Genomic DNA, 56289 nt, shown 5'->3' on the forward strand with positions numbered 1-56289 from the left:
TCTATGAAGGCTCTCTAAGGGTTCATGAACCAAAAGAGTCAGCAAGGAAGAAAAATTTCTCCCATTTCCCTGTCTTGCTGTTTCCAATCCTCTTATTTACTCTCCCTCCTCATATTTATGTTGAGGATATACGGACTGAGTTTGTTCAATTATTAATGAGGTAGAATGTGGCAATGAATACAGACTGTGATGATGGAGTGGGAGGGATTAAGATATATCTAGAGATAGGAAAGTAGAAATTAGGGAAGAACAGAGATGCAGATGTCATAATAGAAAATATGACATACTGTATTGTATTGAGTGAAGCTTCAGCTCCCTTCTTTATGCCTACATTTACTGATTCTAATTTCTCAACCCTTATGACACATAATTTCATCCTCTGTCATCAAAGGAAATTGTGTTATCAAAAGCTATCAGTTACCTCGATCTTCCAAGCCTAATCATGTTTTTTTTTTCAATCCTCTTTCACTTTATCTCTTTGATACATTTGGAAAGGTTAACGATCAATTTTCTTTCAATTTTAATCACCCCCATTAACTTCTGTGTTTTGCACTTCCTGTTTCAAAAATTCTATAATAGGTATTTCTAGGGATCTCTCCCCAACTTTATTCATTTTTTGTAATGACAATGCACTATTACAGTTCTCTCACCTTCTTGTGAATAATCCAGACTGTCATATTTGTGTCTTCTACAGAATTTCAGCACAAAGGCTTGATTCAAGAATACATTCAATAAAACATTTTTAAGGGCATAAATGGGAGCTTGGAGTCTCTACTTAGAGGTGAACGGAGAAGTTATACGTAGTAGTATAATAAGATACAGAGCTCCTTATGACTGGCTATATGTTCCTTGCTGCCTGTGCCTTTGTAGTAAAATATTAGCTTCCTGAGCTTCACATGATTGCTTGACCTTGACAGAGTCCTTATCTGAGTTAGCCTTTAGCGCCTGAATGACCACCACCTGGTATTTAACTTACTCTGAATAATATTAATAATTTCTACCTTTTGCTTTAGCTAGATTAGCACCTGTTTCTACAGTGCTTATGTAAAGAGTTTAACTTTCAGTCTACAAACTTGGGTATTTAGGAAGTATATATATATATATATATATGTATAGAGAGAGAGAGAGAGAGAGAGAGAGAGAGACTGTGTGTATATATATATATATATATATACACACACAATTTTGTATCAAATTCTTTGAGAATCCAGCCTACACAGTTACTCTTGCCAATTCATCCCTATATCTACCCAACATACACACATACATTTCTGCAGAAATGTACAAAGATCCTGGAATCTTAAATAGTACCAAGCAACTGGAGAGGCAATTTCCATCATCAGTGACTAGTCCACACCAGTTACCACTGAGAAAGTTATAGGCCCAGTTCAAATACACCTTATGTGTCCTGTGAGCTTGTTGCTTCTATGCTACATTTGGAACACGGGAATTTTTCCAAAATTGCAAGAATACAATGCCGACAGGTTAGACTTACAATGTGAGAATGGAAGAGTGTAAAAAACCACTTCTTCTGAGGCCTTTCCATCCCACTGAGGGAGATGCTAAGGGGCAGGTCAGAAGCTCCCAAAGCCCCCAGAACCCATAGTTACCTTTCTAGTCTACAGAAGACTCTCTTTTCTCTCTGTTTCTCAAAGGCATTTTCCCTTGACATCCCCTTTCTGAGACACCTAATACTGTCCTTTCAATGAGTTTGGGTCTAAAGTTGACAAAATCAAATGTGTTTAAGACCCATAAGGAAATATAATGTTTGAAGTATCTATTTAAAAGACAAAATGCAAAAGGCTGTGGGAAACTAGAAAATTTATGATTGGCTTAAAGAAAACCTAATTTTTTTATTAAAAACTGTCTTATTCCATATATAATATGTCTTTCCTAGAATATGTCAGGCTTATTTGTAGTAAAATTGGGAAAAGTTGATTTGAGATACTACTACCTTATACACTCAGTTCCCAAGAACTATGGAAAAAAATAAGCTGGCTGCTTACAACTGCATTTTCATTTACTAGAATCAATATCCTATAGCTAAATTACACTTCCCAGCTGCCTTGCATCTAGGTAGGTGAGATGGTAACTATTGCCAATGGAATGTAAAGTTTGACTCCTAAATCACCAACATTATTTCTACAATATTTTTTTCCCTTGTGCACTGGCCATATGCAGAGAATCTAGGATCCACAAGATCCTGAGTCTCTAAAGAATGGAGCCTGGTCCATAAATCTTGGTGTAGATTACTTCCAGTTTGAATATTCAACTGGATTGTGATCTGAAAGAAAAACCCTTATTAGGGCAAGAAATGCATGGAGCTGCTTGGCTAGAAGGTAGTCTAAGCTGAGTAATAGAGTCTTTAAGTCACAAAAAAAGTCAAATCTTGCTCAAAATGGCAGGACTCTTACTCGTATCTCCTTGTGTTAGTTACCTATTGCTGCATAACAAATTACCACAAAGGTAGCTGCTTAAAACAACAAGCTTATTATCTCTCAGTTCAGAAGCCCAGGAAAGCTTGGTTAAATTATTTGTTCAGAATATCACATGGCTAAAATCAGAGGACTGGCCAGGGCAGTGGTTCTGGGGTTGGGCTCTTCTTCAAAGTTCATCCATTGTTGGAAGAATCCAGTCCTTGTGGCTGCAGGACTGAAGCTCCCATTTCCTTGCTGGCTGTCAGCTGGGAACTGCTCCTTCTCATGTGATCCCTTCCATCTTTAACCCAGTAACAGTGTGTCAAGTCTTCTCAAACCCAAATCTGACTCCCTCTCCTGCATCTGGTTTTAAGGAGTCCTTTTATTACACTGGACTTACTCGAATAATCCAAGATAACCTATTTTAGGATAAATTGATTAATAACCTTAAATTTCTGTGCAAAGCTCCCTTTCTCATTGAAGATAACCACAATCAGAAAGATTATGGGCTCCCATAAATAGTCATGTGGAAAAATACACACAATTTTAAAAATTAATGTTTTCCTAATTTCTTAGAAACACGTTTGACTTTTAAAGCAGGAACTAACTGAATTGGTGTTTTAAAGAGATTACTGTGGCTGCAGTGTGGAGGATGAACTTGGAGAAAGAAAGATGGAGGCAGGGAGTCAATTAGGAAACTCTTGAAATAGTGAAGAAAGAGGTACTAAGTGATCTAGGGATGTATAGAAGAGTAGAGACTAAAATGATAATTCAAGAATAAGATTGTCAGGATGGGACAGGAACTAGAGGTGTAGAATTGAGGAAATGAAGAATAAACCATCTGCTGTAGCTTAAAAGATTAGCTGGCTAAGACATCATTACCATCAACACAACAGAGGATGAGGCACAAGTTGGAGCAAGAGTAAGGGGCATAGGCAGTTCTTTCTAGTGTGGTATATTAGTCAGGGATCTCCAGAAAAACAGAACCAGAGGAATAGACAGATAGACAGATAGATACAGATAGATATATAGATGATAGATATATAGAAGATAGATAGATAGATGAGGAATTGGCTCACATGATTATAAGGCTGAGAAGTCCCAAGATCTGAAAGCTGGAGACCCAGGAGAGCTGATGGTATAGTTCCAGTCTAAGTCCGAAGGCCTCAGAACCAAGAGTTTAAATTCCAGTTCAAGTCTTAGTCTGAAGATAGGAGAAGACCAGTGTCCCAGCTCAAAGACAGGCAGAGAAAGCAAATTCTCTCTTGCTCAGGCTTTGGTTTTATTTAGGCCCTCACTGGAGACATTGAGAGTGACACTGAGTTTTACCACCATTCATGGAATAAGATTTAAAGACACTATTGTTATTTATAATTTAAAAAACAAACAAAAAAGAAAACTAGAGGATCTGGATACTCCTAAGCAGGTGACATCTGGCCAAAAGAGTTGACTGCTCTAACTCTGCTTCCAGAGTTGTTCTCTCCAGAGTATGGATATGGATCTTTTTAAAGGAGGGCTTTAACAACAGAGAAAAATAAGAGAAACTTAAAAACAAAGAAAATTGACTTTCAGCTGCAGTAACAGAAGAATGAGAGATTAAATGAGGCCCACCCATATTGGGGAGGGCAATCTGCTTTATTCAGTTTACCAATGTAAAAACGTCATCCAGACACATTCTCATAGACACACTCAGAATAAAGTTTAACCAAAAGTCTTGGCACCTATTTTTCAATCAAGATGATGTATAATTTAACCATCAAAAGGCCATCCCTTGTCAACCTGACACTCATGTGCATCTCCTTAAGCCATACTTAATCTCCAAATAAAGATTAAAAGGTGATAATTCTTCATAATATGTTACAACGGTCATGTATACAACTGGAAATGTACCAACCTCTTCTCAGAAGAAGGGGTAAAGTCTGTGAATGATGTTTATTCTTCTCCTTACTGTCTAGCAACTTCTATGATTTAAATCGTATGATGTAAAGTTAACAATACTTAATACTATAATATAAACATGCCTTATGTTACATGATTAGAGAATGAGAGAGAACAGATTGTGTGTGTGTGTGTGTGTGTGTGTGTGTAGTTTCTATAACTGGATATGTGGACATAACTCGTATTTATAACTACCTTATTCTACTACCCATTCTGTAGTCCCTTTGCCTTCAGCAAGCACCTTAGCTGGCCATGGTTCTTTATCTGGTAGAATGACCCAAACCTTCACTCCTGAAAAGCCTGGACAATTAGTGGTCCTGCCTGGATTGAGTTGTTGCAGTTTCCTTAACTGACCTTAATCACAGGTCATGGTAATACTAAGAGATGCATGAAGGGATCTCCTATGTTCCAAGCATACTGTTCCCTTATCTCCATTGTGGAATAGTGGTCTAATTTCCCCTTAGTCATCAGAAACAATCACCCATCCAGCACAGTAACCCCTTTCAGTTATCTGAAGAGGATGGAAGGGCTTTGCTCCAAAATTCAGCAATAAACCTACAGGAGCCTACCTTACCAGGGGCTCTACATAGCATCCCTATCTGCCATGGACGCTTCAAGCACCACTGGATCTGTTGATGGTATGGTCCAAGCAGAAGTCAGCTTACATGGAAGCCGAGGCCTGTTGTGAAGCTTTTCTTCTGGTCCTACTCAAAAGTAGCAGCTTTGTAAATCACTTGGCAAATTGGCCAGAGCAACACACCCAAGTGAGGAATATGTTGCCTCCAAAATCCAAAGAAACTCATTAGATGCTGTGCCTCCTATTGATTGTGGAAGCCAGATGCGACAACTTATCCTCATGCTGGAAGAGATTCTCAATATTCCCCACACCACTTGATCCTTAGAAATTTCACTGAAGTACAAGACCCTGAGGTTTTATCAGATTTATTTTCCACACTCTGGCATGTAAATATCTTATGAATAAATCTAGAGTAGTTACTATGTCTTATTCGCTAGGTCCAATCAACATAATGTCATCAATCTAATGGACCAGTGTGATATCTTGTGGAAGGAAAGGGCAATTAAGATCCCTGTGAACTAAATTATGACATAGAGCTAGAAAGCTGATATACCGCCGAGGTATGACAGTGAATGTGTATTGCTGGCCTTGTCACCTGAAAGCAAACTGTTCCTGGTGGTCTTTACTAACAGCTATCCAGAAAAAGCATTTGTCAGATCAATAACATTATACTGGGTACTAGAGGATGTGTTAATTTGCTCAAGTAATGAAACCACATTTGGTAAGGCACCTGCAATTGGAGCCACCTTCAATTGGTAATCCACTGTCATCTTCCAAGATCCATCTGTCTTCTGCACATGCCAAACATACAAGTTGAATAGGAATGTGGTGGGAATCACCACCGCTGCATCTTTCAAGTTACTGATGTTGTCATTAATCTCTGTAGCCCCTCCAGGAATGTGTTGGGAGTCACCAACCCTGCATCTTTTAAGTTACTGATGGATTTATTAATTTCTGCAGTACGATCAGGAATGTGGTGATGCTTTTGCTTTACTATTTTCCTAGGCAGAGGCAGTACTAGAGGCTTCCACTTGGTATTCCCCGCCATAAAGGTCCTTACTCCACAGAGTAAGAAAATAATATGGAGATTCTACCACCTACTGAGTATATTTATTTTAATTATACATTCTAGAATTGGGGGAATAACCAAAGGATGGGTTTGGGAGCTCACTGCACCCATTGTGAGATTAACCAGAGCTAAAACTCCATGGATCATCAGACCTCCACAAGCACTTACTCTGAGTGGTAAGCCACAGTGATGCTTTGAGTCTCCTGGAATTAGTATCGATTCAGAGTCAGTGTCTAGTGGTCCCTGAGAGGTCTGGTTATTTCCTTTTCCACAATGCTCAGTACCCTGAAAAAGGCTGCAGGTCCCTTTGAGGAAGGCTGTGAGAAAGATTAACAGTACAAATTCTTGGTAATGCACCAGGTCCTTCCTCAAGGAGACCCGGTCTCCCCTTTCATTCAAGGAGTTCTTTCTGGGTTTGTAAATTTTATTGCAGATCTGTAAACTGGCTCAGGTCTGGGAATGGATTGAGGGGCTATGAGTCTCTATTTTTATGATTCAGGTTAGGCTTTCATTCACATGACCTAGAACTTTTCTGCTTATATAGATCAAGGAGTAATTTAAAAGGATTTCTGTCTATTTTACCTCTAGAAACACCATAATCAACTAGCCCACACCCACACCATAGGTCTGATTCAAATATTAATCTTATCCATACACACCCTCACAGACACAGCCAAAATAATGTTTTAATTAAGTATTTGGGAAGTCTATGACCTGGTCAAGTTGACACATAAAGTTAACCATCATATCTTGTTTATACTCACAGTCTTGGGGCCACAATCTGGAATGAGTCTTAGTTGAAATCACCTGCATAGATCAGAGGAGTTGCTGGGATGCAAATGTATACCAAGCAAGTACTCATTGAGATATAGCATTAGCAGGAACAAAAATGTATTATTTTAAAACGTGGATCCAGAGATCTTCTCTGGAAAATAATAATCTATATTTATGCAACCTCTCACTTGTGGTTATCATGCCTAGAAAGGCATGTAGGTCCATGATATTTCTAAAAGGCTGTTACTGTTAGTGAACCACACAGACACAAAGAGTCCTGAGGAAAGTGCAGATCTCCTTTTCAGCCATAATATCCTCCATCAGTTCACAAGGTACTCTTTGGACATTTGGAAATTCTCATCTCTCACTCTGCTTCCCCCACTAACACATACACACATACACCTTTCTTTCCCTGTGGTCCCTGTGATTTTTTTTTACTTCTCTGACCTACCCTAGGATTCAAATGTGGAGTTTCTGGTCAGAGACTTAAAGTTTTATGCATCACTGGAGAAAGCTTTAGTTCTCAAGGCAAAGCTCTGAAGCATCAAATTGAGTACATGGAATCTAAAGGTAAAGCAACTGGATCATAATTTTGACCCAGCACCATTACCAGCTGGGATACTTTGGGAAAGTTTCTTAAAATTTCCGTGCCTAAGTTCCCTCACCTACAAAATATGAATAGGAGTAGTACTCAGCACAGGGTTGTCAAGATTGGATAATTAAAGAATGTATAGTGTTTAAAATATCTGTCACAGAGTAGATGCTCAATTTTGTTCCATAATAAAACATCCATAAAACTAATTCTCTTAGTAGTCGGTATTACTTCTTATGGCATAAACTTGATCTAATTTATACCACCAAAGTATCTCTCTTTATTCTGAATTATACAAATTATCCCCCTGCTGTTGAGTGAACTGTGTCCCAATCTAAATTCATTTGTTGAAGCTCTAGCTCACAGTGTGATATTTGGAGATGGGCTTTTGAAGCTGTTGGGTTTAGATGAGGATATGAGAGTGAATCCCTCATGACAGGATTAGTGTCCCTATATGAAAAGACACCAGGCCTCTGTCTCCTGCTCTTTTTCTGTGTGTGTGTCCTTGTGTGTGTGTGCTCACATGCCTGTGTATGCACAGAGGAAAGACGATGTGAGGACAGAAATAATGCAGTCATCTGCAAGCCAAGAAGAGAGCTCTCACAAGGAACCAAATGAGCTGACACTTTGATCTTGGAATTCGCAGCCTCCAAAAGTATGAGAAATAAATTTGTGCTGTTTAAATGAAGCAGTCATGGTAATTTACCATAGTACCCTAAGCAGAATAATATACACCTTTTCTTCTTGCAAATTGGGAAAGGGAGTGAAGGCATAAAAATCCCATCTGACCACGATGAAACAAAGAATCTTTTTGTTCTTTAAACATAAAATTCCTAGGTAGTCACAAAGAGAATATCTAATACCTATGTGTAAGTCCGAAATTAGTAATTAGAGTGTTTATGTCAGAAGATACAGTAGGAAATCCCTGTTGCTGCCTTTGTAGGTTCTGTAGAATGGTCTTCTAATCTTATTTTTAAAGTATGCTACATATGCAAGATTGTGCTAGTACTACCTTAGAGGAGTGAAGAATCAGGATGAAAACCAGCAGGACAGTGCAGTGAGAAAAACAGTCATCACTTACAGAAGCCCAAACATGCAGATAAAACTAAGAATTCAATAGATGCAGAAAATCAGAGCTTGAGACCACTCCACACGATAGAAACCCCAGTGGCTCCCCTTCCCTCGTATTCACTTGCTCCTTCCAAGAAATGTCTGGAGACATTGAGAGTGACACTGGGTTTTACCATCATTCATGGAATAAGATCTAAAGACACTATTATTATTTATAATTTTAAAAAACAAAAGAAAACTAGAGGATTTGGGGACTCGTAAGTGGGTGACATCTGGCCACAACAGTTGACTGCTCTAACTCTGCTTCCAGAGTTGTTTCTCCAGAGTATGGATACAGATCTTTTTAAAGGAGGGCTTTAACAGCAGAGAAAAATAAGAGAAACCTAAAAACAAAGAAAATTGACTTTCAGCTGCAATCACAGAAGAATGAGAGAAAGAATACCAGTGTTTTTCTTGGAACTTTCCAGCAAGGGAATCAGATGAGAGGCTGTGAGGAAAGGCCTAATCCCACTGACTATGGTTCAGAGAACTTGGATTCCTCAGATCATCATAACTTCTCTGGAATTCTGAGCAATAAGAAGCTTGAATTAAGGCTGCATTTCAGAATATTAATGAATACAAACATATTATATATTATTCCATAAACCACCTTAAGACTAGAGTAATTTGCATTAAAAGAGTAGGTTTTGGCAGATTGGAAAATAAGAAGAAATCTGAGGATATGGAAAATTTTTGAAGTAGTGAACAGATACATGTCATCAATGTATAAAGGGGCCTAGGGCATTTATTAGCAGGAGGCCATGGAGTTCCACGGCCACCCTGAAATGGAGAAATTGTAAAATAACGTTTGCACTGGGGCTGGGCGTGGTGGCTCATGCCTATAATCCCAGCACTTTGGGAGGCTGAGGCGGGCGGATCACAAGGTCAGGAGATCGAGACCAGCCTAACACAGTGAAACCCTGTCTCTACTAAAAATGCAAAAAAATTAGCCACACATGGTGGCGGGTGCCTGTAATCCCAGCTACTCGAGAGGCTGAGGCAGGGGAATGGTGTGAACCCAGGAGGCAGAACTTTCAGTGAGCCAAGATCGCGCCACTTCACTCCAGCCTGGGCAACAGAGCAAGACTCCGTCTCAAAAAATAAAATAAAATAACGTCTGCACTGATTCAGTGTGACATTTCCAGTGTTATAGCTAAGCTCATAGAAATACATTTAACCTATAAAGAATCAACAAAAAATGAACTTTGGAAATAGTGCAAACATAAAGCAAGACAAAGTATCTGCTCACCATGCTAAAAATGGCAGTAATAAGAGAAATAATGCTTATTACTCTTATTTTTATTACTACTACAATTTACTTAGCATCTACTACACTCCAGGTACTTTAAAATTCACTCACAATAACTGTATAAGATGACAATTTTTATTCTCATAAAAGAAATGTAATGTTTTAATAAATACATAAATTAATAGATAATTTAGACTAGACCCCATAACTAGTAAATAAAAGGACTTTGGGTTCATTCTAGGTCTCTCTTCTCCAAAGAGTAAGTCTTCCACTGCATTGCCAGATTGCATGAATTAAAGAATAATAAAAAATTAAAGTTATATTTCTGCCATTTGTCAGATAGCTATTATAACACTGTGCTTGTCATCATGCTTAGAGGGAGAAAAAACAAGAACTGGGGAAGGTCTAGAGCAAAGTTAAAACCTGAGTAATTGGGTGAAATGATGTTTTATAAAAGCATGTTGCAACATAGTGTGCTTAACTTAGGGAATGCTAACACAACATCAGATGATGTTCATGAAGGATAATCACCATTACGATTCAACGTCCATAGAAAATTGAACAAGAGATGGATACGTTCAGAGAAAAGAAATTGTGAGGGAAGAGTGGCCTTTTAAAATATTCTAACTGGCAAGTGGCTAGAGGCTGTCACATCATGAGGTTCAATTAAGGAAGACCTGATCTCAATATGAAACACCAGAAAATGACGAGGTACAGTTAAAAATAGACACAAATGCTTTCTCAGACATCTGTCTCTCTTTTACTAGGAGCTGCCCTCCTCTCTCCTTTCTTCTGTCTATTAAACTTTCCACTCCTTAACTTACCCACATGTGTCTGTGTCCTGAATTCTTTCTCAGTGCATGACAATGAACCCCAGGGTATATACTCCAGACAGTGTAGCTGCTTCATAATGGAAGCTCGGCTGGGATACCAAGGTACAACTTTCATCAAAATGAGTCGAGGATACTTATTTTGAACTATTTATGGCCTTTAGTAACTGAGTAAGGCACACTCCTGTGAACAAAATTTGGAGCATGTTTGTTTCTCTCTGCCTGGTTCCTCTAGAATTTTGAAACTATCTATTTTGGCCTGGGGTGGAGCCAAGATGGCCGAATAGGAACAGCTCCAGTCTACAGCTCCCAGCGTGAGCAACGCAGAAGACAGGTGATTTCTGCATTTCCAACTGAGGTACCGGGTTCATCTCACTAAGGAGTGCCAGAAAGTGGGTGCAGGACAGTGGGTGCAGTGCACCGTGCGTGAGCCGAAGCAGGGCGAGGCATCGCCTCACCCAGGAAGTGCGAGGGGTCAGGGAATTCCCTTTCCTAGTCAAAGAAAGGGGTGACAGATGGCACCTAGAAAATCAGGTCACTCCCACCCTAATACTGCGCTTTTCCAATGGCCTCAACAAATGGCACACCAGGAGATTATATCCCACACCTGGCTCAGAGGGTCCTATGCCCACGGAGCCTCGCTCATTGCTAGCACAGCAGTCTGAGATCAAACTGCAAGGCGGCAGCGAGGCTGGGGGAGGGGCGCCCGCCATTGCCCAGGCTTGAGTAGGTAAACAAAGCAGCCAGGAAGCTCAAACTGGGTGGAGCCCACCACAGCTCAAGGAGGCCTGCCTGCCTTTGTAGACTCCACCTCTGGGGGCAGGGCACAGACAAACAAAAGACAGCAATAACCTCTGCAGACTTAAATGTCCCTGTCTGACAGCTTGGAAGAGCGTAGTGGTTCTCCCAGCACACAGCTTGACATCTGAGAACGGGCAGACTGCCTCCTCAAGTGGGTCCCTGACCCCCAAGTAGCCTAACTGGGAGGCACCCCCCAGTAGGGGTGGTCTGACACCTCACACGGCCGGGTACTCCTCTGACACAAAACTTCCAGAGGAACTTCCAGAGGCAGCAGCACTTGCGATTCACCAATATCCACTGTTCTGCAGCCACCGCTGCTGATACCCAGGCAAACAGGGTCTGGAGTGGACCTCCAGTAAACTCCCACAGACCTGCAGCTGAGGGTCCTGACTGTTAGAAGGAAAACTAACAAACAGAAAGGACATCCACACCAAAAACCCATCTGTACGTCACCATCATCAAAGACCAAAGATAGATAAAACCACAAAGATGGGGAAAAAACGGAGGAGAAAAGCTGAATATCCTAAAAATCAGAGCGCCTCTCCTCCTCCAAAGGAACGCAGCTCCTCACCAGCAACAGAAGAAAGCTGGATGGAGAATGACTTCGACAAGTTGAGAGAAGGCTTCAGAAGATCAAACTACTCCAAGCTAAAGGATGAAGTTCAAACCAATACCAAAGAAGTTAAAAACTTTGAAAAAAAATTAGACTAATGGATAACTAGAATAACCAATGCATAGAAGTCCTTAAAGGACCTGATGCAGCTGAAAACCATGGCACGAGAACTACGTGATGAATGCACAAGACTCAGTAACCGATGCAATCGACTGGAAGAAAGGGTATCAGCGATGGAAGACGAAATGAATGAAATGAAGCGTGAAGAGAAGTTTAGAGAAAAAAGAATAAAAAGAAACAAACAAAGCCTCCAAGAAATATGGGACTATCTGAAAAGACCAAATCTACATCTGATTGGTGTACCTGAAAGTGACGGGAAGAATGGAACCAAGTTGGAAAACACTCTGCAGGATATTATCCAGGAGAACTTCCCCAATCCAGCAAGGAAGGCCAACATTCAAATTCAGGAAATACAGAGAATGCCACAAAGATACTCCTTGAGAAGAGCAACTCCAAGACACATAATTGTCAGATTCACCAAAGTTGAAATGAAGGAAAAAATGTTAAGGGCAGCCAGAGAGAAAGGTCGGGTTATACCCACAAAGGGAAGCCCATCAGACTAACAGCTGATCTCTTGGCAGAAACTCTACAAGCCAGAAGAGAGTGGGGGCCAATATTCAACATTCTTAAAGAAAAGAATTTTCAACCCAGAATTTCATATCCAGCCAAACTAAGCTTCATAAGTGAAGGAGAAATAAAATACTTTACAGACAAGCAAATGCTGAGAGATTCTGTCACCACCAGGCCTGCCCTAAAAGAGCTCCTGAAGGAAGCACTAAACATAGAAAGGAACAACCGGTACCAGCCACTGCAAAAACATGCCAAATTGTAAAGACCATCGGGGCTAGGAAGAAACTGCATCAACTAACAAGCAAAATAACCAGCTAACATCATAATGACAAGATCAAATTCACACATAACAATACTAACCTTAAATGTAAATGGGCTAAATGCTCCAATTAAAAGGCACACACTGGCAAATTGGATAAAGAATCAAGACCCATCAGTGTGCTGTATTTAGGAAACCCATCTCACATGCAGAGACACACATATGCTCAAAATAAAGAGATGGAGGAAGATCTACCAAGCAAATGGAAAACAAAAAAAGGCAGGGGTTGCAATCCTTGTCTCGGATAAAACAGACTTTAAACCAACAAAGATCAAAAGAGACAAAGAAGGCCACTACATAATGGTAAAGGGATCAATTCAACAAGAAGAACTAACTATCCTGAATATATATGCACCCAATACAGGAGCACCAGGATTCATAAAGCCAGTCCTTAGAGACCTACAAAGAGACTTAGACTCCCACACAATAATAATGGGAGACTTTAACACCCCACTGTCAACATTAGACAGATCCACGAGACAGAAAGTTAAGAAGGATATCCAGGAATTGAACTCAGCTGTGCACCAAGCAGACCTAATAGACATCTACAGAACTCTCCACCCCAAATAAACAGAATATACATTCTTTTCAGCACCACACCACACCTATTCCAAAATTGACCACATAGTTGGAAGTAAAGCACTCCTCAGCAAATGTAAAAGAACAGAAATTATAACAAACTGTCTCTCAGACCACAGTGCAATCAAACTAGAACTCAGGATTAAGAAACTCACTCAAAACCACTCAACTACATGGAAACTGAACAACCTGCTCCTGCATGACTACTGGGAACATAACGAAATGAAGGCAGAAATAAAGATGTTCTTTGAAACCAATGAGAACAAGGACACAACATACCAGAATCTCTGGGACACATTGAAAGCAGTGTGTAGAGGGAAATTTATAGCACTAAATGCCCACAAGAGAAAGCAGGAAAGATCTAAAATTGACACCCTAACATCACAATTAAAAGAACTAGAGAAGCAAGAGCAAACACATTCAAAAGCTAGCAGAAGGCAAGAAATAACTAAGATCAGAGCAGAACTGAAGGAAATAGAGACTCAAAAAACCCTTCAAAAAATCAATGAATCCAGGAGCTGTTTTTTTTTTTAAAAGATCAACAAAATTGATAGACCACTAGCAAGACTAATAAAGAAGAAAAGAGAGAAGAATCAAATAGATGCAATAAAAAATGACAAAGGGGATATCACCACTGATCCCACAGAAATACAAACTACCATCAGAGAATACTATAAACACCTCATCGCAAATAAACTAGAAAATGTAGAAGAAATGGATAAATTCCTCAACACATACACTCTCCCAAGACTAAACCAGGAAGAAGTTGAATCTCTGAATAGACCAATAACAGGCTCTGAAATTCAGGCAATAATTAATAGCTTACCAACCAAAAAAAAGTCCAGGACCAGATGGATTCACAGCCGAATTCTACCAGAGGTACAAGGAGGAGCTGGTACCATTCCTTCTGAAACTATTCCAATTGATAGAAAAAGAGGGAATCCTTCCTAACTCATTTTATGAGGCCAGCATCATCCTGATACCAAAGCCTGGCAGAGACATAACAAAAAAAGAATTTTAGAACAATATCCTTGATGAACATTGATGCAAAAATCCTCAATAAAATACTGGCAAACCAAATCCAGCAGCACATCAAAAAGCTTATCCACCATGACCAAGTGAGCTTCATCCCTGGGATGCAAGGCTGGTTCAACATACACAAATCAATAAATGTAATCCAGCATATAAACAGAACCAAAGACAAAAACCACAAAATTATCTCAATAGATGCAGAAAAGGCCTTTGACAAAATTCAAAAATGCTTCATGCTAAAAACTCTCAATAAATTAGGTATTGATGGGACGTATCTCAAAATAATAAGAGCTATCTATGACAAACCCACAGCCAATATCATACTGAATGGACAAAAACTGGAAGCATTCCCTTTGAAAATTGGCATACGAGAGGGATGCCCTCTATGACCACTCTTATTCAACATAGTGTTGGAAGTTCTGGCCAGGGCAATCAGGCATGAGAAGTAAATAAAGGGGATTCAATTAGGAAAAGAGGAAGTCAAATTGTCTGTTTGCAGATGACATGATTGTGTATCTAGAAAACCCCATCGTCTCAGCCCAAAATCTCCTTAAGCTGATAAGCAACTTCAGTGAAGTCTCAGGATACAAAATCAATGTGCAAAAATCACAAGCATTCTTATACACCAATAACAGACAAACAGAGAACCAAATCATAAGTGAACTCTCATTCACAATTGCTTCAAAGAGAATAAAATACCTAGGAATCTAACTTACAAGGGACGTGAAGGACCTTTTCAAGGAGAACTACAAACCACTGCTCATTGAAATAAAAGAGGATACAAACAAATGGAAGAACATTCCATGCTCATGGGTTGGAAGAATCAATATCGTGAAAATGGCCATACTGCCCAAGGTAATTTATAGATTCAATGCCATCCCCATCAAGCTACCAATGACTTTCTTCACAGAATTGGAAAAAACTAAAGTTCATATGGAACCAAAAAAGAGCCCGCATTGCCAAGTCAATCCTAAGCCAAAAGAACAAAGCTGGAGGCATCACGCTACCTGACTTCAAACTATACTACAAGGCTACAGTAACCAAAACAGCATGGTACTGGTACCAAAACAGAGCTATAGACCAATGGAACAGAACAGAGCCCTCAGAAATAATGCCGCATATCTACAACTATCTGATCTTTGACAAACCTGACAAAAACAAGCAATGGGAAAAGGCTTCCCTATTTAATAAATGGTGCTAGGAAAACTGGCTTGCTATATGTAGAAAGCTGAAACTGGATCCCTTCCTTACACCTTATACAAAAATTAATTTAAGATGGATTAAAGACTTACATGTTAGACCTAAAACCATAAAAACCCTAGAAGAAAACCTAGGCAATACCATTCAGGACATAGGCATGGGCAAGGACTTCATGTCTAAAACACCAAAAGCAATGGCAAAAAAAGCCAAAATTGACAAATGGGATGTAATTAAACTAAAGAGCTTCTGCATAGCAAAAGAAACCACCACCAGTTTGAACAGGCAACCTACAGAATGGGAGAAAATTTTTGCAACCTACTCACCTGACAAAGGGCTAATATCCAGAATCTACAATGAACTCAAACAAATTTACAAGAAAAAAACAAACAACCCCATCAAAAAGTGGGCAAAGGATATGAACACACAGTTCTCAAAAGAAGACATTTATGCAGCCAAAAAACACATGAAAAAATGCTGATCATCATTGGCCATCAGGGAAATGCAAATCAAAACCACAGTGAGATACCATCTTACACCAGTTAGAATGGCGATCATTAAAAAGTCAGGAAACAACAGGTGCTGGAGAGGATGTGGAGAAATAGGAACACTTTTACACTGTTGGTGGGACTGTAAACTAGTTCAACCATTGTGGAAGTTGGTGTGACGATTCCTCAGGGATCTGGAACTAGAAATACCATTTGACCCAGCCATCCCATTACTGGGTATATACCCAAAGGATTATAAATCATGCTGCTATAAAGACACATGCACACGTATGTTTATTGCGGCACTATTCACAATAGCAGCGACTTGGAACCAAGCCAAATGTCCAACAATGATAGACTTCATTAAGAAAATGTGGCACATATACACCATGGAATATTATGCAGCCATAAAAAATGATGAGTTCATGTCCTTTGTAGGGACATGGATGAAGCTGGAAACCATCATTCTCAGCAAACTATCAGAAGGACAAAAAACTAAACACCACATGTTCTCACTCATAGATGGGAATTGAACAATGAGAACACATGGACACAGGAAGGGGAACATCACACACCAGGGACTGTTGTGGGGTGGGAGGAGCGGGGAGGAATAGCATTAGGAGATATACCTAATGCTAAATGACGAGTTAATGGGTGCAGCACACCAACATGGCACATGTATACATATGTAACAAACCTGCACATTGTGCACATGCACACTAAAACTTAAAGTATAATAATAATAATAATAAAATAGACACAAATTGTTCCCTTCCCTTCATTCTTGTCCTTTCAAGATGAAAGTATAGATCCTCCCATGAAGAGATTAGGGGGCCTATTTTCTTAACCCTTGAATCTGCGTTGTCTATGAAACTTGATTGGCCATTATGACATTAGCACACATGACTCAGCAGAGGTTTGAAAAGTATTTGTGAATTGGAAGAGAACCAAGAGTCTGCCAACTGCCAGAGACATGACTGAGGCCATCCTAATTCATGTAATTGGACACTCCACCAGGTGACCTCAGTTGCATGAGAGAGCCTGGTAGAGAAGTGCTGAGCAGCCTCAAATGAGACAGACCACACACAGGACCCACAGATGTGTAAACAAAAGTCGATGGTGGCTCTGGAAGTAAATACATTTTGAGGGATTTGTTACACAGCTAATGCTACTTAAATCAGGTGGCAAAACCACAAAGTGACAGGAAAAATGGATGTTATATATACTTCCAGAAGTGGTTAATTTGTTTCGTGGCCTGAGAGATTTTGCGTTCTACCTGTGTCTGAAGATAGGGAACTGGAATAAATGTGTATCTAGTTGCCATTTGGTAACTAAAATGTCCTTTTTTTTTTTTGAGACAGAGTCTTGCTCTGTTGCCCAGGCTGGAGTGCAGTGGTGCAATTTCAGCTCAAGGAAACCTCCGCCTCCTGGGTTCAAGCGATTCTCATGCCTCGGCCTCCCTCCCGAGTAGCTGGGACTACAGGCAGTGCCACCACACCCAGCTAATTTTTCATATTTTTAGTAGAGATGGGGTTTCACCATGTTGTCCAGGCTTGTCTCTTAACTCCTGACCTCAGGTGATCCGCCTGCCTCAGCCTCCCAAAGCGCTGGGATTACAGGCGTGAGCCACCGCGTGCGGTCCCTAAAATGTCTTTATATGTCAATCATCTAGTCCAATTTGGTCAATGTATATATGAGGAATCAGAAACCAGGAGAGGGGGACGTGACTTGCCAAAAGTCACAGTAAACTCCTAACCAAACCAGGACTACTTGTCAGGTTCTCTGATCCCCAGTCCCAGGCATTTTACTTATAGCCGTCTTGGATCTTGAGCAGTCCTGAGATTCTATGACTCTGTGACTCTATGGTTCTATAATTCCAAGACAAAGCAAACAATGCCAGTGCTCCAGGCAGCCTCAGCACAAGAAAAGAACATGGTCTAGACTGAAGTACCAACTAAATCATCTCCTTTCAAATTATCACCGACACCATAATGGATTCAAGCACCGCACATGGTCCGGTGTTTCTGGTATTTCCTCCAGAAATCACTGCTCCGGAATATGAGTCCACAGAACTTTCAACCACGACCTTTTCAACTCAAAGCCCCTTGCAAAAATTATTTGCTACAAAAATGAAAATCTTAGGGGTGAGTAAGACTTGCCCCTGTGTATATTCTACTGAGGCAGGGGAAAGGCTAGGGACATTATCTGTTGGCACATGTTTGAAGGTAGGAGCCCATTCCAATTCTTCTTTAAGACAATGTGAATATAGAGTGTTGGTGGGACATTTGAGAGAGGATGTTTGACAAGAATGAATCATGTGGGTCTGGACTTGACAAAAAATGCTATCATTTAGGACTCACCTACTTAAAAAGTGATAGTTGCTATGGCAGTAAATGAGATTACTCAGACTGAGAAGGCGGACTGAGAAGAAGAGAAGGGAGCACATAGACTCACACGTTGTACACCTTCCATTTTTGTATATTGTCCTCATTAGTTTTCCCCAGCACTTGTCAAACCATTGCTTGGTGTCACAGTGCATCACATGAGTGGCTCAGAGAGGGACAGAAAAAAAAAAAAACCCGAAGAGATGGGGAGTCCTCTGGGCCTGAGAGTGTGACAATACCTCAACAGGCTCAGAGAATTGGCCATCTCCAGGCGGGGCTCCTCACAGTCCAATTCCGCTTGAGGCCAGCCTGGTATACTCATTTAGAATTCAGTGTTTCTCAAACATTCACATTTATGGGCTAAAGAGCCGAAGAACTTACGAAGACACAGGTTTCCCAGCCTCACCTGGAGACTGTTCAGTAAGTATGGGATAGGGCCTGATAGTTCGCATTTCTAGCTCCCAAGTGATCCTGATGTTGCCAATCCATGGACCACATTTTCAGGAGCACTGATTTAGATCATTTTACCTATCACCAAATACCAGATAGAGGAATTAAGGAAGTACCCAGGAGCATCATAAAGGGACTTCTATTATTCTTCCCCTGATTACCAAAGACAGTAATTGCCAAATCCTTTTGACCAAAAGAAGATCTTCTAAACAGAAGGGAAACTATCACTTTGCTTTTCCTCACCATGACTTTTTCCTCTATTTGCAGACTATCCAGATCCTGTTTGGAATTATGACCTTTTCTTTTGGAGTTATCTTCCTTTTCACCTTGTTAAAACCATATCCAAGGTTTCCCTTTATATTTCTTTCAGGATATCCATTCTGGGACTCTGTTTTGGTGAGTATAGTCAATCAAGTTCAATTTGAAGCCATGCCAACCAGGATGTTAGGGAATTCTTCGCAATGAAATAAGCTAGATCCAGTTGTACGATATGCTTTCAAAAGTGCAAAAAACTAACCTTGTTGAAATTATTTCCCCATTAGTTCATCACAGTCACTGATATTCCATCATTAGGTCTTGAAGTTCATTTGGGAATATTTCTTTTGAGGCTTGCAGTTGTTTATTTGGCTATTCATTCATGTGAAATTAGTTACTATTTATTATAAACCAGATACACAGAGAAAGGCAATGAGCCTCTCCCCCAAAGACCTCTCAGCCTAGCAAGAAAACATGTAAACAGATCACTTCAAGGCAGTGTGATAAATGTTATCACAGAGGTGCAGGAAATGCTTATGTAAGCAGAGATGAAGGAGCAATTTATTCTTTACAGAAGTGAAGTGGGAAGGGTTTCTCAGATATACCTTTTGAGCTGCAAAGAGGTATTTATTAAACCCAATGTAGTCACAATCAATAAACATTAACTTAGGACCTAATTTAGTGCCAGATAATGGGCACGGCAATGGATTCAGGGAAAAGAAAGCAGTGCCTGAGCTCAAGGTCTCAGTTGAGTGAGGAGTCAGACAATTAACATAGGGTGTGATGAGGGAGAATAAACACAGGGGCTGCCTCCATAGGAAAGGCACCAACAAAACAGAGGGGACAACACCCAGGGACATTTCCAGCTTGACCAAGTTTTAAAGGGTGAATGGTTAATCAGGTGAGGACACACACAGAAGATGGGAGTTGGGATGCCCGAGTGTAAGGATTAGGGATGTCTTGTTGCATGCCAAGAGAGAAATATGAGCAAAGGCTGAAGGTATTAGAGAGCATTTTCTATTATGTGAACTATAGGAGTTCAGCACAGGCTGGGCGCGGTGGCTCACGCCTGTAATCCCAGCACTTTGGGAGGCCGAGGCGGGCAGATCACAAGGTCAGGAGATCGAGATCATCCTGGCTAACACGGTGAAACCCCGTCTCTACTAAAAATACAAAAAATTAGCCAGGCGTGGTGGTGGGCGCCTATAGTCCCAGCTACTCGGGAGGCTGAGGCAGGAGAATGGCGTGAACCCGGGAGGCAGAGCTTGCAGTGAGCCGAGATAGCACCACTGCAGTATGGCCTGGGCAAAAGAGCAAGACTCTGTCTCAAAAAAAAAAAAAAAAAAAAAAAAGAGTTCAGCACAGGGAGTGAGGGTGGAGAGATGAGGCTGGAAAATACCCATGAAAGGGCTGGAAATTTAAACATGGATGTGCTGTAATCAGACTTGAAATTTCCACTAGACAACAATGCTACCACGTGTGACCCACTTCCAAGAAAAATCTTGGAGATATTTAAGAACTACCAGCAGATTCACTGCAGCCCCACCTTATGTTCCCATCCAAGAGAACACACTGGATTGTAGTAAGATGGAATCCAATCTTAACGATTGTAAACTGACTTGACATCCCTTTGTCATCAGATCAAAGCTAAGTCCACAATAGGTATAAAAGGAACATGGATGAGTAAACCAAAGCCGTGGTTAAAAAAAAAAAATGTTCAAGTTCAAATAAATAGTTAGGGCTAAAGGAGATTTCCAGACCAGTGTTTTGTCCACTATTCCATTTGTGGAAAGTCATATAAAGCAACTCACCTTTCTCACTGACCTGAGGAGTGTGTGAACTTAGAAGGTGGGCATGTAAAAGAAATGCATAGAAGTTTATTCTGTAAGAACTCAACATCAGCTAAACATGGCCATCATTAACATATTTATTCCTCTTAACAGTTCATTAATTCTGGAGCCTTCCTAATTGCACTGAAAAGAAAAACCACAGAAACTCTGGTGAGTTATATTCCTACTTTATTAAAAATATATTTTGTAGCCAGGCACAGTGGCTCACGCCTGTAATCCTAGCACTTTGGGAGGCTGAGGTGGCTGGATCACGAGGTCAGGAGTTTGAGACCAGCCTGGCCAACATGGTGAAACCCCATCTCTACTAAAAATACAAAATTAGCCAGGTGTGGTGGCACACACCTGTAGTCCAGCTACTCGGGAGGCTGAGGCAGGAGAATTGCTTATACCCGGGAGGCAGAGGTTGCAGTGAGCCGTGATCGTGCCACTGCGCCCCAGCCTGGGCAACGGAACAAGACTCCCTCTCAAAAAAAAAAAAAAAAAAAAAAAGAGTAATGAGTTACATTTTCACTATTTCCACTTTATTAAAAATGTATAACTTTCAAATAATTTATCCTGGCCTTGAAAAAAATTTGTAAAATCATTAGGTCACCATAATTCCACAAACTATGAAGTATTGATACCAATAAACAGCATTTGCTTCCTGTTTTCCTAGAATTATAACCCACTATGCCAGAGGAGAAAGTTTCTCCAGGTCATCTAGTTTAGCTCTTATTTTATGTATGAAGACACTGAGGCTTACAATCGTTAAATGGCTTGTCCAAATTCCCAGCCAATTAATGGCAGAATTATTTCAATATTCCAGTTACTTATTCATTCTTTTTTGTTTTCTGGGTATTTACAGCATACCAGGCACTTTGACAGGCACTACTTTGACACATATGAAAGGCAAACTGTAGACAATCTAATTAAACCATAAACAGAATCTCAAAATAAAGAATACAGTGCCACTGAATGTAAAGTTATAGATAAATTATAAGTAGAATATTTTTACTTTACTCAAAGAATTGAAGACATGAGATATTACTATGCCAACACATGATTTTAGCAAAGGACTGAAAATCCTTAGTTTGTCACTTTAGGGAGAAATTAAAAATGGCAGAGAAGTGCAGCATTTAGTTAAACACAGGAGTCTTAAAACAAAAATGTAAATAGACCATGACTTTTACCAGAGAATCAAAATGCAGTTGTCACAGGCATACCCTTCCTCCCAACTGAATAAGAGCTAACTTGGCATAGAATATGGGGAATGGAAAGGTTACTAAAAGTTCACAAGATCCCCTCATTGTGTAGATGAAGGCCTGAAGCCCAAAGATGTGAAGCAATTCGCATAGGATCACAGAGCTGCCTCGTGGCATTAAGATGCTGTGACTAACATCCTGCTCTCCATTCTCCACACTCATTTCTTTGTTTGTAGTACAGGCTGGGCCCCAGTCACATTGTTATGTTCTTATTCTATTTCAGATAATATTAAGCTGAATAATGAATTTTCTTAGTGCCCTGGGAGCAATAGCTGGAATCATTCTCCTCACATTTGGTTTCATCCTAGACCAAAACTACATTTGTGGTTATTCTCACCAAAATAGTCAGTGTAAGGCTGTTACTGTCCTGTTCTTGGTAAGTATGTTGCATTTACAGAGTGATGAGTAAACGGCTTAATAGAAAATATTTATTAGCACTCAATCAGCACCATTCAGATCACGTTGTGGATACACATGTATTTTCTTTTATTGACAAACATTTATGAAATCCATAATATTTGATAGACATTACACCAGGCATTGTGGAAGAGAAAAATAAACACATTATAACTCCTACCTTTAGGAATTCACAGGAGCACAAGAGATAAAACATATACACAAATCAGTATGAAACAAATATAAAATGATATACTAAAAAAATAAAGGTACAGCAGTATGGCTGTAGTTTATAGTCCTACATGTACATTAGAATCACAGTGGCATGTTTTTACAGCTCTTGATTTGGTTTTAACAGGCTGAACTTCTGATAAAGCATGATAAGACTGAAAAGGGGCATTTATTTTAGCTGCTTCCAAAATACCACTAAGGTTAGTGTAAAAGAATGTAAAAGGTTTGATCCACATGGAGAGAAAAAGAGTTACCAAACACATCAAAAATTGCTGAGGAAATTGAAAACCCACCATCTAAGGCAAAGGGGGGGTCATATTAGAAGATATTTCCTATGGCAGAGCCTAAGAAATACTTAACATTTGAATGCACCAGGTCCACAGAAAGCAGGACTCGAGAGCAGAAAATAGGGAAACTGATTTTGGTAATGGTTAAGTATGGCTATGGCTATGTGGATCAACTCTTCTCTGAAAACAGAAGTTTTTTTTATTAAAAAATAAAACAACCTTAAAGGCATTAAAAAGCTGAAAGGTCAGCCGGAACTACTAGATCAATTTTTAGATGAAAGCCTGCAACCTGAAATTTACAAGTGGAATTCTGAAGAGCATGAAAGCTACTTATGCCTTCAGACCATAAGCATCATTTGCCAGTGATGCTTATTTGGAATCCAATACCTGGCTCATGTGAACTGAAAGAGAAAGAAGTCAAGGTTTCACGTCCACTTAAGGTATAAAGACTTAAGAGAGATTTCAGACCAATATCCTTGATGAACATTGATGCAAAAATCCTCAATAAAATACTGGCAAACCAAATCCAGCAGCACATCAAAAAGCTTATACACCATGATCAAGTGGGCTTCATCCCTGGGATGCAAGGCTGGTTCAACATACGCAAATCAATAAATGTAATCCAGCATATAAACAGAACCAAAGACAAAAACCACATAAGTATCTCAATAGATGCAGAAAAGGCCTTTGACGAAATTCAATAACCCTTCATGCTAAAAACTCTCAATAAATTAGGTATTGATGGGACGTATCTCAAAATAATAAGAGCTATCTATGACAAACCCATAGCCAATATCATACTGAATGGGCAAAAACTGGAAGCATTCCCTTTGAAAACTGGCACAAGACAGGGATGCCCTCTCTCACCCCTCCTGTTCAACATAGTGTTGGAAGTTCTGGCCAGGGCAATCAGGCAGGAGAAGGAAATAAAAGGTATTCAATTAGGAAAAGAGGAAGTCAAATTGTCCCTGTTTGCAGATGACATGATGATTGTATATCTAGAAAACCCCATTGTCTCAGCCCAAAATCTCCTTAAGCTGATAAGCAACTTCAGCAAAGTCTCAGGATACAAAATCAATGTACAAAAATCACAAGCATTCTTGTACACCAATCACAGACAAACAGAGAGCCAAATCATGAGTGAACTCCCATTCACAATTGCTTCAAAGAGAATAAAATACCTAGGAAACCAACTTACAAGGGATGTGAAGGACCTCTTCAAGGAGAACTACAAACCACTGCTCAATGAAATAAGAGGATACAAACAAATGGAAGAACATTCCATGCTCATGGGTTGGAAGAATCAATATTGTGAAAATGGCCATACTGCCCTAGGTAATTTATAGATTCAATGCCATCCCCATCAAGCTACCAATGACTTTCTTCACAGAGTTGGAAAAAAAACTACTTTAAAGTTCATATGGAATCAAAAAAGAGCCCACATCGCCAAGTCAATCCTAAGCCAAAAGAACAAAGCTGGAGGCATCACGCTACCTGACTTCAAACTATACTACAAGGCTACAGTAACCAAAACAGCATGGTACTGGAACCACAACAGAGACATAGATCAATGGAACAGAACAGAGCCCTGAGAAATAATGCTGCATATCTACAACTACCTGATCTTTGACAAACCTGACAAAAACAAGAAATGGGAAAAGGATTCCCTATTTAATAAATGGTGCTGGGAAAACTGGCTAGCCATATGTAGAAAGCTGAAACTGGATCCCTTCCTTACACCTTATACAAAAATTAATTCAAGATGGATTAAAGACTTACATGTTAGACCTAAAACAATAAAAACCCTAGAAGAAAACCTAGGCAATACCATTCAGGACATAGGCATGGGTAAGGACTTCATGTCTAAAACACCAAAAGCAATGGCAAAAAAAGCTAAAATTGACAAATGGGATCTAATTAAACTAAAGAGCTTCTGCACAGCAAAAGAAACTACCATCAGAGTGAACAGGCAACCTACAAAATGGGAGAAAATTTTTGCAACCTACTCACCTGACAAAGGGCTAATATCCAGAATCTACAATGAACTCAAACAAATTTACAAGAAAAAAACAAACAACCCCATCAAAAAGTGGGCGAAGGATATGAACAGACACTTCTCAAAAGAAGACATTTATGCAGCCAAAAAACACATGAAAAAATGTTCATCAACACTGGCCATCAGAGAAATGCAAATCAAAACCACAATGAGATACCATCTCACACCAGTTAGAATGGCAATCATTAAAAAGTCAGGAAACAACAGGTGCTGGAGAGGATGTGGAGAAATAGGAACACTTTTACACTGTTGGTGGGACTGTAAACTAGTTCAACCATTGTGGAAGTCAGTGTGGTGATTCCTCAGGGATCTAGAACTAGAAATACCATTTGACCCAGCCATCCCATTACTGGGGATATACCCAAAGGACTATAAGTCATGCTGCTATAAAGACACATGCACACGTATGTTTATTGCGGCACTATTCACAATAGCAAAGAGTTGGAACCAACCCAAATGTCCAACAAGGATAGACTGGATTAAGAAAATGTGGCACATATACACCATGGAATACTATGCAGCCATAAAAAATGATGAGTTCATGTCCTTTGAAGGGACATGGATGAAACTGGAAAACATCATTCTCAGTAAACTATCCCAAGGACAAAAAACCAAACACCGCATGTTCTCACTCATAGGTGGGAATTGAACAATGAGAACACACAGACACAGGAAGGGGAACATCACACTCCAGTGACTGTTGTGGGGTGGGGCGAGAGGGGAGGGACAGCATTAGGAGATATACCTAATGCTAAATGACGAGTTAACGGGTGCAGCACACCAACATGGCACATGGATACATATGTAACAAACCTGCACATTGTGCACATGTACCCTAAAACTTAAAGTATAATAATAATTTAAAAAAAAAAGAAAAGAGAGATTTTCTCCATATTAAACTAGGTCTTTGATAGGCTACTACGCTCTTCAGGTAAGGGCAAAAAGATATACAAAGTACCCTGCCCCAAAATAGCAAAAGAGTCGCTGAACAAAGTTTAAAAAGAAAAAGTATTTGAGAAGTGTGGCCACAGGCCAAACCCGTTGACAACCTCCTTGCACGCCCCAATCCCCACTGACCTTTGCTAGGCATAAACTGGATGAGGCAAGAATGCTTTACCTGAATTTGGTCTTGGTATGTGGTGCCCCTGGTAACTGGCAGAAGCAAAACCAAAGTCTATCTAGGAGAAAAACATTCATTAATCTTAATAAATTCCCATCAAATTTTCCATTGAAAATTAACAGTAAGCACTCAAAAGAGGCATAAAAAGAAATAAGACAATGCAAATAACAACTAATGGAAACAGAATATAGCAAAAGCAGTATCACCCGTAAATTTCTGATACTAAGCATATTAGAAGAGATTTTAAAACCACAATATTTATCATGTTTTAAGAAATAAATGATAAACTTTAAAATACCTCAGGGAATATAAAATAAAAGAAAGTGAACTAGAAGATTTTCTGTGTAAAACTATTATGTACCCATAAAAATAGAAAATTTAAAAAATTAAAATTTAAAAAAAGATGATCCCGGTAAATAAGAATTTAAAAAAACAAAACATAACTGCATTCTGTTTACAAGAAACAGCTACACTAGTAACAAACAAATAGATTTAAGGCAAGAAGCATTGCTAAACATATAATAGGGGACTTTCTATAATAAAAGGGTCGATCCACAAGAGAAATATTACATTTCTAGGTTTGAATGCTCCTAATAAGTCAAAGCCAAAAGGAAAAGCTAACTCAGCTGAATGAGTACAGAAAGCTAAAATCATCATGAGAAATTTTAGCACACATTTCTCAGCAACTGAAAGAATATGTAGACAGACCATAAAATTATAGAATGTTGAATATAATTGATAAAATTGACCTAAATGTCATATATAGGACGAACACTACACCAAATAACTACAATTATAATACTGTCAACTGACATTTTTAATTGACAGATAAAATCATATGTATTTATCATGTATAACATATTTTGAAGTACATATATGCATTGTGGAATGTTTAAATCTAGCTAATTAACAAAGGCATTACCTCCCATAGTTATCACTTTTGCAGTGAGAACACTTAACATTCACTATCTTTGCACTTTTAAGAATACAATAGCCATCATTCTCAGCAAACTAACACAGGAACAGAAAACCAAACACCTCATGTTCTCACTCATAAGTGAGAGTTGAACAATGAGAAGACATGGACACAGGGAAGGGAATATCACACACCAGGGCCTGTTGGGGGTTAGTGGGACAAGGGGAGGGAGAGCATTAGAACAAAATACCTAATGCATGTGGGGCTTAAAACCTAGATGACAGGTTGATAAGTGCAGCAAACCACCATTGCACATGTATACCTGTGTAACCTGCACGTCCTGCACATGTATCCCAAAACTTAAAGTAAAATAATAATAAAAAAAGAATACAATATACTGTCATTAACTATGGGTACCCCGCTGTACAACAGATCTCTTGAACTTATTCCTCCTATCTAACTAACTGATGGAAGTGAGAAGACAATAGAATTACATCTTTAAAGTGCTCAAGCAAAATAATGCCAACCCAGAATTCTAGGCCTGGTGAAAATGTTCTTCAAAAATGAAAGTGAAATAGCCAGGCGCGGTGGCTCAGGCCTGTAATCCCAGGACTTTGGGAGGCCAAGGGGGGCGGATCACTTGAGGTCAGGAGTTTGAGACCAGGCTGGCCAACATGGTGAAACACCATCTCTACTAAAAATAAAAAAATTAGCAGGGCGTGGTGGTGGGCAGCTTTAATCCCAGCTGCTCAGGAAGCTAAAGCAGGAGAATCACTTGAACCTGGGAGGCGGAGGTTGAAGTGAGCCGGGACTGCGCCACTGCACTCCAGCCTGGGCAACAGAGCAAGACTCCATCTCAAAAACAACAACAACAACAACAACAAAAACACAATGAAAGTGAAATAAAAACAACTGACACAATTGAGAGATTTCACTTAGACCATTTTCAACAATTAGCCATGTGCTGAGCCTACAAGCCTCAACAAAATTCAAAGGATTAAAATCATACACAGTATATTCTCTGAAAACAATGGAATTGAATTAAATGTCAATTTTAAAAAGGCAAAAAAAAATCCTCAAAACTGTTTTGAAATTCTAAGTTATACAAGGCTCAAAGAATTTACAATAGACATAAAAAAATTAAAAACAAAATAATAGAAATATTTGTATAAATTGATTACAACTAAAGTGTTCTTTGAGGAAACTTTATGAACTCAAAGGCAAGTATCGGGAAAGAAAATAGACTAAAAAATAAATTATCTAAATATTCATGCCAAGAAATTAGATTAAAAAATTAAATTTAAAGAAAATGAAAGAATTGAGATATGGTATTCTGTAATAGACATAACAAAGAATAGAGATAAAAACTAATGAAATACAACACAAACAATAGATAAAATAAAGCTAAAAATAGATGTTTGAAAAACTAATAAAATTGGTAAACCCCTAGATATTTAAAAAGAAAAAAGAGAAAACACAAACTATCATTATCAGAAATGAAGGTGTATCACTATAAATACAATAGCCAAGAATATATGAGGAAATTATTAACATAAAGATTATTTGATGCGTTAGATGAAACTGAGAAATTCCTTATAAAACCTACCTACCAAAAGTATGCAAAACCACCTGCCATGACTAACACAGGAAAAAATGTATATATCTGATTGGTCTTATATCTAATAAAAAATCAAATACATAATTTAAAACTTTCTCTCAGAAAAGAAAAAGCAAAGCCTTGCAGGAGCGGACTAATTCTTCCAAACATTTAGAAAAGAAACAACACTAAACTGAATACTTTCAATTCACTTCCCAACTCACGAGTATTCATGTGAGGCTGTCACAAGTTTGACATGAAAACATGATAAGGACATTATAAAATATTTAAAAATTACAGGTAACTCTATCTTGTAAATTTTGTGAAGAAATCTGAAATAAAATATTAAAAAAATCAAATTCAGCATAATATATGATAATATACCGTGGCCAAGTCAGTGGATACCAGAAGTACACAATTGATTTCACATTCAAACATCAATCAGCAATACATCTAAATGTGAAATCCTAAACTATAAAGCTTGAGGGGGTGGGCTGCAGGGAACTTAGGAGAATATCTTCACGACCGTGGGAGTAGACAAAGCTTTCTTAGATAAAACATAAAAGGGACTAACTATAGGGGAAAAATAAAATAAAATGGACTACCAAAACACAGAAAGGGAGAAAATTTCCTCTCTCTCTATATATATATCTCTCTCACAAAAGACCCACATCCGGAATATATTAAGCACTCCTGAAAATCAATAATAAAAAGGCCAAAAAAAGAGTAAGACTTGAGCAAGTACTTCACAAAGAAAGATAGATAAATGGCTAGTGAGCATGTGAGAACGTGCTCAACAGTATTAATCATCAGATAGATGCAAATTAAAATCACAATAAGACACTACTCCACACACACCAGAATCATTTTAATTAAAAGGACCGCCAGTACCAGGTGTTGGAAGGAATGTGAAGCACCTGGAACTTTTATACCCTTTTGGTGGAAATGGGAAATGGAAAATGGTTCAACCGCCTCGGAAAACCATTTGGTGGTTTTTAAAAAAGTTAATCATACACCTACTTTATGTGTCATGATATATACAAAAATGTTTATAGCAGTCCTATTCATTATAGTTAAACTGATCAGGAATTCAAATTTCTATCAACAACAAAATGGCTAAAAAAAGGTAATTATTCAAATAATAGAATACTTCTCAGCAATATAAAAGAACAACCTACTGACACACAGAGGAGCAGGAATGAATTTCAATTTATTATACTGAGGCAAATAATTTCAGATAAAAAATAAACAGGCAAATTTAACACACGATGCTAGAAATCAGAAGGGTGGTTGACTCTCAATAGAGTGGGAGGATTGATTGGGAAGGGACACAAGAGAACCTACTGGGGTGATAAAAATGTGATATAACTTGACGTGGAAAGAAAAAGAGATAAAATACATTTCTTCTTTTTTTTTTTTTTTTTTTTGAGATGAAGTCTCACTCTGTTGCCCAGGCTGGAGTGCAGTGATGTGATCTCGGCTTACTGCAACCTCTATCTCCCAGTTTCAAGTGATTCTCTTGTCTCAGCTTCCTGAGTAGCTGAGATTACAGGCTCATGCTGCCATGCCCAGCTAATTTTTTGTATTTTAGTAAAGATGGGGTTTCACCATGTTGCCCAGGCTGGTCTCAAACTCCCGAGCTCAGGCAATCCACCAGCCTCGGCCTCCCAAAGTGCCAGGATTACAGGCATGAGCTGGCGCAAACGGCCAAAATACACTTCTTTATATATAAACTTTGATATAGTTAAAAATGGAAAATATAGTTTTAAAGCAGATAACAGCAACATTTTCATGTGTTTATATGCAGAGTGCATATAACGACAAGAAGTCAAGAAAAAATTTTCTTTTTAAAAGATAAAGAATATGAGGAAGGAATTTACAAAAAGGAAACTATACTGGCCGAACATACAATAATGCTCCAATTCACTAATAGTCAGGGAAATGTCAATTAATTGAACAATGAACTAATATTTACATCACAAGACTGGCAAAAATTAATGAGTTATAATTTATGGCTGGTACTTACCAGTGGTGAAAACAATGTTCTTGTATATCTGGAGTAGAAGTGTGCAACGTCACTGCCATTCTGGGAAGCAAGGAGACAACATTTACCTACCTGAATGATAAACAGACCTTTTAACCCAGATGTCTATCTCTACAGCAATTAAACCACCTATATATAAGGGTATATGTACAACAATGCTATTGCAGCATTGTTCAGAGGGGTAAAACAAGCAAACAAAAAAACACAGAAAAAAGGAGGAAATCAATCAGTTCCTGTCACAAAAGAATAAATGAATGATGACAAACTACACCATGAAATATTATGTGGCCATTAAAAACCATGTGGCTCTAAAATAGCTATTCAACCTATAGTTAAAATATAGTAGACAAATAAGGCTTTAGGAGGATGTTAACCATATTAACCGTTGCAACCTAAGTATAAAGTAAAGCTCTCAGAAGACTGCAGACTTTAACTGGTAAGTGCAGGTGTGCAGCCTCTGGGCTACTGACAAGATGTGTATCTCTATTTGTGCTCATAGTTGCCAAAATACAAAATATTTTGAAGGTCTTTTGCCGTGATTGAAAAAAACACAGGTGGGGCCGGGCCACGGTGGCTCATGCCTGTAATCCCAGCACTTTGGGAGGCTGAAGCGGGCGGATCACCTGAGGTCATGAGTTCAGCCCTGCCAACATGGTGAAACCCCGTCTCTACTAAAAATACAAAAACTAGCCGGGTGTGGTGGTGGGCGCCTGTAATCCCAGCTACTCGGGAGGCTGAGGCAGAAGAATCGCTTGAACCTGGGAGTTGGAGGTTGCAGTGAGCCGAGATCCTGCCATTGTACTCCAGCCTGGCTGATAAGAGTGAAACTCCGTCTCAAAAAAAAAAAAAAAGACAAAAAAAAAAAAAAAAAAAACGGTGGAACTACTAGCTCATGCTTCTTATGTCTCTTTTGCTTTCTCTTTTACTGAGAGAGTTTTCTTTTCTCCCTCTTTTTCTTTTCTATTTTTAATTCCTTTTCCTGTTTCTTCACCTTCTTTCTTTCCCCTTCATTAGACCACCTTTTATATATGCATTTCTTTGCATTTTATGCATTTATAAAATGGACTATTTCCTACATATATAAATCAAAAATGTATTATTTTATATGCCTTTCTCTAAAAAGATAATATGCTATGCTATGCTATGCTATGCTATCCTATGCTATGCTATGCTATGCTATCCTATGCTATACTATGCTATGCTATGTTATGCTATGCTATCCTATGCTATGCTATGCTATCCTATGCTATGCTATGCTATCCTATGCTGTGCTAGCCATCCTATGCTATGCTAGCTATCCTATGCTATGCTATGCTAGCTATCCTATGCTATGCTATGCTATGCTATGCTATGCTATGCTATCCTATGCTATGCTATGCTATGCTATGCTATGCTATGCTATGCTAGCTATCCTATGCTATGCTATGCTATGCTATGCTATGCTATCCTATGCTATGCTATGCTATGCTATCCTATGCTGTGCTAGCTATCCTATGCTATGCTAGCTATCCTATGCTATGCTATGCTAGCTATCCTATGCTATGCTATGCTATGCTATCCTATGCTATGCTATGCTATGCTATGCTATGCTATGCTATGCTATGCTATGCTATGCTATGCTAAAATAGATGTATACTCTCATAATCCTTCACTAATTTGATTCCTAAGCATCAGATACACTTGAGATATGTGGAAAAGCTTTTATTATCTGGGCATCACTACTATAATCAGAAAAACCATTACTGTGCTAACATCATGACTCTTCATTTTTTTTCTTCTTCTTCTATTACAGGGAATTTTGATTACATTGATGACTTTCAGCATTATTGAATTATTCATTTCTCTGCCCTTCTCAATTTTGGGGTGCCACTCAGAGGACTGTGATTGTGAACAATGTTGTTGACTAGCACTGTGGGAATAAAGAAGTGTTAAAATATTATTTAGCAATGACTTCCACTTGTAAGGGAAAGCCAAAGGACACATAGAATCTTAGGGCTGGGAACTCTTTGAAGCAAAGGGGAGTGGCTCAAGTGAGGGGGTTCTGGGGACATTTTGACTGATAAAGCACATTCTGCCTCTTGGCAATGCCATCTGCCCCTCTCCCCAAATCAAATGGTCACCTTGGTGTTGTCACCTCTGTTAGTCATGTATTATTTCAACTAAAGGACAGCAATGTGGTGTTGCAAAGATAGGAACCAAAGCCCAAGGCCTGGGGTGACCCAGTCATCTAACTTCTCTGGTTGATGACATCTCCTGCTGATTTCACTAAGAGACTCCACCCAGTGGCTCCTACTCCAATGGTGTGTGGAAAGATGAGTTGGTTGGTGGAATGGTTTGGCCCACAAATTCTACATTAATGCTGCAAGATCATTGATGTTAAAGAGCTGATCAACTAGAATAGTAACAATAGTAAAAATAATGAGGGCAAATATTGGTGGAACCACTACTATATTCCAGGCATCATTCTAAGTATTATATAGGTGTTACTCATTTAATCTCACAAAAGTCCTAGGAGGTGAATTGTATTATTATATCCATTTTACAGAAAAGGAAACTGAAGCACAGAGAGGGTAAGTAATTTGCTCAAGGTCATAAAGTTTGCAATTGCAGAGCCATAGTATCAACAAGCAGTTTGTTCCAGAATCCAAGGTCTTAATTCCAATGCCAAGCAAAGTTTGGAAGGGACTATTTTCCTCTGGATTATCTTAACAGCTTTTGCATTCAATCTGTTATGATATCTCGTGCTTTGTAGCCTATGGAGTATACCACTATAAACTTGTGAAAAGAGAAATAAGGTCTTAGTATTATTATAAAAATAGTTTTGAACTTATAGAGCACCTACAAAGGTCTCAAGGACCCCAGGAAATCCCAGACCACGCTTTGAGAAACACTACCTTATACAGTATTGCCTCTCACTGGCTGAATACCTCCTAAGTATTAGAGGTCTTACCTGTATCATCTCACTTGTCCTGACAGCCCTCAGGGTAGATATGTCTTTTGTTATAGTATAAAAATTGAAGCTCAAAGTGGTTAGCTTTTCTGAGAACACAAAAGGAGTATGATTTAGAAAGAGGATTTGAGTCAAGGTCCCTAACTTCAAATCCCATTATCCTATGTTGTTTACGGTATAGAAAAAAAAACTCAGCATACTCAAAAAACTAAGTAACAGGCTTTCATTTCTACTATTTGCTGGCAGCAGCTTAGGTTATAGGTGCATTTGTGAAGGTGAGGGATACAACATGGCAGGAAAAATAAGTAAGTTTTTTACTTCAGTGAAGTTAGGTTATGATGAAAAATACTTGGCAACTGAATGATGTACAGATGTATGAGGCTTGAGATATATTTAAGGGTGCAAAGTCTTGGGCTTTTAAGTCAGAACTAGGTTTAAATGTTGTCTTGAAGTCAAAAAATAGTAGATGTAAGTTGTGGAGAAAAGGGAATGCTTATACACTTCTGGGGGGAATGTAAATTAGTTCTGCCACTGTAAAAAAAGCAGTTTGGCAATTTCTCAAAGAACTCAAAGCAAAATTACTATTCAACCCAGCAATCCCATTATTGGGTACATACCCAAAGGAATATAAATGGTTCTACCATAAATACATATGCACATATGTGTTCATTGCAGCACTATTTGCAATAGCAAAAACGTGGAATCAACCTAAATGCCCATCAACAGTAGACTGGATAAAGAAAATGTGGTACATATACACCATGGAATACTACATAGCCATAGAAAAGAATGAGATAACGTCCTTTGTAGCAACACAGATGAAGCTGGAGGCCAGTATTCTAAGCAAACTAACACAGGAACTGAAAAGAAAATACTGCATGTGTTCTCACTTATAAGTGGGAGCTAAACATTGAGTACATATGGACACAAAGAAGGGAACAACAGGCACTGGGGCCTCCTTGAGGGTGGAGGATGGGAGGAGGGTGAGGTTAAAAAAACTACTATTGGGTACTATGCTTATTACCTGGGTGACAAAGTAACCTGTATATCAAATCCCCGTGACATGCCACTTACCTATATAACACATCTGCACATGTACCCCTGAACGTAAAATAAAATTTAAAAAACAAAAGAAAGAAGAAATGTTAAAATTATTAGAAATAAAGATAGAAGACTTCTTTACAAGGTCAAGGTAGTAAAGAATTTCTTAAACAGATCCCAGAACATGAATAGTACCAGTAAGAAATGATACGACCCACTTAGTCGTTATTAAGAATGTTACATAAGTGTGACAAGAGCAGCTACAAATCAAAGCCTTTTAGCAACACAAATAACCAACAAAAATAATGGGATATGGAATATATAAAATCCTCCTATACATTAACAGAAAAATACAACTTGATGAAAACTTAGTCCAAAGCCATGCACAGCCATTTCACAGGAGAAGAAAACAAAGGTTAATATATGAAAAGCATTCAATTTCTTAAGCAGTTGTGGAATGAAAGGAACGCTCCTACCACAATGGTATGAGTGTAAATGAAGACAACCACTTTAAAAACTATTCCCTAGTAAAGGTAAAGATACACATCCTTTATCACCCAGCAATTCCACTGCTAGTTAATATACGCAAGACAAATTCTTGTACATGTGCAACATATGACATGTACAAATGTTTCCAGAGCAGGATTGCCTGCAATACCTCAAATGTCCATGGACAGAGAACAGATCAATTGCATCACATTCCCTACTGGAGGACCACATACTGGCAAAAATAAATTACTTGAAGCAAATCAACAAAGATGAATTTTACACATTTAATGTTGAGCAAACAAAGCAAGTCACAAAAGAACATCATAATTGGATTAAAGACTTACATGTTAGACCTAAAACCATAAAAACCCTAGAAGAAAACCTAGGCATTACCATTCAGGACATAGGCATGGGCAAGGACTTCATGTCTAAAACACCAAAAGCAATGGCAACGAATGCCAAAATTGACAAATGGGATCTAATTAAACTAAAGAGCTTCTGCACAGCAAAAGAAACTACCATCAGAGTGAATAGGCAACCTACAAAATGGGAGAAAATTTTTGCAACCTACTCATCTGACAAAGGGCTAATATCCAGAATCTACAATGAACTCAAACAAATTTACAAGAAAAAAACAACCCCATCAAAAAGTGGGCAAAGGACATGAACACACTTCTCAAAAGAAGACATTTATGCAGCCAAAAAACACATGAAAGAATGCTCATCATCACTGGCCATCAGAGAAATGCAAATCGAAACCACAATGAGATACCATCTCACACCAGTTAGAATGGCCATCATTAAAAAGTCAGGAAACAACAGGTGCTGGGGAGGATGTGGAGAAATAGGAACACTTTTATACTGTTGGTGGGACTGTAAACTAGTTCAACCACTGTGGAAGTCAGTGTGGCGATTCCTCAGGGATCTAGAACTAGAAATACCATTTGACCCAGTCATCCCATTACTGGGTATATACCCAAAGGACTATAAATCATGCTGCTATAAAGACACATGCACACATATGTTTATTGTGGCACTATTCACAATAGCAAAGACTTGGAACCAACCCAAATGTCCAACAAGGATAGACTGGATTAAGAAAATGTGGCACATATACATCATGGAATACTATGCAGCCATAAAAAAGGATGAGTTCATGTCCTTTGTAGGGACATGGATGAAACTGAAAATCATCATTCTCAGTAAACGATCACAAGGTCAAAAAACCAAACACCGCATGTTCTCACTCATAGGTGGGAATTGAACAATGAGAACACATGGACACAGGAAGGGGAACATCACACTCTGGGGACTGTTGTGGGGTGGGGGGAGGAGGGAGGGATAGCCTTAGGAGATATACCTAATGCTAAATGAGGAGTTAATGGGTGCAGCACACCAACATGGCACATGGATACATATGTAACAAACCTGCACAATGTGCACATGTACCCTAAAACTTAAAGTATAATAATAATAAAATAAAATATATAAAAAAAGAAAAAAAGAAAAGAAAATAAATCCACTTTTTCTTTATCACTCAAGAGAACATGAGTGAAATTCATGTTATTACAGGGACATTTTTTTTTTTTTTGAGGTGGAGTTTTGCTCTTGTTGCCCAGGCTGGAGTGCAATGGCTCAATCTCGGCTCACTGCAACCTCTGCCTCCCAGGTTCCAGTGATGCTCCTGCCTCAACCTCCCGAGTAGCTAGGATTACAGGCATGTGCCACCATGCCCAGCTAATTTTGTATTTTTAGTAGCGATGGGGTTTCTCCATGTTGGTCAGGCTTGTCTCAAACTCCTGACCTCAGGTGATCTGCCCGCCTCGGCCTCCTAAAGTGCTGGGATTACAGGCATGAGCCACCGCACCCAGCACAGGGACAGTCCTGATTCTGGTCCATGTTTATGAAAAATCTGTTTGTTCCTATATCTTAGTATTATTATTAAGGGTTACAAGTTACTTACAAAAAAAAAGAACATCTTATTAATTCTACCTAAATAATGATTAGAAAACACAAAAACTAAGCAATATGTCGTGTGAAATATAAACATATGTGGAAAGACAAAATACAACGAAAAGGAAGAGAGTGATAAACACCAAATTCACCATAATTATGAGCTCTGATAAAGAGGGTGGCTTGGGGACGGATAACATGACAGCCTTCAAAGGTATCAGTGACACTCTTGTATCTCTAATCATAGCTGTGGGTACACAGTTTTTTGTCTCACTGTTATACGTACTTTTTTCATACATATTATTTAATTTTTTGAGAAATATAATTGAGGAAGCAAAACATCTTATTTTCATTAAATTTTTATCACATAATAATATTTTTATAGTCAACACCTGCAGAAAAATGTTACTGTTACATATCAGTCTCCAATGATAGCATATTTATTGGTACATAAGAGAAAAAACTCTTTTCAATAACTATGAGGTCATATAATTGCATTTTTTTTCAGCTATATTCCTACATCACAAAAGCAAAGAGAGTGATCCAGTATCTGCACACAGGAGTACATCAGACATTTTTATATCTTAAAATGAATAATAATAAGTGTTTTGCCATTTAAAGCTGTGTCACTTGAACAAATTAATCTTTGTGGGCTTAAAATTTTTGGACTAGAATGCAATAATAATAATACCTACCTAATGGGTTTACTGTGAACCTTAAGTGAAACGTGGAAAGTGAGTTTATCAGTGCCTGGAACTTAAAAATCACTTAGTAAATGGTAGTTTTTAAAATTTATAATTGAGATTTTCTTGCTCTAGACATCACTTATTTTACCATTTACCAGCTTTGCAACTTGGAAATGGCTTCCTCCATTTCGTGAACTTTTGTTTCCACAATTATAAAACAGAATCAATATTATATGTGGGGTAAGGCTTATACGTGGACAATTCTCGACATAAAAGTAATGGGTGCAGCACACCAACATGGCACATGTATACATATGTAACAAACCTGCACTTTGTGCACATGTACCCTCAAACTTAAAGTATAATAATAATAAAAAAATTTAAAAAGTAATTATTTAACTAATATTACCTTCCTAGCTGTTCCAAATGTAAAATAGTCCCTTAGAACAGAAAGAAGACTCTATAAAGTTCTTAAGTACTTCAATTTACATTTTCCTTAGTATAAATTATTTATAAGTGCAACAACGGGATTTTCTGACTCGTAACCAAGTTCTATTTGCAATTAGATCTTTAGCCTCACCTCTGACGAGCCCTGTGTCTCCCTTACCAATTCTTTGACACCAGAAACCTCCAACAGCAGATAATTCTGGGTGCCAGGGCCTTGCTGAGCAGTTGGGAACATGGCATAATGTTACTTCCTAATGGAGACCTTGGGGACAATCACCTGGGTGAAAGAAAGAGCCAAACAGAACCATTCCTTCTCAGCACTGCCAGGGACACAGCAATCACAAAAACGGACCCTGCCTTCAAGGGACAAGGAGACAATGGCTGATTAAGGCAAGGACACAAATAATTATGATGTAGCATACAGTTTTCATACAGAAGGCAATGATTAAAAAAATTGGAGTGCTAGGACGTGTAGAGAATAAAAAGGAAATTCACATCAGGAAAATACTAACTAAATAAAAGTTGGCATACTTTTATGTAGACTTTAAGATTGTCTTTTGGAAGCAAGGTCACTAGAAAATGAAAATAGGCTTAATTCAAAGAGAAATATTTTAAATATGTTATCAACCTAATAAAATATTCTCAAACCTTGGGGGAAGAGTAATGGCGATATATCAAATAAAGTGCTATTGACAAATCCAAATTGTAGTAAGAATTTCAACACACTCAAGCACTAAAATGTTGATCATTCGAATCAGCAAAGACAAGGTAAATGTTTATGCATTCATACAAATTCAAATTCAAGTTTATTTGGGAAGAATCATACATAGAACCACCTAAGTTATCTCGTTGGCCACAAAGTAACAAACAACCTGAGACTGACTGGGGAAATACAGGGCTCAAACAGAGAAAAGGACGCAAAAGACCAGGTTGTGCAGCCACAACTCAAGCCCCTTTGCTGCCATACATTTGCCAGGTCCTGACCCTGTTCCCATGCCAACTAAAATGAAGGCACATGCCTCTAACCACCCCACCATCCAGGACTCAAACCTCAGGTTTCACAACCATCCACAACTCAGACCCTAGGTAATCGTCCTCCCATCACCAATCACTCAAGCATTTCAGCAGATATGCAGAGACCCTCAATTAGAATGTTAAATGGATGATGGATCTTCTGTTCCCACTCTCCTTCACTCTACAGCATCTCTGAGAGGTGACTGCATGGCTTTACTTGAGTATTCTTGAAGAAGTAAATTCTCTATTCAAATGGTAGCCAGTTCCCCCAATGAACCGCTCCAGTGATTTTTTTTTTTAAGTGGCATCTTTTTAAATATCACACCACAATCAGCCTCCCCAGAACTACTTCTACCCAGTGGGTCTAACCCTATGGTTCCAAACTATCTTAAATTTAAAAAGAGAGGCAGAAAGAGAAAGAGAGAAGAGATGAAAGAGAGAGGCAGGAATGAACCTCGAATTAGGCAACAGAGCTACCTGCCATATTTCATCCTTTTAGATTAAATGAACAAATAATTACCTAACTATAGCTCTGTGTCTCTAATAAAATGAAGCAATGAACAAGGAAATAAAAATGTAATTAAAAATCCCACATATGAACATAAAAGTTGAATATTGTAGGGAGAGAGAGATGACAATATCTTTGGGCAAAACTTTGATTCACATCCCAAATATTTAGACTCTCCTGACACCACCAACTTTTTCCATTTCCCTACTTGATCTAGCACTGGGCTTGATGACCCTGCAGCTCCAGACTAGATTAAAAAGAGAGGGGACACAAGGGAACTTGACAGATGGAAGAAAAAGGTGGGTTCAGAGGTAAAAGTGCTATTTCAATTTATATTTCCAAATATGGAGGCTAATTCTTGCTTTGAGTGGCTGGGTACATGTACTATGGCACTAAAGTATAATTTTAGGCCATTTCTGCTAAATCTGACACAAGATATATACATGGTTCATTAGAAACCTAAGCGTGAGCCAATGAGGACAATATTTGGGGATCCCTAAGTATAGTGCTGCCAAGTGTACAGCCTCAGTGATTCTTGAATCTCTGCATGGATGCCTCCTTTCCACCTACTCAGCCCTAAAAGTGAAGCCAGAAGGTAAAAGTCATTGCTAACAGCCCATCTTTGGCCAACTTCTAGACTCTTTCTTGTCCTTAGGGACCTACCATCCACACCTGCTTATAGGGTGCGGGCTGCAGAAGTTCTTCTAATTAAGGTAGCATGAGCATGCCAGGCAGTCCCCTGGGGTCTTTTTCAAGAAGTGAAACCTGGTAAGGCAGAAACTTTTATTGCACCTCCTTCAGCTATGGTAAGTGTTAAACCAAAGTAATTGAAGTGAAGCCCAAGGTAGCGGAAGCTACTGATTTCCTGTCACCTGATGTCTATCAGCGATTTCATCTTCAGGCCTGGACTACCTCACTCACCCTCCCACTTGTGCTTGAGAAACGAACTGCACCCACTGAACTCCGCAGCTAGCATCCAAATCAGCCCTTGAGATTTGAGGCCTTGGAGACTCAGGTAAGGAATCAATTTGCTTTCTTTAAATGACTTAAAGGAGGTGATGGATAAGGTATAGAATGGTTTTGAAGACTGGAGGTTCTTGGTCTTAATTCTAGAGTTTCCCTAGTCAGACTTCCTAAAAGTTCTATAACTTAAGGAGGGGTGACGATATGAAGGCTTGCTTCCCACTCACTCCTCTAATCAGTCTCCCTCTCAACAATTACCCTACGCAGTCAACTGAATCATTCCACAAAAGTAGTAGATTGCAGCATATAGATTAAATCATGGTTTCTAAACCATTGGGTTCAAACTGGAGCTCTATCACTTACAAGCCATATAACCTCGGGCAAATTACTAAACCTCTAAAGCCTCAGCTTCCTCATCTATATAATGGGGGCAGTGGTACCCATTGCATTATGAAAATTAGAACTAAAATCCTGAATCCCTTAGGACTTCCCAATACCAAATGAGAAAATAATCAGTCATAGCCATAATGAAAAAAACTCCATTCCTCTTCCTATGAATGCTTTTGTCTACATTAAATGTAAATATACCTAGAAGTATAGGTGGCTTTACAGGCTAACATTTTCTGGAGGGGATTTGTGGACACCAAGTTGAGCACGAGATCCTGCCTCAAATCTATCACTGGGAAACCAAGAGTAAGAGGGGGCACTGCAGATGGGAGGGAGCTCTAATGAAGGAAAACAAGGATTAATTTTAATCATGTCATTACTGTTTTCTGAATCCAGTATATAAGTGATTCCCTTTCCCTGTTTCCCATAAAATGGCTTAATCTCACTGAGAATCCGGTGGAAAGAAATGTTTAATCCAGCATTGTGAGCATTTGTGTGTGTGTGTTTTGTTTGTTTGTTCATTTTTTAGTGGAGACAAGGTTTCTCCATGTTTGCCAGGCTGGTCTCGAGCTCCCGACCTCAGGGGATCCGCCTGCCTCAGCTTCCCAAAGTGCTGGGATTACAGGTGTGAGCCACCGCGCCCGGCCATTGTGAGCATATGTAAAGCTTCCCTGAGGAAGTAGCTGAGTTTGATGTTCAGCTTAACGTTACTGAGCTCATAGTACATAGAAAACAGGTTCCCTATGCAAGTCTAGTAGGATACAGGATTCTCGGAAGAAAGTAGTTGATGTCTAGTAAGGAAAGCAAAGAGCTAGGAGCTCTGAAGGATTCCTTGCAATCAGGCAAGGAGAGCAGGAATGCCCTCAGGTGATGTGCATGTCTAATGCAGAGTTTGATTGAAAGTAAAGAGGGAGGGAGAAGGAACCCTTCAAAGTTGAGAAGATTCAGGAAAGAAGGTAGAGGACACGTATAGACCAGTGGCTCTGGTGGTGGTAGTGGGATATGAGCTTGGGAAGTCATACGGGGCTGAATTCCAAAGGCCTTGAGGGGTTAGATGAAGGGTTTCTCCAGCAGGTAATGACAGGCCAGCAAAGGAGTTCAGGCTCAGGAAGAGCATCACTCAAAGCAGTGATTGGGAGCTTGATGTAGCAGCCTTGTGGACAATGGATTAGAAAAGAGAAAGACTGAAGGCAGAAAAGCATGAATGGAAATGAGAAACTTACAGGTGACTCTGGATATAGAAAAAAGAGCCACATGCAAAATGCGTTGCAGAGGTAGAAATGGCATGACTTGGCCACTGACTGACCAATAGCCAAGATGAAGATGGACCGAGAGATGATGGAGCTAAAGTGAAATGTGGTCCCAACTCTCTAAGCCTGGGTGGCAGAAGAAACAAATAAAACAATCCGAGACATGAGGCCTGAGAAAAGACCACTGACTTCGCAGCACAGTCCTCAAAGAGCAGTTTCAGTCCAGTGACTGGCGGAAACTAGTTGCCAAGCATTGAGAAGTGAGTGGGTGGAGAGGAGGTGGGGGAAGAGAGTGGGTAGCAAAGCTTTGAAGCAGCTGCGGTGAAGAAAAAGTGAGCCTGGGCAGTGGCCAAGGACATTGCTAGATTAAAAGAAGAGGACTTTGGGATTCAGGGACACAGAAGTACATTTTAGTCATAAAAGGAGTATTTAGCACCTTAACAAATGCAACTTATCTCATATTCTCAAAATGATACTTTGAAATGGGGAAGGCAACTATTACCCTAAACTTACAGAGACCACAAGAGGAGCAAGCAAGAGAGCTGGGACTAACTCTGTCTGCTACATATTGCCAGAAATTGGGAGACTGAAGGTGCAAACAAGAAATAATTTCTTGGAAGGGCTAACAGCTTGGTTGGACTGAGATGGGCTGAAAAGCACAGAGGGAAGGGAAGTAAGAGCATTCTTCCTCGGAGATAAGTGCACAGGAGGCCAGAAAAGATAAAAATGCAAAGCTATTTTGAGTGGAAAAGAATGAAGGTGAGGTAACAAAAGTGAGGCAGTTTTAAACTTCTCAGTATATGATGGTATGAGTGGACTTAAAAGTCTATTCAAACCAAAACCCATAAAGGCTGTGAGATCGTCTTCAGTGGATGGATGTGAAAACAGGGGTGCCTTTAAAAATAAAAAAAAAAATTGCAGGCGTTAGTGTGAGTAATTAAATGCGGTACTGAGTGATCACCTGAGTCTTGATTTTAACATTCATGCTGATTTTGACACCAGCAAATGTAAAACTTACTGTTATCATATTTTGGCTAATGTGGTCCATAACCCCTACTAATCTACCAACTAGTCTTTGAGCACAACTGTGCATTGAGCACTAAGTCATTGTGAAAAATTTATTTTAATGATAAGGCAAAATTGCAAGAATCTCCAATTTCCATAGGAGTATGTGGGCTAGTTTTACATACTTATGAATTCTCATGGAATGAAAGCTTTTCATTACAGAGATCTATATATATATGATATATATATCAGATATATATCATATATATAGATATAGATAGATATAGATATGATATATAGATATATATGATATATAGATATATAGATATATATATGAGATATATATCAGATATATATATGACAGAGAGATAGTTTCCATAAAAAATAAAAAACAGAGAAAGCACTCGTGTTTGTTTATAAACTACTATTTTATACAAATATTTGTTTAAGGTCTGTAGAAGTATAGTTGCCATCATGAGATACCATGTTAACAAAGAAATAAAATACACACACACACACACACACACACACACACACACACACACAGCCCTCGTGGTCATTATTGCCATTAGTCACAACAGGCATAGCCCAAGTAGAATTGGCTTACAAAAAAGGTTTATCTCACCAATAATACAGACACAGCTTTAATCAAGAAGTTGATGAATAAAATGAAATTAAAACAATGGTAGTCCAATCATCTCCTTCAGTTCAAACAATTGATGATCTTTGCACTTTAAGTTATCTTCACTAGAGTTACCCCTCTGGGGCGGAGTGTAGTGACTCCCAGCTCATTCCATACTTGCCATAGGACCTTGGGAAAAATAACCTCTCTGAACCTCCATTTCCTCATCTGCAGAAAGTAGTCAAAATGCCTACTTAGGAAGGTGTTGAGTTGGTAATACCATATACAATATCCCTAGTATATAGTAGGTGCTCAGTAAACAACTATAATTATCTGGACTCACCTATAGTACAGCAGAAAAAGCATCAACATCAGAGCCATGGTGACTGCCTTCTAGCTTGGCTCTGCTGCTAACCGTGAGGTCTTTACCAAGGCACATTCTATACCCAGACTGCAGTTTCCTCATTTGTGAAATGAACAGAATGGTTTCTGAGGTTTGGACTAGCTCTAGGAATCCTACCTGGTGACCAGAATCAGTCTGCAAACTCTTTAGTGGGCTATATTAAAATATTCCTTTTTGTTAGATGTCTTGTAGAGTGGCTTGTTGTACAAAGCAGATCCCCAGGACCATGTGGCATCTGGCTACCTAGGGCAGGGGCAAAATCAAGTGAGAAACAATCAAAGTTTCTTCTCTCTTTCCTCTAGCCCATGCGCCAGACGGATAATAATTTTCAATTGATTTATAGTCATTCACATAGTGCATATATTGGAAGGAGAAAAGAGGGGTCATAGGGAAAGGCTGAATTCCTGTTTCTCACAGGAGACAAAGCAGCCTGGTACCCTGGACGCCTCATTTGAGAGATCCAAGTCTTCATTTTAAATCTTTACTGGCTGGGCGTGGTGGCTCACAACTGTAATCCTAGCACTTTGGGAGGTGGAGGGGGCAGATTGCTTGAGTCCAGGAGTTCAAGACCAGCCTGGGCAACATGGCAAGACCCCATCTCTAAAAAAAATATAAAAATTAGCTAAGTATGGTGGCGGTTGCCCATGGTCCCAGCTACTCCAGAGGCTGAGGCAGAAGGATCACCTGAGCCCAGTAGGCAGAGGCTGCAGTGAGCTGTGATCATGCCACTGCACTGCAGCCTGGGCGACAGAGCAAGGCCCTGTCATGAAAACAAACAAATAAAGATTTACTAATTATGTAACTTGGCAGAGTAACCTAACTTCTCCGTGCCCTTGTTTCCTCTTCTATAAAACACAGGTGATGATTCACCCCTTGCCTATTCTATAAGGCTCAGATGAGATGCCATGTGTCAAATTTACTTCTAGCCATAAAGTAGGTATAAGTGTGAGTGACAGTAGTCAGCTGCCTGTTTTACAGCACACCTGCAGCTACTCAGCTCTGACTGACTTCAGTAAGATATACTTCAGCCTGTGGTCTAATGGCTGGGATGTGGCACTGGCTTCAGTAAGATATGTGACCTGGATAGACAGTCTTGATTTCCAAGACATCTTACATGACTTACAATCAATAAAGACAAGAGCAAAGATGTGTCCCCAAAAGAGGGATTTTCAGATTCCAGGAAAGACCCAATGGAGTCCATATAAGTGGTTAACATAAAGAAGTGAATACTAAGGAAATCCAAGATGAAGATTGAACAGAATCTTAAAATGTCTGAGCTGGAAAGGGCCTTATTAATTGCCTTCTCATTTCAGAAATGAATAAATCATGAAAACTGATAAATAGCATTTACTACACTCTCCCTTTGTCCTAGGCACAATTACATATGTTAACTTATTTATGTCTTACATCTCAGAGAGGGGTACTGTTCTAACTTTACAGAAGGATAAAATTGAAACCAATGCTCAGTAAAGTACAAAGAACAAGAATAGCAACAAAAATAACTATTTATTCCAACATGGGTTCTTTGCATACATTTATTTATTCAATAATATTTATTAAGAAGTAACTAAATCCAAGAATTATTTTAGATACTGAAAAAGAGAGAACAAAATCTCTATTTTGATGGAACTTCCATTCTGTGGGGAAGAGATTGACAATAAGCAATTAAATAAATAAGGTAATTTCCTACAGTGATCAATGCCGTAAAGCAAATAAGATAGGATTTTGTAAAAGACAGCAAATAGGAGTACGTGTTATAGATTGAGGGTTCAAGGTAGCCTCCTATAGGAGCTGACATTTGAGCTACACCTGAACAAAGACATTAGCCATGCACAGACCATGAGCCCAGTTAAGTGTTATAGCAGCCCACGAGATAAGAATTTTTATTATTTCAATTTTACAGTTGAACCTGAGGCCCAGAGAATTTAAAGAACTTGCCCAACATCTCAGAACAAATAGAGGAATCACTATTGAAACCTAGGCAATCTGACTCAGGAGGCCACAGTCCTACATACCGCATTAGACAGCCGCAGAGAGCCTTTTTTTTCCCTTTGAGACCGAGTCTTACTCTGTTGCCCAGGCTAGAATGCAGTGGCGTGATCTCAGCTCACTGCAACCTCTGCCTCCTGAGTTCAAGCAATTCTCCTGCCTTAGCTTCCCGAGTAGCTGGGATTACAGGTGCACACCAACACACCTGGCTAATTTTTGTATTTGTAGTAGAGATGGGGTTTTGCCATGTTAGCCAGGCTGGTCTCAAACTCTTGACCTCAGGTTATCTGCCCATCTTGGCCTCCCAAAGTGCTTCGATTACAGGCATGAGCCACCATGCCCGACCTAGAGAGCCTTCTTGATGTGACTTGCACAAGGTGGCAGAGTTAGAGACAGAGGGAGGCCTGGAATTGACCCCTCCTGCTTCTACAGATAGTCCTTACCATACTCTGCAATGTTGCCTCTGGCCCATCATAATGCACAAAGGCAGACAAGCAAAAGGACAAGGACAAGTCCATTGAAAATACATTTTTCAATATTAAAGCACAAGAAAAGCATCCAGGAATAAGAAACAAAGAGGACATGCAGTCATACATGCAAGGTGTTCTCTACAAAGATAAAGTATGCCCCAAACCCAGTTGCCAAGATCACTAGCAGGGACTCCTGGGCCCACATGTTCTTCCTAAACAACCCCTCCATCTCCTTTCTCAGAACTCAGCAGTAGGCCTTGCCTCAGATCCAAGGTCACTCGGAAGAGGCCATGTCTACCCTCAATGACACTCATGGAGGAAATGCTGAGAGAAGCATTCAGATGCACGACACAAGGTAAGATTGCCAAAAATCTTGTTCTTGCTCTCCTCACTTTGTTACTTGTTTTATTTTTAGGAGTTTTGAGAGCAAAATGACAACACCCAGAAATTCAGTAAATGGGACTTTCCCGGCAGAGCCAATGAAAGGCCCTATTGCTATGCAACCCGGTCCAAAACCACTCTTCAGGAGGATGTCTTCGCTGGTGGGCCCCACGCAAAGCTTCTTCATGAGGGAATCTAAGGCTTTGGGGGTAAGTCAGTTGCCCTCCGTCCCACGTCGTAGGGATTCTCTGGCCAACAGAAGCTGATGCTGTATAGGCCACATACAGAATTCAATCCAACTTGAAGAATTGGGATCCAACATGATGTGTTCTTTATGTCTAACACAGTGGGCCAAATCAGGGGTGCATCAGAGAAGTTATCACCTAGATCACCTCTGGGTGATCTTATGTCACCTTTTGGTTTTGGGGCTTGTATATTCAGGGGTCCCCCATCCCAGTGCATTGCCAGAATCCCAGGCATACCTGCTCCCTTGGAAATGCCCCATGTGGTTGAGGAAACAGATTTGAACAAGAAAAGACAAAATTCTTGGCGCACCTCCACTGCTTCCTTTAGGCATTCCTCACAGCTCCAAGTCAGGAGCCAGGGCTTCCAACCTTGTCTTTGCCTGCTAGCAGTGATGATTTCAGCTCATCCATTGCTGCCTCTGTTCTCCCCCCAGGCTGTCCAGATTATGAATGGGCTCTTCCACATTGCCCTGGGGGGTCTTCTGATGATCCCAGCAGGGATCTATGCACCCATCTGTGTGACTGTGTGGTACCCTCTCTGGGGAGGCATTATGGTGAGTAAAAGAATAGCAGCCATTTGGGAAATGGTGCAGACAAAAATGTTAAAAGGCTCCACAGGGATATGCCAGATTATTTCTGTGTTGAGGGAAATATATGAGTAGGAAATATTATTGGATTAAAGTAATTAAGAAGACAGGTTCACCAAATTGAGTATAAATCCCATGGTTGAGAGTCAGTGGTCCTGTTTCATGTGAATTCAGAGAAAGGGGCCCTGCATGGATCTCACAGGGACTGTCCAAAGCAAGAACTCTCCAAAGTCAGTTCTGGTGGGGAGGGTGGCCCTAGACATTTAAACTAGATAGCAAGATGTTTTGGAAAGCAAGAGGGAGCAGGAGCATCCACTTCCTCCCATCTACTCCTTCTTGCTTACAATTCTGTTTGGTTACTATGGTACCTGGTGAAATCTGTCCCATCACAAATCAGTCTCATTTTGCTTATCAACAGAGCAGCACTCTTTTGGCTGTTTTATGTACATGTTTTCCAAATCTGTAACCCTGTCTGGGTGTGGCACATAGGACAGTGATGTTTATTTCCCCGTGACACTTTTCATAGTTGCCACTATAAAAGATAAGTCCAGGATTAAAATTTTCCAAACAAGTAGAGATGGGTTAGAACAAGAGTTTCTTCCATTCCACAGCCTGAACGTGAGAAAAGGAAGATGAGCAATAGTCATCATCACTTCCTGTAACAGCCAATGTTTTAATGGAGTGCCTGTGCCATTCAGGTCAAGTATTTCCTTCTGCATCCGTTCACTCTTCAGAGGGCATCAGAGTCATTTATGTCACTGTGAACCCCAAAGGGCAGTTCCACAAGTTAAAAACAAAGAAAAACTAGAAATAAAACTTTTAAATTCATGGTATGAGTATTAATTGATGAGGAAATATGAGTTCTGTTTCTTTAGTCTTACTATATTCCTAGTCACAGATCCCCAGATGATTGAGTAAAAAGCATGAATTTAGTGTCACTGAGCCTGAATAAAGGAGAAATATGACAGCTGAAAAATGAATACAACTGATAAAAATGGGTGGATGGTTGTGTGAAAGTTGCTGAAAGTGTAGGCTTCTTTCTGACCAGTTATCAATGTTAAAAAGTGATCTCCCTCTCTCCTCTATCTCCTGCCTTGCCCACCCCCTCTCCATCTCCCCCACCTCTCTTTTTTACAGTATATTATTTCCGGATCACTCCTGGCAGCAACGGAGAAAAACTCCAGGAAGTGTTTGGCAAGTAACCATATGTCCTTCTTTCCCACGTGTCAGAGAAGTACCTATTTTTTCGGTTAAAAACTGAGACCCTTAAAAAGCCAAGGTATCACAGCCTCTCAGCCCTAAAAAGCAAAGACCCTCCACAATGTTATTGTGATTTTATTTATGAAAAACTTAGAAGCGAGGTCTATCTGAAGTATGTTCATGGGAACAGAACTAAAAGCAGATCCATGAAAACCATATCTACAGTCTTATGAATGTTAAATGCTGTGTGAAAATAATAGATCTTTCTGAAAGCCCTATCTTTTCTCCCAGATCACTATTTAGGAAAATTATCTGATCAATGTCATGATTGATTCAAATTCTAGCTAAGCTACTTTTTGGCCGTAACATTGAACAAGTCAGTTTACCTCTATGTTTCTGAGTTTTCACCTAGAAAGAAAGGGTAACAGTCCTTGCTACCATGTGATGTCCAATGGAGATGAAAGGCAGTAGACTGTGTGATGGTGCTTCAGAGGCTATAAGGTGCTACACTGCGGTCTTGCCCATAAAACCCCTAGGGACTCATGTAGATCCAGAGGAAACTGGCCTGCAGATGCTGTATGGATGAAAACTGTTTACCAGCTCCCAAAAAATTCCTCCCTCAACACTGCCTCTTACTAAACTGAGTCACTTTCATAATCAATGAGGGAATGGGTGGATTGAGATCGTTCCTGTCTTAAAGTGGCCTGACAAACTCAGTTTTGGGGGAAAACCTTTTATGAACATCAAATTATTCTCTAGATACAGCCAGACTTACTGACTTGCCATGTGTAGGTCATAGAGCCAGGAATGAAATATGTGCAGCATAAAATAATAATCAGTAATCCCATATCATTATGGTACTTGTTATTTATATTTTCCTGTTTCAACCTTTTATCATCCCTGCAAGGTAGAACATTCACACTGATAGTCTCTTACCTATACTACCCAAAGACATCAGCCCTAATTGTATTTTGGAAGATGGCTGACTGGGGCTGATTGCAGCCTATGTCAGCAGGAATAGGTGTTGTTACTGTTGTTGCTTCTGCTTTTTTTATTTCCATTTATTTGATAGTACAGATCTAGAGGGTTCTATCTGAACCTTCCCAACCTATACTTCATAATACCATCCCACTAAAGTGTGATACAAGAACCTTCTTCACTCTCTTCCCTCTACCTATTTATGAAGGCAGATAATAAACTGGATAATATTTACCTTCACTTATTCAATAAATATTTATTGAATGCCTACTAGGATGGTGGCAGTGGCAGTGAATGAAATGCAAGGATACAAGATATAGAATCAAGGGTTACTCTTAGAATTTTTGCTTTATAAAACAGATGGATGGTGAATGAGATAGGGAAGACTGAGAAAAGAACAGGATAGAGACATGATTTTATTTTATAGTGACAAAGAGGCTAAAAACAACTGAGAGAACTTCAGTATATTTAGTTGTAGTTGCTTTGTCAGTCAGGGCAGTTGCATTTGGAACTCCCTCCCAGATTATGTTTTCCAAAGGGAAATCAAACCCAATTAATAAATCTGTGTCTCCATTTCAGGTCAAAGGAAAAATGATAATGAATTCATTGAGCCTCTTTGCTGCCATTTCTGGAATGATTCTTTCAATCATGGACATACTTAATATTAAAATTTCCCATTTTTTAAAAATGGAGAGTCTGAATTTTATTAGAGCTCATACACCATATATTAACATATACAACTGTGAACCAGCTAATCCCTCTGAGAAAAACTCTCCATCTACCCAATACTGTTACAGCATACAATCTCTGTTCTTGGTAAGTGTTCTTGGTAAGTGTGAGATTGGATTTCTCTCCAGGGAGGAAGGATGACTTGTTTATTATGAGCATGAACTCTGGATCCAGACCACCTGAGTTTGCTAGTTATTGTCTATGTAGCTTTGGGAAAGAATTTTAACCACACTGTGCCTCAATTTCTTCAACTGTAAAATGGGGATGGTAACACTATTTATCTAATAGGGTTGTTCTGAGGAATAAATAAGTTAATATATACAAAGCATTTGGGACAGTGTTTGGTACATAGAAGTGCTATATAAGCATTGGCTTTAACATTAATTATTGTCAACATCATTAATGGCATCAATATTTATCATTATATTGATTAAGATGAGCATAGAAAAAATACCTAAGATGTTATGAATATCTTTTGCCCAAGGACTTTTAAACGTAGAGTTTTAAAGAGATAAAAAAAAAAAAAAATGCATCTCCCAAGGATGAAGAGGTCTCCTTGGCATGATGCCACATCAACTAAGGCTGAATACAATTTAATTTGAGACTCATAACTTCTTCTTTCCTATATAGAATTGATTCTTCAACTGATTATTCATACCTTACTTTCTATCAGCAATACACACTAACCATCTGTTGTGTGCCAAAAGTTGTGTTAAGAGTTAGGGTTATAAAGACGTTGTCTCCTGTACTAGCAGTTCTCACAGCTGGTCATTACTTGTCTAAAGAATTGATCTCTTCATCATTCAATTATAGTCAACAATAACTTCCTGAACACCAACAGTGTTCTTGTGCCATTATTACATTTTCACCTTCATTCTTCTGTTGTTTTTCAGGGCATTTTGTCAGTGATGCTGATCTTTGCCTTCTTCCAGGAACTTGTAATAGCTGGCATTGTTGAGAATGAATGGAAAAGAACATGCTCCAGATCCAAATCTGTAAGTAGTAGCCCCTCTGGCCAAAATCTCCCTCTAGAAAATCCACATACACAAAGGATCATTTATGGAGAATGTAATCTGATGAGTCATTGAAACTAGGAGCTTGATTTAAAAAAAAAATTGGTCTTGGCATATTTCTAGAAAGCAAATAATATCAATAATAAGAAAAGATGTCTTGAAATTTGAAATAAGTCTGTAGTTAGAGCCTACAGTTCTACATTCTGTGCGTCTTCTTTTTTTTTTTTTTTTTTTTTTTGAGACAGAGTCTCACTTTGTCACCCAGGCTAGAGTGCAATGGTGTGATCTTGGCTCACTGCAACCTCCGCCTCCCAGGTTCAGGTGATTCTCCTGCCTCACCCTCCCGAGTAGCTAGGGTTACAGGCACCCGCCATCATGCCTGGCTAATTTTTATATTTTTGTAGGGACAGGTGTTCACCATGTTGGCCAGGCCAGTCTTGAACTCCTGACCTCAGGTGATCCTCCCCCCTCAGCCTCCCAAAGTGCTGGGATTGCAGGCATTAGCCACCATGCCCTGCCTCTGTGCATCTTCTTATTAACCTTCCCTGTTGCTTGACTTTAGGTTTCCATCCTGATTTCATGATTCCATATTCAGTGTGTAAAAGCAAGATGGTTGAAGGTTGAAGGCTGACTAAAGTCACTAGTTCTTTAGTTTCATTTTTCAGTATTCCCCTCTTCCCTCCTTTTCACCTAATTCCTCTTCCAAAACAACAGGTTAAAGGGTTCCACAAATGGGAAATAAAAAGAGACCAATAATAGATACATTACTAACTGCTTCAGAACTAGTCTGTTAGATTAAGAATAGAATTTAGACATCATCGCTAATTACTTCATTTTGCATTTAAAGAAAAATAGTATCAAAGAGAGAAAATTATTCTCCCAGAGTTATATTCACTAAAGGCAAATCAGAACAAAAATCTAAACTCTTCTATTACTGCAATGTTCTTTTCCCAATACCACGTGGTCATTCCAGGCACTGTGGTCAATGTCTGCTGCCCTTGAAGATTTATTCAGACTCGAGTTTTAATAAGTGACTTGATAAGGATTTAAGCATCTGCAAAATAAATCGTGGCATTTAAAGGCATATAATAAATGACATGAGTAGCATAAAAACCAGGAGGTATTTGATAAATGTTTGTGGAGATTGTTGACAAAGGTGTCAGTGGTAAAAGTAAAGAATAGTTTGTTTAATTTTGTGTTTTAGAACATAGTTCTCCTGTCAGCTGAAGAAAAAAAAGAACAGACCATTGAAATAAAAGAAGAAGTGGTTGGGCTAACTGAAACATCTTCCCAACCAAAGAATGAAGAAGACATTGAAATTATTCCAATCCAAGAAGAGGAAGAAGAAGAAACAGAGACAAATTTTCCAGAACCCCCCCAAGATCAGGAATCCTCACCAATAGAAAATGACAGCTCTCCTTAAGTGATTTCTTCTATTTTCTGTTTCCTTTTTTAAACATTAGTGTTCACTGCTTCCAAGAGACACGCTGACTTTCATTTCTTGAGGTACTCTGCACATACCCACATCTCTATCTGGCCTTTGCATAGAGTGACCATAGCTCCTTCTCTCTTACATTGAATGTAGAGAATGTAGCCGTTGTAGCAGCTTGTGTTGTCATGATTCTTCTTTTGAGCAACTTTCTTACATTGAAGAAAGGCAGAATGAGTGCTTCAGAATGTGATTTCCTACTAACCTGTTCCCTTGGATAGGCTTTTTAGTATAGTATTTTTTTTTTCATTTTCTCCATCAGCAACCAGGGAGACTGCACCTGATGGAAAAGATATATGACTGCTTCATGACATTCCTAAACTATCTTTTTTTTTTCCACATCTACGTTTTTGGTGGAGTCCCTTTTGCATCACTGTTTTAAGGACGATAAAAAAATAACAACTAGGGACAATATAGAACCCATTCCATTTATCTTTCTACAGGGCTGGCATTGTGGCACATTCTTAGAGTTATCACATCCTATGAGGGAAGCTCTAAATGGCCAACACCCATCTGTTTTTTGTAAAAACAGCATAGCTTATACATGGACATGTCTCTGCCTTAACTTTTCCTAACTCCCACTCTAGGCTATTGCTTGCATGTCTACCTACTTTTAGCCTTTATGCAAGAAAAGAAAAAAATGACCACAGAAAATGCCACAGTGAGGTGCCCAAATTTCAAATAATAATCAACATTTAGTTGTATTTATAATTTCCAGATGACAAAGTATTTCATCAAATAACTTCTTTGATGTTCCATGATCAAGAAAGAATCCCTATCTCTATTTTACAAGTAATTCAAAGAGATCAAATAACTTGTAAACAAGAAAAGGTAACTTGTCAACATTCATAACTAGTAATTATGAGGGCCTTGTTTCATAACCAGGTCTTCTTACTCAAATCCTGTGATGTTTGAAATAACAAAATTGTCTCTCCAATGTCTGCATAAACTGTGAGAGCCAAGTCAACAGCTTTTGTCAAGAATTTACTCTCTGACCAGCACTAAACAAGCACTGAGAGACACAGAGAGTCAGAATCAGATTTTACCCATGGGGATAAAAAGAGTCAGACTTTCACCACATTTGGAAAACTACTTGCATCATAACTATATAATTAACTGGTAGTTTATATAAAGCAGCCACTAAGTGCTATAGACATTCTCAGAGTATCATACTCGGAAACAATGTAATTAAAATGCCAAATCTGAGTCAACAGCTGCCCTACTTTTCAATTCAGATATACTAGTACCTTACCTAGAAATAATGTTAACCTAAGGTGAAGTCACTATAATCTGTAGTCTATTATTTGGGCATTTGCTACATGATGAGTGCTGCCAGATTGTGGCAGGTAAAGAGACAATGTAATTTGCACTCCCTATGATAGTTCTACATTTTTAGAGACCACTAGTGGAAGACATTCCCTATAATTAGAAAAAAACAGAGACTGAATATTTCTGTGTAAGTAAAGTTCTCAAATTTCATTCTAAATTAATAAAACTACCTTTGTGTTCTTTTCTGCAACAGATGATTCTAACATGGGTGTTTGTCTATTCTTCTCTACTCTTGAAACGTTAGACCATGGGAGGCTCTTACAGCCTTGAGTTCCTATTTACATAACCCCAATCTAGGTTTGAGCTGTAAGTTGTCAGGTCATCAAATATTCATGTCTATATATTCTTACACACATTCCCAAAGAAAATGTTCATGGGATAGGTCATTGATAACGGATTCCTTATTCCCAGAACTGCAGACAACTGAAATATATGGCAGGTGATCCTAACTGGAACTAGAGAAGAAGGAAAAGGGCATGGTAGGGGCAGGCCTGAGAAACAAATGAAAGTCAGAAATCTTTAAAAAAAATACAAGATCTTATTTCTATCTTATTTTTTCTCCACTTCTGAAATATATATCAGGATTCCTCTCCAAACCCATGGTTTCTCTAAGAATTTTGAGTCATTTGTATGACCTCAAATAATTAGTTTTTGCTGACCTCAGATAACTCCTTGTAACAGGAGACATCTTTAATGTCTACTATTAAAGAAAAATGAGAATTCCTATGACCTTCTCCCCAATTATCCCTTTGGCAATATAGAGTCGAATAATAACATTGGCCAATAGTAAACATGCTTTGCCAAGAAGTGGAAGATGTATTCTCTAGCCTTAGTGTTTCCTCTCTATTTGTATTTTTGTAAAAATAATGTTATATCACAAAGGAAATAAACTTTAAAAACCCAATTGCACTCATTGACTAGGAGGCTGACATAACTTCTTTTCATTTTCTTCTGGTTTTCTTATAATCTTTGTTTAAAATAAGGTGATAAACCATCCCAGTTTGTCTGGGTCTGAGGGATTTCCTGGGATACAGGATTTTCAATGTTAAAACCAAGATAGTCCCAGGCAAACAGGATGGTTGATTATCCTACTTCATAGTAATAGATAACTTTACTCAG

General features: G+C 39.0%; 2 protein-coding genes and 1 long non-coding RNA gene across 3 annotated transcripts; 2 read left to right on the forward strand and 1 right to left on the reverse strand.

The window, feature by feature from the left end:
• Nucleotides 1-18125: 18125 nt before the first annotated feature.
• Nucleotides 18126-32981, forward strand: LOC129480892 (membrane-spanning 4-domains subfamily A member 5). Its single transcript, XM_055275452.2, has 5 exons — nt 18126-18359; nt 19317-19445; nt 21248-21304; nt 22619-22771; nt 32835-32981. Exons 1-4 carry the CDS (start codon nt 18207-18209, stop codon nt 22631-22633), a joined length of 354 nt encoding a protein of 117 aa, XP_055131427.2. The 5' UTR covers nt 18126-18206; the 3' UTR covers nt 22634-22771; nt 32835-32981.
• LOC129481308 (uncharacterized) lies at nt 26481-34049 on the reverse strand. The gene is made up of 3 exons (XR_008657347.2): nt 33993-34049; nt 31025-31084; nt 26481-26543 (listed from the first exon to the last, which is right to left on the reverse strand). It is a non-coding gene; the product is annotated as an uncharacterized lncRNA (long non-coding RNA).
• A 6668-nt stretch (nt 34050-40717) lies between these two features.
• On the forward strand, nt 40718-56079 carry MS4A1 (membrane spanning 4-domains A1). Its single transcript, XM_055275029.2, has 7 exons — nt 40718-41145; nt 47635-47809; nt 48280-48399; nt 49570-49626; nt 51190-51426; nt 52233-52334; nt 53557-56079. The coding sequence occupies exons 2-7, from the start codon at nt 47651-47653 to the stop codon at nt 53773-53775; spliced, it is 894 nt and encodes a 297-aa protein (XP_055131004.1). The 5' UTR covers nt 40718-41145; nt 47635-47650; the 3' UTR covers nt 53776-56079.
• Nucleotides 56080-56289: the final 210 nt, after the last annotated feature.

This window comes from Symphalangus syndactylus, chromosome 1, assembly GCF_028878055.3.
Source record: "Symphalangus syndactylus isolate Jambi chromosome 1, NHGRI_mSymSyn1-v2.1_pri, whole genome shotgun sequence".
In the NCBI taxonomy this organism is placed as follows: Eukaryota; Metazoa; Chordata; class Mammalia; order Primates; family Hylobatidae; genus Symphalangus; species Symphalangus syndactylus.

Excerpts from the sequence above, each read along its gene's own strand:
- LOC129480892 (XM_055275452.2), top strand. The coding sequence starts at position 18,207 with ATGGATTCAAGCACCGCACATGGTCCGGTGTTTCTGGTATTTCCTCCA. Across the intron at positions 18,360-19,316 it reads CAAAAATGAAAATCTTAGGG|ACTATCCAGATCCTGTTTGG; the intron begins GTGAGTAAGACT and ends CTCTATTTGCAG. Across the intron at positions 19,446-21,247 it reads CATTCTGGGACTCTGTTTTG|TTCATTAATTCTGGAGCCTT; the intron begins GTGAGTATAGTC and ends TCCTCTTAACAG.
- MS4A1 (XM_055275029.2), top strand. The coding sequence starts at position 47,651 with ATGACAACACCCAGAAATTCAGTAAATGGGACTTTCCCGGCAGAGCCA. Across the intron at positions 47,810-48,279 it reads GGGAATCTAAGGCTTTGGGG|GCTGTCCAGATTATGAATGG; the intron begins GTAAGTCAGTTG and ends TTCTCCCCCCAG. Across the intron at positions 48,400-49,569 it reads CTCTCTGGGGAGGCATTATG|TATATTATTTCCGGATCACT; the intron begins GTGAGTAAAAGA and ends TCTTTTTTACAG.